At 32.7% G+C, this 71,021-nt stretch overlaps 7 protein-coding genes across 8 annotated transcripts; 5 read left to right on the plus strand and 2 right to left on the minus strand.

Moving 5' to 3' along the window:
* Positions 1-2,113: 2,113 nt before the first annotated feature.
* On the plus strand, positions 2,114-5,247 carry LOC116133341 (uridine 5'-monophosphate synthase). The gene is made up of 6 exons (XM_031419054.1): positions 2,114-2,967; positions 3,888-3,971; positions 4,105-4,187; positions 4,275-4,362; positions 4,451-4,705; positions 5,016-5,247. The coding sequence occupies exons 1-6, from the start codon at positions 2,182-2,184 to the stop codon at positions 5,142-5,144; spliced, it is 1,425 nt and encodes a 474-aa protein (XP_031274914.1). The 5' UTR covers positions 2,114-2,181; the 3' UTR covers positions 5,145-5,247.
* A 7,623-nt stretch (positions 5,248-12,870) lies between these two features.
* Positions 12,871-16,440, plus strand: LOC116133323 (nuclear envelope-associated protein 2-like; the record flags this gene model as incomplete). Its single annotated transcript, XM_031419032.1, is given in 7 exon segments — positions 12,871-12,985; positions 12,988-13,041; positions 13,215-13,281; positions 13,283-13,316; positions 14,876-15,337; positions 15,451-15,552; positions 15,877-16,440. Coding segments are annotated over 7 exon segments (1,002 nt in total), but the record flags the coding sequence as incomplete, so codon positions are not given.
* A 2,055-nt stretch (positions 16,441-18,495) lies between these two features.
* On the minus strand, positions 18,496-21,690 carry LOC116133335 (mucin-5AC-like). The gene is made up of 4 exons (XM_031419044.1): positions 21,018-21,690; positions 19,581-20,927; positions 19,275-19,488; positions 18,496-19,013 (listed from the first exon to the last, which is right to left on the minus strand). The coding sequence occupies exons 1-4, from the start codon at positions 21,091-21,093 to the stop codon at positions 18,836-18,838; spliced, it is 1,815 nt and encodes a 604-aa protein (XP_031274904.1). The 5' UTR covers positions 21,094-21,690; the 3' UTR covers positions 18,496-18,835.
* A 4,831-nt stretch (positions 21,691-26,521) lies between these two features.
* LOC116133340 (serine/threonine-protein kinase haspin homolog) lies at positions 26,522-31,891 on the minus strand. Its single transcript, XM_031419053.1, has 15 exons — positions 31,818-31,891; positions 31,605-31,722; positions 31,069-31,164; positions 30,258-30,348; positions 29,476-30,050; positions 29,079-29,202; positions 28,607-28,716; positions 28,093-28,204; positions 27,862-27,954; positions 27,712-27,773; positions 27,498-27,628; positions 27,333-27,403; positions 27,186-27,238; positions 26,971-27,037; positions 26,522-26,778 (listed from the first exon to the last, which is right to left on the minus strand). Exons 1-15 carry the CDS (start codon positions 31,831-31,833, stop codon positions 26,650-26,652), a joined length of 1,848 nt encoding a protein of 615 aa, XP_031274913.1. The 5' UTR covers positions 31,834-31,891; the 3' UTR covers positions 26,522-26,649.
* A 17,046-nt stretch (positions 31,892-48,937) lies between these two features.
* On the plus strand, positions 48,938-54,782 carry LOC116133289 (probable receptor-like protein kinase At5g18500). Of its 2 annotated transcripts, none has more exons than XM_031419001.1 (8): positions 48,938-49,361; positions 49,676-50,372; positions 50,481-50,585; positions 50,780-50,902; positions 50,971-51,141; positions 51,258-51,387; positions 53,719-53,931; positions 54,364-54,782. In XM_031419001.1, the coding sequence occupies exons 2-8, from the start codon at positions 49,714-49,716 to the stop codon at positions 54,478-54,480; spliced, it is 1,518 nt and encodes a 505-aa protein (XP_031274861.1). In that variant the 5' UTR covers positions 48,938-49,361; positions 49,676-49,713; the 3' UTR covers positions 54,481-54,782. The 2 variants fall into 2 exon arrangements, with proteins under 2 accessions (XP_031274861.1, XP_031274860.1); XM_031419000.1 differs by having other exon boundaries at positions 48,939-49,361; positions 49,683-50,372.
* A 224-nt stretch (positions 54,783-55,006) lies between these two features.
* Positions 55,007-56,023, plus strand: LOC116133291 (probable receptor-like protein kinase At5g18500). Its single transcript, XM_031419002.1, has 2 exons — positions 55,007-55,216; positions 55,649-56,023. Exons 1-2 carry the CDS (start codon positions 55,028-55,030, stop codon positions 55,763-55,765), a joined length of 306 nt encoding a protein of 101 aa, XP_031274862.1. The 5' UTR covers positions 55,007-55,027; the 3' UTR covers positions 55,766-56,023.
* Positions 56,024-63,586: 7,563 nt separating this feature from the next.
* LOC116133288 (pleiotropic drug resistance protein 3-like) lies at positions 63,587-70,407 on the plus strand. The gene is made up of 23 exons (XM_031418999.1): positions 63,587-63,954; positions 64,205-64,328; positions 64,460-64,545; positions 64,753-64,837; positions 65,029-65,188; positions 65,295-65,371; positions 65,458-65,511; positions 65,613-65,703; positions 65,808-66,109; positions 66,199-66,480; positions 66,573-66,886; positions 67,080-67,240; positions 67,319-67,422; positions 67,667-67,820; positions 67,908-68,036; positions 68,126-68,199; positions 68,300-68,632; positions 68,718-69,008; positions 69,118-69,201; positions 69,320-69,454; positions 69,549-69,775; positions 69,945-70,114; positions 70,319-70,407. The coding sequence occupies exons 1-23, from the start codon at positions 63,587-63,589 to the stop codon at positions 70,405-70,407; spliced, it is 3,894 nt and encodes a 1,297-aa protein (XP_031274859.1).
* The last annotated feature ends 614 nt before the right edge of the window (positions 70,408-71,021 follow it).

A 71,021-nucleotide genomic window follows, 5' to 3' on the forward strand; every position in this document is an offset into this window, starting at 1 on the left:
TTGATACAAACTTTTTGTATTTCTATACTATCATCCTCATGATTATTTCTTTTATCTTTTTGTCTAATTGTAGTAATGATTTCTTTTTTAGTTAAAGCATACATGACTTATTGCTCATTTAGATGATTAAGAAAGACATTAATATCCATTCGATTAGTGTAATGAAGTTGTATCACTAAATTCTACATTGACTCTTTGATTTTCCTCATCCACTTTTTTTATAACTTACAATTCATTGACATCGGGGATCTTAATTTGGTAATGATTAAAACAATTGGCAATAGTATGTGGTTTCAAATCAATTTGTTACATAATTTTGTAATGATTAAAACAATTGGCAATAATATGTGACTTCACATCAATTTGTTGCATAATTTTATAATGATTAAAACAATTGACAATAGTTTGTGGCTTCACATCAATTTGACCATGCAGCAACTGCATTTACAATTTCATCAATGACATTTATCTTTGCTGGTTTCAAGACACGATATTCTATCTGTTTCAAAAGTAGGCAATTGAAGCGTTGAATTGAAATCTTAAAAGTATTAAAACATCAGTTGAAATCCTAATAATGTACTATTAAAACATGAATTATAAAGAAATTTTTGTTACCACACCTCTATTAAATTATAACCTCTTCATAGTAATAAAATTAATTAATCTCACCATTATGACTATAGAGAGGTTTTACTGTATTTTAAAGATAAAAATAGAAAAAATAAAAAGATTAGGGAATTTTATCCCTCTTATTCTTAATTTTAAATTAAAAGAAACGATAACCATGTGATAGTGAGGAAAAATAAAAAGATTAGGGAATTTTATCCCCTCTCATTCTTAATTTTAAATTAAAAGAAAGACTAAAGTTCTCGTACCTTTAAAAGAAACTTACAAAATTTGACACAAAATTTAAAATTATTTATTTATTTATTATAACTCATTATTTTTAGAAAGTTTTGTTGAATTGCATTTTTAACTTTTGTAGTACTGAATTGGAATGCAATATAGAGATGTATAATTATCAAAAAAAAAAATCCTCACTAACACATGATTATCGTTTATCAATAGATAAGTAATTTTTTAATTCAAATAGAATATTGGATTAAATGTGGCTATTTTTAAAACCCAAAAACCCTACTTAGTGGAATTTAGGGTGATTATGTAATAATAATAAATTCCTTAAGTGGGTTGCACATCGTGACCCATTGTTGGTGGCCCCAATTGCACCATTTTACTTTCTTTAATCTCCCAATTAGAATCTCAAAAAGAAAAAAAAAAGAAAAAAAAAGGCCGTCAAGTGTAGGGACCTCATAGTCAAAAAAGAAAAATCTAGGATTACAAATGAGTGAGAACCTTACAACAAAAAAAAAAAAAAAGAAACTTTTTAGCCCTTGCAAGAATAACCATATTCGAAGGACTACTGTCATTCTTAGACCAACTTTTGTTAATTTGGTAAAACTATCCAAAATAGTTAACTCGAAAGTACAAAATCACCCTCGGTAAGATCTCTATCAATACATTCGACATTCACAATTCATTCGCCTTGATATAGTGTTGAAAATTATGTTAGAAAAAATGATTTTTTAGTGCATTTGAGTGAAATTATGACTCGTTATATTAAACATACTCTTGTAACTTAATAAATTTCGTAATTACAAATACCTTTCATAGAAGCAAGATTTGAAAATATGAAGGTCTATTCGTGAAGTGGGGTTAATTAAGTAAAAAATTGGTTAATCTTAATAAAGTCTAAACAAGTAAAGCCTAATGAATTATTTCTCTTATTTTTTCTCTATTCAACCATTTAATCAGATAATTAAGACTCTAGAAATCTACAATCTTCACCTTCGTCAAATTTTTTTTTTTTTTTTTTTGCACGTTCATCACATTTGCTAAGTGCCAAACCCTCGTACATTGTCAAGTGCATCAATTCAATTACCTCCATATAGTGCAACAATAACATTGAAAGGTATTTTTGTCCATTTAGGTGAAATATAACTAATTTGCATAATATTTTAAAGTTGGTTATTTTAAAACCCTCCAATTATAGTTAGATCTATTAAACCCCTAATGTTGTTACTTTTCAATTCAGCCCTTATTTAATAAACACCGCTATTCTCCACACTACTTCACTTCAGTTCATCTTCATCTTCCTCCGTCCGCCACTCCAAACTCAAAACGATGTCGGTCATGGAGTCTCTCATCCTCCAACTCCACGAAATCTCCGCCGTCAAATTCGGAAACTTCAAGCTAAAATCCGGCATCTCCTCCCCCATCTACATCGACCTCCGTCTCATCGTCTCCTATCCCTCCCTCCTCCGCCAAATCTCCGCCACCCTCATTTCCTCCCTCCCCTCCTCCACCCGCTACGACTCCGTCTGCGGCGTCCCCTACACCGCCCTCCCCATCGCTACCTGCGTCTCCGTCTCCAACGACATACCCATGCTCATGCGCCGCAAAGAAGTCAAAGACTACGGCACCTCCAAGGCCATCGAGGGCACCTTCACGCCCTCCGAGACCTGCTTAATCATCGAGGATCTGGTCACCAGCGGCGCCTCCGTGCTCGAGACGGCGACGCCGCTGCGTGCCGCGGGCCTCGTTGTCAAAGATGCCGTCGTTTTAATCGATAGAGAGCAGGGCGGACGGGAGAATTTGAAAGAGAATGGGATCGAATTGCATTCGATGATAAAGTTGAGTGAGATGGTGAGGATTTTGAGGGAGAAAGGGAAGTTGGATGAGGAGATGGAGAGAGTGGTGATGAAGTTTTTGGAGGAGAATAAGAAAGTGGGGGTGCCCAATGTTGGGATTAGGGTTAAGGTTAAGGGTTTGAGATACGAGGAGAGATTGAAATTGATGAAGAATGAAATGGGGAAGAAGCTGTTTGAAGTGATGGCGAAGAAGGAGAGTAATTTGTGTTTGGCTGCTGATGTTGCCACTGCCTCTGAATTGCTTCAAATTGCTGACAAGGTCTGAAAGTTTCTGTTTTTGTTTTTGTTTTAATCATGAGAATCACTGTTTAAGCATAGAATAGAAAATGTGTTTTAGTGTTTAAGGGTTTAGGGTTTTAGAGTTTAAGGGTTAAGGTTTAGGAGTTTTTGTTCTAGGGTCATTCATTATTCATAAGTATACCGTTGGTGTATGAATTAGTTATGTATTAAAAATTGAAAGTTTGTTTTCTTAACTAAAATATTGCGACATGTAATCAACGCATGCCCGGTAATGTTACTGGATCTGGTAAAAGCATATGTTTGAGAAAACAATTTTTGTTTCTTAAAACAGATGTGACTTGAAGTGGCATGATATGACTCCAAAGATGGGACTGGAAAATGCGCATGTGGGTCAGGGGAGGATGGTTTGTGGTGGTTCAAACACCATTGCTGGTTGTTTGGTTGAGTCTGAAGTTTTGGCCCGATTCCTTAATGGGGTTGATCCAGTCAAAGCCAGTTGTTGACTTTAGTTTAGTACTTTTTGTCCCTGCCTTGTGCCTGAGATTAAGCGGCTTGGTTTTTAATATTTGATCATGTGTGTAATTGTTTTATGACTCTTTTGACAATTAATTATAGTTGCAAATCCTGATCATCAGCAGTCACCTCTGTTGCGAGATATATAGATAGAGTTGACAAAACATTGTCACTGAGAATGAGACATTGAAGAATAATTGGGCAAAGTTGCAAAAGGTTGAGTCTAAACATATGTTGCTTTACTTGTCACTAACTGGTAATTGTAGCACTTCCCAAACTGTGTGCTTGTGTTAGTAAATACGGTTTATAACCATGTTTCCATTCATTTTATTATTGCATTGCATATAAAATAAATTGCTTTATCATCTGGTTTATAAAAAAGGTATGCATCTTTTTATTCTGATTTTGTTTCGATCCCTTATGTAGGTTGGACCAGAGATCTGCTTATTGAAAACCCATGTTGATATATTGCCTGATTTCACCCCTGATTTTGGTTCCAAACTCAGAGCGGTATGTCCCTGAACTTCTTTTTGGCAAACCAACATACAATATCTGCATTGCTATTGCGTGGATTCCTTTGAATTATTTGTTAATTATATATATTGTCAAGTTACATCTAAAAATGCTTATTATTCTCCTGAAGATTGCAGAAAAGCATAATTTCCTAATTTTTGAAGATCGGAAGTTTGCAGACATTGGCAATACTGTGACTATGCAGTATGAAGGGTAAGACCCGGCTTCCTCTGTTTTTCTCAATTTCTTCTCTTTATGTCCTTGCCTGGGCCTGAGGCCTATTGGTTCTGTTGAATTCAGAGGTATATTCCGCATACTGGATTGGGCTGATATAATTAATGCTCACATAATTTCTGGACCTGGAATCGTTGATGGACTGAAATTGAAGGTTAGTATCAACTGTAACTAATGTCCGACTTTTAGTATGGGTTCAACTTATCCTTTTCTATTGTTTTGATCACTCTCGATGTATTTAGGGTTTGCCTCGTGGTAGGGGCTTGTTGCTGCTCGCTGAAATGAGTTCAGCTGGTAACCTGGCAACAGGAGAGTATACAGCTGCAGCTGTGAAAATTGCTGAGGAGCACTCTGATTTTGTCATCGGCTTCATCTCAGTTAATCCAGCGTCATGGCCAGGGGCACCGGTCAATCCGGCATTTATTCAGGCAACCCCTGGAGTTCAAATGGCAAAGGGTGGTGATAATCTCGGCCAGCAGTATAATACTCCACATTCTGTAAGTTCTGTTTTATTCATCAGCTCTCCTGCATTTGGAGTACCCTTATTTTTTTTTATTTTTTTTTTCCGTTAATAAGAAGGATTCGCACATATCTTAGTTAATTATTTAATCCATTTGATAATTGATTAATGGTAGCTCAAGTATGACATGAATTTCGCTAACCAACTAATTCCCATTTCGTCCTATGTATGAATTCCACTTCCTACTCTCACTATGCTCTTTGTGATCTTGGCGCCATGTGTAATGTTAGTCTTCTAGGTAGACGTTGTTGCAAATTTATTAACCAGTGAGAAAAATAATTTTCCAGGTCATATACGATAGGGGCAGCGATATTATCATTGTGGGTCGTGGAATCATAAAGGCAGCGGACCCTGCAGAGGCAGCTCACGAATACAGACTTCAAGGATGGGATGCATACTTGGCTAAGTGCTCCTAAACACCATCCCGCTCCACCCCTGGGCTACATAACATGCTTGTATGTCTTGGTAATGGACAAAAAGTTGTGTTATCACATTGGATGTGTTTTTGAGTGCAACGTATTCTTACTTTCTTAGTTCTCAAGTTTGATAAAATGTTGAAGTGATTGCCCATGGGGTGTTTGAGGCCGTTCCCCTTTGATAAAGCAACTATTAGTGAAAATAATAGATCCGAGTTTAACTGTTTCAATCTTTTATTCCTTCTTTCTCTACCTTATTAACGTCTAACGTTATTGGGTCGGGAAATAATTATTGAATAATACTACACTAACAACATTTTCTCATAAACTTTTTTTCACAATCTTGACGTGACAGTTTGCAATTGATTAGTTCATAAAGGGTCTCACGTGGGTTTTGCATGGGTTTCACTAATTAATTGCAAGCTGATCAATTATGAATTGTCACGTCAGATTGTGAAAAAAACTTTGTGCGTAAGAGTTGTTGGTATAGTATTACTCATAACTTTTATATCCATTGCACATACAACAGGCAACGAGGAAGCGTATTTTTTCTCACACACTAACTTGGCATACTCTTATTGTTTAATTGTATTTGTATCAGAATGTACAACAGAAACGTATAAGACTTTCTTATGGCCGATGTTTCAAGCATGATAACATTTTCCGACCAATTTTCACGTCTAGATAGTCGTCCTAGGACGGCTCGTTGGTTCAAGGCTTGACCACAATCCAAAGGTGAAAACTGAAAACTAATTTGATACATTATCAAAACAATAACATAGTGTGATCGTATTTCAGAGATACTAAATATTAAAAGAAAAATATGTTGAATGTGTGATTGATGTTAACAATTATTAATTGACCAAATTATTTTACTTTAGAATATATTTTCATTTCATGCAATGAGGTGTTAGGGGAGGAAAACTATAAATAAGGAGGGTTGAATTGTTTAGCCCAAGAATGAGAAATATTGTCATTGGAGATTCATTCACATAAAATATGTATAAAAAATCAATTAATATTAAGACTTTTAAAATATTCATCACATTAGATCAATCAATTGAAACCATAAATATTATTAGTTAAAAAACTGATTAAAATTATCTAACTATATCCAAACATGATTTCATAAAATACTATGTTTTAATAACAGTAAATGATCAAAAAGTAATAACAAAAGAATTAGGTTAATTGTGGTTACCTAATTTAATAATACACTACAAGCTATAATTAATTAAATTAAATTCAATAACTCTATCTAATCCTATTCTATCAATTTAACAACTCTATTTACATTCATTACACCATTATTGGGGAAGGTATTATTTTAATTTCCATATTTTTCAATTTACCAATATCCAAATTAAAATTCCAACAACTTTTGCTATTGTAATCTTTCCAACACCTTTTTTTTTTTTTTTTTTTTTTTTTTCCTTTTTCTTTTAATTTTACGCATGAAATAAAATAAAAAAGAATTAGAAATAAAAGAAAAAATTGCAGGTTCATTGTCCTTAGGGACGTTTGGTTCAGAGAATATTATATTAAATATGTTGGTAGATTTGATAAATTAGTGGGTATGTGATATTGATATGTTTAGTTGAGCTTTGGGAGAAATAAATAATTATGGGAGAGCCTTTTACTGAATTGTCCTTCTTTAAATATGTTGGTTTAAATTTATTGGGTGCGTTTGGTTTATTATTTTGGATAGGATTTTAGAGAATATTGTATAATGGGATAGTTATGATTACGAGAATATGTTTTGCAGAATATGTGTTTGGTAGAGTATTTTGACCTTGATATTTGTGTTGAATATTTGATTAATATATTTTTTTATAAATGATTTATTAATATAATATTTTGTTGTATTTTGTTAAAATAATGTATTATTATGTATATAATTTATCAAGTTACATTTTAATAATACTAAATATTTTATTGGTAATTTTGTCACCTGTAGATATTAAAAAACAAAAACTCATATTAATTTTAAGTACTAATCCAACTGTTTAAAAACATCACATGAATACATATATGACAAAAGTATTAATTATCAACCCTTACAATCATTATTTCACGTATACTCCATTAACAACTACGACATGGTCCACTGTGTTGCCTACAGTGTATTCGTTATATTATTCTATACCGTTGCCATGTTGTCTATAATACCTTATTGTGGTTGACTCGGTAAAGTGTTAAAATTTCCCAGTGAAAGAATAATAATAATGAAAAAGCTGAGAAAAATAAAAGCCAATGGTGAAAAAGAAAGTGGGAAATGTCAGTGAAGAGAAAGCTGAGAAAAATAAAAGGCAACGGTAAAAAGAAAAGTCAGAAAACTGTCAGGAAAAATATTTTGCAGATTTGATTGTGCAAATAATAAAACAAACATTATTTGAAAAATGAGATCCAAAATATGGATAATAATACTGAACCAAACACAGCCATTATTATTATTATCTGGATAGTATTTTAACCTTATATATTTGAGAATTTACACAAAACACCCTAGCCATAATAAAAGTTTAAAATTTAACAAAATATCCTTAACCACCCAAAACCACTGTCGGCCGCCGACAATCGCTAGAATGGCACACGACTGATCAGATCTTGCCGGCCATGCGTCGATTTGGTTGTTTTCGACTAGATCCATGTAAATTATTTTAAGAACAAGGGCATTATTGTCCACAAATTTTATTACTTAGAAGTAAAATTATAATAAAATTAAGATTACCAAATAGTCTTAGAATACCAAAGAAAATTGTGATATTTATATTAATACCTATATAACATATAGTGATTACTATTGATTTTTTATTTTTTATTTTATTTTTGTAATTGGGGTGTCCGGGCCAGCTTTTTCGCATCTCAACCAATCATCGGAATCCATTGAACACCCTACAAGCTTAAAAGACCAAGTAAGCCACAATGTTATTATGGTAGGTGGCTCCAAGATTTTAACCCATAAACTTAAGGAAGGGAGCAAACCTCCTTAACCGTCCGGCTAACCACTTGAGTTATTATTACTATTGGTATTAGAGAATTATTGGAATATTTTATCACTTGACAAAATAAACATAGTAATGTCAAATTGTCAATAGACAATAATAAAAGATGGCATTACCGAAGTAATGGAGGATTACTCTCAACCAAATACACTCTTATAGTTTACTTTTTAAATGGCAAGAAGCATTCCTTTATTTAATAAATGCTATAAATAATTTTATATTATAAAACCATCTCTAAATATTACGAAAATAACAAAAGTTAATGTTCCACCGCGTTACAATTCCATCATTGACTACTATAGATCGTTACAATTATGTGTATATCACCAATCGTTATAAATCAACATCATTCTATCAGTTCATTATTTGTAATTATAAGTACATCGTTTTATATTATCACATTTGACATTTGAGCATGCTTTAACTTCATTGATGGATTTAATAATATTTTTTTAATTATACTATAAGTTTATCGAGAGTCTATTAAGATTCCACATTGGAAGGAAAAAGGATGGACATATGGGTTATAAAGGTTTGGGCACCCTCTCTTGGCAAGCCAGTTTTTCAAGGAGAGTTCTACCCAAGCTCATGAAAAACCTATGGCCTAACCCAATTGTTGAGTTATTGGAGTGGGTTCATATCCATTGGTATCAGATCATGATACTGCGCTTACGTGGTAGCACATGTGTGGCAGGCTGACCTTGGGCATGGGCTGCTGCCCTGAGAAAAGGCATGAAAGCCCAAGAGAAAGGCGATCCACATAGTCACTTAAGGGGTAAAGAGGTCGACGAGAGTAGAGAGGTCGATGTGGACGTCGATTGCGAAAGCATGATAGAATGTAAGAATCCCATATTGAAAGGAAAAATGGTGAGTCCTTTGATAAGCCAGTTTTTTAAAAAAAGTCTCATCCAAACTTATGAAAGACCTATGACTTAACCCAATTGTTGGGCTATTAGAGTGGTTCCTATTAGAGTCATTACAATATTATCAATTATAACANATCCAAAATATGGATAATAATACTGAACCAAACACAGCCATTATTATTATTATTTGGATAGTATTTTAACCTTATATATTTGAGAATTTACACAAAACACCCTAGCCATAAGAAAAGTTTAAAATTTAACAAAATATCCTTAACCACCCAAAACCACTGTCGGCCGCCGACAGTCGCTAGAATGACACACGACTGATCAGATCTTGCCGGCCATGCGTCGATTTGGTTGTTTTCGACTAGATCCATGTAAATTATTTTAAGAACAAGGGTATTATTGTCCACAAATTTTATTACTTAGAAGTAAAATTATAACAAAATTAAGATTACCAAATAGTCTTAGAATACCAAAGAAAATGGTGATATTTATATTAACACCTATATAACATATAGTGATTACTATTGATTTTTGATTTTTGATTTTTGATTTTTTTTTTTGTAATTGGGGTGTCCGGGCCAGCTCTTTCGCATCTCAACCAATCATCGGAATCCATTGAACACCTTACAAGCTTAAAGGACCAAGTAAGCCACAATGTTATTATGGTAGGTGGCTCCAAGATTTTAACCCATAAACTTAAAGAAGGGAGCAAACCTCCTTAATTGTCCGACTAACCACTTGAGTTATTATTACTATTGGTATTAGAGAATTATTGGAATATTTTATCACTTGACAAAATAAACATGGTAATGTCAAATTGTCAATAGATAATAATAAAAGATGACATTACCGAAGAAACGGAGGATTACTCTCAACCAAACACACCCTTCTAGTTTACTTTTTAAATGGTAATAAATGCTATAAATAATTTTATATTATAAAACCATCTCTAAATATTACGAAAATAACAAAAGTTAATGTTCCACCGCGTTACAATTCCATCATTGACTACTATAGATCGTTACAATTATATGTATATCACCAATCGTTATAAATCAACATCATTCTATCAGTTCATTATTTGTAATTATAAGTACATCGTTTTATATTATCACATTTGACATTTGAGCATGCTTTAACTTCATTGATGGATTTAATAATATTTTTTTAATTATAGTATAAGTTTATCCAGAGTCTATTAAGATGCCACATTGGAAGGAAAAATGATGGACATATGGATTATAAAGGCTTTGACACCCTCTCTTGGCAAACCAGTTTTCCAAGGAGAGTTCTACCCAAGTTCATGAAAAACCTATGGCCTAACCCAATTGTTGAGTTATTGGAGTGAGTTTATATCAATTGGTATCAGAGCATGATACTGCGCCTATGTGGTAGCACATGTGTGGTAGGCTGACCTTGGGCATGAGCTGCTGCCCCGAGAAAAGGCATGGAAGCCCAAGAGAAAGGCGATCCACATAGTCACTTAAGGGGTAAAGAGGTCGACGAGAGTACAGAGGTCGATGTAGATGTCAGTTGTGGAAGCATGATAGAATGTAAGAATCCCACATTGGAAGGGAAAATGGTGAGCATGTAGGTTATAAAGGCTTGGATACTCTCCCTTGATAAGCCAATTTTTTAAAGAGAGTTCAACCCAAGCTTATGAAAAATCCATAACTCAACCCAATTATTGGGTTATTAGAGTAGGTTCCTATTAGAGTCATTACAATATTATCAATTATAACAATAAAATTTGTTGACATTTAATTGATAAAATATTACTCGGCCCATAAATAAACGATAAGATAAAAAGCCCAGAAAGGGAGAGAGAAACCCCAATTTGAATTTGTGATGAAGGTGACGTGGCAGAAAAACAACTACCGGCCAGTTGTCCAAAAATTTGATTTGCCGCGCTTCAAGTCAAACGAAGAATCTAAAACTCTAGGTTCGGACTTTGTCATTTATGAGCACGAGGTTTGGAATCAGGTTCGAATATTCCACTATGGGTAATTTTCATTTGTCTCTCATGTGGTTTCCTAATTCTCATTTATCCCCCATGATTTGGTATATCTATTACTATTTTAATATGATAATGTATTGTAAAAATTAATTAATTAACAGTGGAAAAAAAATCATTTCAAATTCAAATTAATTTTGAAAATTTTTGAAATCAAATTTATTTTAATATGTTGAAGTTATTGAACATATTTTTGTATGCCGTAGAATGCATGAGCATGATAATAAAAAAATGATGTAACACGAACTGATCTCTTGATGTTTGACCGATTTTAAATCTATTGTATCAAATACAAATCTATGTAATTTTCTAATGACTATTTTCAAATTGATCTTGAAACTATTGTCTAAAAAAAGGAATGATAGTATTTTGGTAATATTTTAAATCACATGCATGAAATACGTATAAACGCTCTTATATAAATTGTCATACTAGTATGCAAAATGTTATTATTTGAATTTCGATCATGACAATGTCAATAACGCGTCTTTTGCCCTTGTGAAAATTACACATGCCTAATAATGAGTATTATCTCAAACTTTTTTAATAATTTGCTGTAAAAAGAATCAATGACCCTAAAAAAATTAACTTCACCTCTTATTTAACAAAATTCAGATCGAAAGTTCTTGTACACTTTTATCGTTTTCTAAACATTTGGGATTATTTAGTAATCTTTTAAACCTCATGAGAGATAATGAAATTATCCCTCCACTTTCAGATTTAAAAATCAAGTCCGAACCTAACTTTCTCTCTCTTCTCTGTCTTCACCTTAAGGCTCAAACTCTCACTTCAATATAAGACAAAATATCTTGTCCGAAAAAATTACCAAAAAAAAAAAAAAAAACCTAAAATTTTCATTTTCGTTCTTCCATTTTAGCCGTCTGATTGTATAACACTTCACTCTCCCTTCATCTCCACCTTCAGATCACTGTTTCATCCACACTCACCTAACCCTCAACTGAAAACGTTGTTTTTGGCCTTTCTGTGCACATGCAAGCTGAGATGAACAATGGTATTTCATTTTCATCTCCAAAATCTGTTTTCCATGTTTCTGTTTCCAGAAAACAAGTTTTTGTTTCAAAAAACCAAGTGGGGTTGCTTTAAATCAGTTAAAGAAACTTAAAGTTTGAATTTTTTTGAGTTCTTTTCTTTTAGGGAAATGAAACGTTTTTATGAAAAATCAGTAAATTTAAAGGTAGTTCTTTCATATTTATTATGATAATTGATTTATTGCATGATTTGTGAAAAAAGAAAAAAACTAAGTGGGGTTTGCTTCAAATAGTTAAAGTTTTAATTTTTATTGTGTTTTTTGAAATAAAAGTGACTTTCTCTCTCTAAAGTTTCATGAATTTATTTAATTATTATTATTAGATGAATTGGATTGTCCCTTTACGTGTTTATTAATTCTCTTCTCTCTCTCTCTCTCTCATAATAATTTTGTTAGGTTCTATTTGGTCTATTATTAGCCATAAAAATAATTCAATTTTTTTTTTTTTAGATATTATATTCTTGGAGATTGTTTAAACAGAAATATATGAAGTATTTAAGTTTACATTAATTTGACTTAAATTTTGAACTTCAATTTGAAATTCTGCATGCACTAGTTCTGAAGGTGATTTTAATTTATTTTTTAATTGTTTTTGTTTTTGTTATTGGGAGATGCTTCAAAGTAAATGCTCACTACCCTTTTCACATGCAGAATGAAGAAGATAATGCTTACTTGAAGGTCAGAAGCAACTGACGATAATTTCAGGATTTGATTAAGTGTGTAACTTTGTGTCTAAGTTTCAAGCCACCGTTGGTCAAGGTGATTTTGATATTTTGATTAATACCATGTCATCATCACTTGCGTTAGAGATATCGATCCTTTGTTGAAGGATTTGAATGAAAAGAAGCAAAGTTTTAGAAGAAATGTTGTGTCTTTAGCAGCTGAGTTGAAGGAGGTTAGAGCGTTTGGCATTCAGAGCAGTCTTTTGTTAAAGAGAGCCTAACAAGACAGGTTTGTAATCTGATCTTGATTTGAACTCTTTTTGTGTGTTTTGATGATGAAACATAAGGGTTTCTTTTTGTTAAGCCTTGGATCAATCATTTTTGCCTTTTGGGGAACTTTTGTTTGTGGGGGTGAGTTTAAAATTTAATTAGAAATGAGTTTAATTTTTATGGTTTTTCACAGGAGGCAGAAACAAAGGTAAGAACATGGAGGAAGAGATTTGTAGATTGCAGAAGGCATTGGAGGAGAGGAGGACAGCTTGAGGCTTCAGCTTCTAATACTGAGAAGGTATTAATTTTAATGAAATGAGGGTATGATTAACTAATAACAAGGCTATGTGCCAGTTGGTTGAGCTGATCTTGAATAATTATTTTTTTTTTTTTTTTTTTTTGCATCTTTTGGGGCTGAAGTTATCACATAATTATCGATGAATCGTGTTCTCATCTTTTTTATGCCTTTTGGGGTTTTCTCATTGTTTTTTGGTGGGGAGAGCCCAGTAGAGAAAGCTGACCAAGTGTTTATGATATTATTATGTTGTCTTGCCTTTATTTGTGGCTTGAATGATTCAAAAAACTTTTGTCTTTTGTAAATGAGATGGGAAAGCTTGGAAATTGAATTTAACTCACAAATCAAACCTTTTAAAATTTTCTGTTAGTTTTATTACTTTAGAATGAATTTATTTGGTTGATGCTACTATTATATTCCAACATTTTTGTTGGTGCGTTCTGTTTTTGTTTTTCTTTCTTGTTTTAATCTTAAATTTTTTCTGCTGTTTATAGACTGTTTCCTTGAATATGAGACAAAACATTTGATGCACATAAATATAGTATAAATAGCTTCCATCTATATATAATAAATCAATAATTTTTCTGTACTTTTACTGACTGTGGAAATCTTAATATTCTATAAATTGAATCTGAGTTTAAGGTGCCATTTCCTTAGCACCTGTAGTTAATGATATAGTTGCTTAATGAGGGGTCCATTGAAGTTATTTCGTTGTAATGGTACTCCAATTCTTAGAATAGTTATATTTCAAAAGTAATCTTCCAATATTATAAACTCTTGTAGTTATGTATTAGTACTAGATCCAAGAATTTAAGTAACTTCCTCATAAATGATAAGTTGAGCTCACTTTTATGCTTCATAATTATGAAGTACTTATATTGTGAACAGTCATATTTAAAAAAAAAAAAAAAAAAAAAAAAACCAAACAGGTTGTATATTTATCGCTATACATAAAATCGGTATCAAATATTTATTTTCATCTTGCAACGCGTGGGTGAACATGGCATTAATGGACATACATAAAGAACCTTGGATCCCATTGATCACTTTGTTATTCATTAATGGAATATGTAATGTTTGTTGCTTTTATTGCAATTCATCAATTCATATTGCTATAATTATAACTTAGCCACTCTGTTATGAATTTTAAAAAAGATTTGTTGCATGCTGATCATATTGTGGCCTGATTGTCCTTGTAAAAATAATTTGGCATCATGACTTTCTGCTTTTCTATCATATGTATCATATTCCTAAATTTGTCACTTTTCGAGTTTCTAGTAATATTAGAAAACAGTTCATTGATGCTGCCAGTTGGATGGTTGATTCCTCATATCTCTGCCGCATTTAACGGTCTTTAAATTGTATTCACTGGGGCTCTTTTTGATGTCCCTGTGGACCCTTTTTCACTTTTTTACCGTATTTCCTCTGTTAATGAAATTTCTCTGTTTTGTATAAAAAAATAAAAAAGGAAAAGGAAAATGTAATTTATATGTTTAGCTAATGCAAACCATGTTATTTTGTTGCTACTTCTGTGATTCTGATCGTAATTTTATGGGACACAGTACCTGAAGCAATTGGATGATCTTCGAGTTCAGCTTTCAAGCACTCAAGCAACTGCAGATGCAAGTGCTGCCTCAGCTCAAGCAGCTCAGCTTCAATGTTCAGCATTGGTTAAAGAATTAGATGAGAAGAATAGCTCGTTAAAGGAACATGAGGATCGTGTAACTAGGCTAGGAGAACAATTAGATAATTTGCAGAAGGATCTTCAGGCAAGGGAATCTTCCCAAAAGCAACTGAAAGAAGAAGTTTTGAGAATTGAGCATGATATTATGCAAGCTGTCACCAAGGCTGGGGCAAACAAAGATTGTGAACTGAGGAAGCTGTTGAACGAGGTTTCTCCAAAGAATCTTGAGAAGATCAATAAACTTCTTGTTGTTAAGGATGAAGAAATAGCCAAACTGAGAGATGAAATAAGGATTATGTCCGCCCATTGGAAGCTCAAAACTAAAGAACTGGAATCACAGGTGATTCAGAAATCTACTCTTTTCATGGGCTTTGTTATCTCAAATTGCGTTTTATCTCTAAATGATGTGTGATTCTTGTTTATTTATGAGCTTCAACCTATTTTCTGTAACAGTTGGAGAAGCAGCGGCGAGCTGATCAGGAACTGAAGAAGAGGGTGTTGAAGTTGGAGTTCTGCCTCCAGGAAGCTCGTGCGCAGACACGAAAGCTTCAAAGGGTATGTTAATCTCTTTAGTCTTTCATATACAAAAGCAGGATCGTGCCATGGTTCCGGAAATAAGATCAACTTCTTGCATTTGTTTGTATTCTCAGTCTACAGTAGAAGTAAAAATTGTGTGCAAATTGGTTAAAGCTAGTTGAGCCACACTAACTATGGAGTGCAAATAGTTCCATTTTTAATCTAGTAAGCCACTATGCATTCATTAACTGAACGATCCACTCAATTATACTGTTATGCAGCCCCCTTTCATTCTTCTTTCAGTAGTCCAAATTTAACATCTATCGTGTGGTTCTCTTACATAAATTTTATTCATTGCGACAGATGGGAGAGCGAAGGGACAGAGTGTTGAAAGAACTACGAGAACAGTTGGTGGGGAAACAACAAGGTGCACCGGTGGGTATGGAGAAACAGAATTTCTGGGAAACCTCTGGTTTTAAGATAGTTGTTTCCATGTCAATGTTGATCTTGGTGGTCTTCTCAAAGCGATGAAACATTATGTATTGTAGTTATCCTTGTGTATAAGGCCATGGTGTAGCAACCTTAAGTCTAGTTTGTGAAGAGTTTAGGAAAAAGCTGTAGAGCCATTTTGCTTGTAGAAATGCTGCTTGGTTGTAGAGGGTCTTTTTCTTGCTTAGTGTCAATGGAGAACATTCCTTTTTTTTTTATTCTCACAACTAGAAACATTTGCAACACTTTCTCTGGTATGTTGAACATGTAGGTGTAGCAATGGAGTCGTTACTACCACAGTACAGGTATGAAACAAGGAAAAGATCAAATGACAGAATTTTGTAATGTGGAAGCCAACACTTGTAACATTGGATAGTAGAAGTTATAGATGAGGTGGATGTATCATATTATTTATATGTTTTTCTTTGATTAAATTGTCTTCTATGTGTCTATGAAAATTAATATGGTAGTTATGTGGAGAAAATAAAAAAATAAATGTATATTTAAATTTGATTGAGCAAACATATTTATGATGGGATACATGCTATGTAAAACTTATAAATATAATGTGAGTTTTTTTTTTCTTTTTGAATGATAGAGGGTATTTGGATCAGTTTACGTATATCTTAATTAATTTCTTGGGACCTTAAAACTATTGATTGGATAAAAGTTCTAGTGATCACCTCTATTAGCAATTGTGAAAAGACTCGAACTCAAATCTTCTTGAGTAACAGACTTAAGAGTTTTTATCGAATCACTTGATCACCTACGTGTTGGTTTGATGAGTTGTATTATAGACACAAGCGGCTCTGTTCTCATAAATGACAGGAAAAAGAAGTTTTTTTATGTATCTATTGTATGTGTAACCACGGAACAAGGGTAAATAATGTACATGTTTTATAATTGGGTAATTACGTACTATATATGTTGTATTGAAGATTTTCTTAGGATACTAAAATGTTTCATTTACGATATTCTTAGATTTTTCTTGAATTGTCTTATGATCTTTATTCTCTTATTGACCAAAAACAACAAAACCATTTTAAAGCTTCAGCATTACAAGATCCTGAAGCTACTTCCTGGAAGGTTCCTCTCAGTCTCTTCTTCCATCTTCCTCAGAAAGCTCCTCTTAGAAACAATAATGATTCCAATGTCCACCATCAAACTCAATGCATTGTTCTTTTTAATTACTAACCACAAATACCATTTCTGTACCAGAAGATTTTATTGGTCATAGGATCTCTCGTTTGATCTTTCAATAATAAGCATGCTCAATATCATTATTGACTATCAAAATGTCGGTACAATAGGCCCTTTTGTCTTAAATTCAATGATTAATGGCATCCAATGCATTAGATTTCAACTTTGTCTCCAATAATACCACAAAGAATCTTACCATAAAAGTTGACTCCAATCTTTCTTCGACCTCTAGGATGATGAACTTTTTTAACTTTTGTATACCCTTTTGTCCCCTCAGACTAAAAGTGACATAATTAGCATCTTTACAAATTCTTATTTTAATAGAGATAAAGATATCAGATCAATATTTTTATTATAAACAAAGGGATTTTGTTATAGTATATCACTGTATCAACGTTAAATTTGTAAGCTACAAATTTAACTTGATAAAACGCACTCATATAATGTTTTATAATACTCAAAATCTAAACAACAACTTTTAAGTTCTTATTATTTATGTCACGATAAGATGTTACTTATAATTAAATTATTGACCTGATAATGTTATTGAGCTATTAACTTCTTTTATAGTTTCACACTATTATTGGAGAGGTAACATTATTTTGTAAGTACCTAGTCAAAACTCCTTAATTTAAGGGAACAACAGTGGTAACATTACTGTACCTTAATAAATATTTTAATAACTAAGTGGAGTACAGTAAATTTCATGATGGGGCTTTGACAGAATACAAGATGCCAATAAACATGAGGCTTTGTTTTTCATACTTTAGGCACATGCTATGTCTACCTTTCTCTTGGACTTTAATGATTTTCTTCCAAAGCATTTCAAACTTTCAACTGAACTTTTACTCCTTGAGCTGTTGAGCAAGACTTCTAACCTTGGGGAATCCTATATTATTATAATAAACTAAATGACCCATTTTGATTCCTTATTAAAAGTATTATTCCTTCATCTTATTTATTAATTTAAATTTTTGGGTTTAGTGATTACTTTAATATAATTGACAATATTTCTAATATTATCAGGTGAGAGTTAATGTTGCCTCCAAACTGAACCCTAAATCTTAAAATCGTAAATGATTCATATATAACGGTTGATTTAAAACTCTAGTAAAACCCTGAATACTTTTTGAATATTTTTATGCATTGGTAATTGCATTCACATTACTTAATACTATTAATATTCCAAATGCTATACAAAATACAATGAATTGCAGCTGCATAATGCACCCATTAGACTGATTCTCTTTTGAAGACTCTGCATGCCATGCCACACCATTTTGGCTCTCTCTATGAAACCACCACTAATCTCTAAACTTCTAAAATGAATTTGATCACTCAATTATCACAAGCAATACTCAGCATTTGAACTACTAACTTTACATCAATTGAAAGCAAATAAATGCAGTAGTATCAAAATTCCCTATTTTACAATCAAAGTAGCCTAATTTTAAGCATAGAACATATTATTTTTCAGGCAGAAACTAAATTTATCTCTAGATTTTTAACAAGGGTGCTAGCTATATATGTTTGAGCCTTTCGGTATTCACCTCATGTTTCTTAAATTTCCTGAAGAGATTGATGTGAGAGCTTCTGATGATTCATCAATGTACATGCAAAAGTGATCTTTGTTCTATAAGTGTAGAATGATGATTCCAGTAACTAAGGATAATGTTACCAAAGTGAAGTAACCCCTGAAGGTTTGCGCGCTAATTGATGTGGATGTTGATGTGTTCACGACTGGAGGGCTATCGGACCCGAAAGCTGTGTTCGGACTGCTTGAATTTAACACTGTTGGTGGATTAACAGATCTGTCAACACACAAATAAATGCAAATGTGTTACTAGTGGGATTCAAACTCGATACCTTTAATTCTTATACTATATTTAGTTACTACTTCACTTAAAGTTTAACCTATCAAGTAAGAATGAACGTTAATATAAAAATGATTCCACTCAAAGTTAAAGCTATCAGATAAGCGTGATCGTTGATTAGTAGTCTTATATAAAGTTACCAATTCATACAAAAGCTTAAGCTAGCAGGTAATGACTGGATGTTAATAAAAACTTTACCCTGGTACTCCTGGCAGTAATGGTGATCCAGTTGTGGTAGCTGGAGGAGCAGTTGTAGTTGGTGGTGTTGTTGGTGTTGTAGTTGGTGTTGTTATTGGAGTTGTTGATGGTGGAGTTGTTGATGGCGGAGTTGTTGATGGTGGTGTTGTTGATGATGGTGGAGTTGTTGATGATGTTGATGATGCTGATGATGGAAAAACACAAGAACCAGTACCTGAAAACAATTTCACAAGGGTAAAAATGAATAATTTCAAAAATTGCAACAAAAACAAGAAACAAACATCAATAAACAACTCATTTTCTTACTTGGATTGGTGCTGACAACAACAGCAGTCCCTCCAAAATCACAACTTGTTGCCACAGGATTCTTCTGATAATAGCTATTAAATGCAAATGAGGCGTGGTTTTGAAGAGTATTAGGATTATAACAACTCCCTCCTTGTTGTATCAATGAACAATCTGCCCCTCCAATTCCACAGGCATAGTCTAAAGCAGATTGAAGTTGAGTCTCCGGGGCTCCACTTCTGGCCACACACCAACTTTGTCCTGGAATGGCAGGAGCATTAGTCTGTGCAGGAGGTGTCACAGGACTTGTAACTGGTGTTGTGACAGGCACATTTCCTGGAGGAGCTGGATATGTTGTTACTGGATTTGTTATAGGTTGTGCACCAGGGACAGTTATTGGCGCCGGAGTTGTGGCAGGATTGGTGACTGGTCCTGGAGGATTGACAGGAGTTGCCGGAGGGATGTTCACAGGAGTGGTGGAGGGAATTGGGAGAGGAGTTAAATCAGGATTCGCCGGTGTTACAGTGACAGGATTAGTAGCAGGGACAGTGACAATTGTTGGTGTAGGAATATCAGGAGGAATAGCTCCTGGAGGAGTTGTTTGAAAGATTGTTGTAGGGGGGTTGAATATGTCATGTGAAGTGATTTTCAGGTTATTTAGGAGTTTTCTTCGCGGTGAAAAGATCGGTTCTTCCGCAACAAAATCTTCCGGAGAAGACACTTCTGCATACAATTCAATGTTGTTTTCTAAAGATTTTGAAACTTCTGTGACAAATTCAGCAGCAACTCTGGCAGTAGGAGCAAGAAGGCTTTTCAATGTGAAAATAACAGGAACATCGTTACTTGGAAGATTAGAACTAGCTTTCTTGATTATTGACTGAACAAAATGATCTCCAACGCTTAATTCTCCATCAATACAAGCCTCAATGGTAACAAAAGATCTAATTTTCTTGACAAAATAAAAAATTCTCTGCAAATCTCTGTGATGGGAATGGTTCAGATTCTCTAATAAAGACAATGAAAAAGCTACTGAGACCTTAACTTTTCTTCCAAGATGAACTCTGCTGAGGACTAAATGGAATGTTTTCAATCTTGATAAAATATCTTTGCCTGAAAAACTCTCACTTTTGCAGATTAACACTATGCTTCTGATGCTCACATGTGGGAGAAGAGTTTCTACATGAGTTTTGAGCCATGAAATTGCAGATGTTTCAGTATGCAAAAAACTCTCGACCAGGCTTTCATTCAAGTAAAGATCAACTGAAACTCCACGAGAGGCCCTGTTCAGCTTCAGGAAAGAAACTACTTCACCAGGAGATGAATATGGTGAGTTTACTCTAAAATTATAGGACAACCCCACCAAAGTTCCTGGAAAAAATCAGATAAAAAAAGTGATCAAAAACTGCATAAAAGCTTCAAAACTGAGAAGTTTAAAACTCAGAAATTGCAGTGACTTACCAGAAGAAGAGATGATGAAGCTGAGGAATGAGAAGAGGAAGAAGAAGATGCATTTAGGAGCTGTTTTGGCAGCCATTGAAGTGTTTGTTGAGGAAGAAACTGAAAGGGATATTTAATGAGATGCAAACAATGGCATTAGTACTTAAAAGACATCGGCGGGATTGTGCATTTAAAAATGGATAACAATTGAAGGCTTTAAGAAAGAGAAAGTGAGAGAGAAGAGATAAAAAGTAATCAAGATAAAAGTGAATTAAAAGAAAAAGGAAGATGACTGAGTTGCATGTAATGATAAAGGAGATATACACATATATATTTTGCTTTGTGATGAAGAATGGGGCTGGAAATATTCTGTGTATGGACAGTGGAAAAAAGAAAGAGAGAATCAGAAGTGCTTTTCTGCTGCTTTTGCTTTTGCCAACGAAATTTTAAGCTCAAAATGCAAAAGCAGAAGCAGGGATGACTCGGAAAATTGAAGAGCATATGCACATGTAGTCTACACTCTTTATTTGTATGGTACAACTTACCAAGAACATGGCCATTGATCAAAAAGCAGAAAGTGAGATATGTTGATTTGCTTTTAATTTCCTGGCTTTTGTCAAGAATTTCTATAAAGATTGACACTTTGAATGATCTTTGGTTATGATATGATCCTCAATAATTGTTGTGTTTATCTTGTATCAATCGCTAAGAAAAATATAAATTTATCTCTTGTGAAAATTTTACATCTCAAATCATATACTTCATTGAAGTAGCTGTTAAGTCCTGGGTTTTCTTATCTTTGTTAGGTAAAGACAATTGTTTTCATGAAGTGATGTTTTTGGTAGGTAAAAAATGATAATTTCATGAAGATCAAAAACGAATCTGTATGAGTGAAATGACTTGGTCCCACTTGAGACTAGTTTGCCGGGTTTTGTATTTACACATACGGCTTAATAATTCTTTTGATATCTCACTCTTGCTTCATTCCTTGTAAACCCCACATACCTAAAGAGTGTCAAAGCTTAAATGTCCGCACCTCGACTAATCTTTCTGGATGATTGGTTTGAACGATAGAGACCCTTAGATGTATTACTCAAGATGTTTTAAATTTGATTCTCTTTTATGACTAATAAAAGTGGTCATTTGAGTGTTTACCTAATTATTAATTTCAGAGTTCCAAATGATTAATCAAAATGCGTGTAAGTTGATCTAGACCCTGATCACAAAAAAAAAAAAAAAAAAAAAATTGATATTCTTACGGGGTTTTGTTACAATATAACGTTGCAAATATAAACCTAAAATTTGTAATATGCATTACTATAGAACAATCATTCTTGCAGAAAGTAAATGGATGTGACAAGTTGGTAAATCAATCACTAGATTTGAACCAAATACTCAAAATGGTCATTATTTTCGTTCACTAAAATGGAAAAATTAGAGATAAAGATTAACTTAAAGATTAGATGATGTTTGGACTGTGTAAAGAGCTCATGTGAAGTCAATTTGGCTTATCTCAGCGGAAACCAGATAACAAAAATTGATTAATTAGTATAAGCAAAAGCAAAGCAGAAAGGCATTGGAAAAAAGCCTTTTTGGGTGTGGGGCTCAATGTCTCATGTCAACTTTGAAGTTTCTTCTTGCAGCCTCTTTAATTGAATCTTAAACTGTAAGTATTGATGACTCCATAGCCGTAGCTCTTCCATTTTCTTTCCAATAGATAAATAAAAAAAACCTCATTTTCAGGAATTTATTCGACAAATCCTTAAAGAATCAGGTCTTCTTGTTGCTTTCAAACTGGTCACAGGCCACAAGCAAAAGAGTCCATGCAACTGAGAATATGACCAGTTTCGAAACAACTGAGTAGATATTTACCATTCTTTGGGGGTACTTTGATTCTATACAATATGATTTTACTTGTAGAAGTCGAATTTCTTTGCAAAGAGACATAGGTAAATATTGAAAGAAATAGAGATATGATGCGAAATCAAAATAACAAACACATAAACCACAAACAGTAAAAGAAAGAAGAAGTACGTGCGATTTTATCCTGGTTCACCCAATTAACAAACTACGTCTAACAGAGTCAATATTATTACAATATTATTTCACTTCTCTCGTTTACAATGAAGTGATTTGCCCTAACAAGACCTCCGAATGCGTCTGCGTGATCCATTAATATTGAAGTAGTCAACAAATCTAACAAATATGATCAATTCGAAAACAAGTGAGTAAACATTGTCATATTGTATCAGCTCAATCACTTGCTCCACTATGACACCAATTGCAATAGCTTTGGAATAACTAAGTAAATATTGTCAGCTTATAACAGTTCAGACACTCGTTTTGTTATAATATTACTAGTAACAGTTTAAGAATAACTAAGTAAATATTGTTGGTTTTAGTACCAAATAACATATTTGTTATTAGATTTTCAACAAGTGTCTTTCATTCAAAATACGTCTTATAAATAAAACACATATGTTAATAAAAAGAATACAAAGGATATAAATTAATTAAAATGTAGAATCAAATGATTTTAACATTATCGTGATTCTTTAAAAATATACATAATTTTTAAAAGGATAAAATATATATCATTTAACTTTTTTTATTTACCAATGGAATATCTTTGACACAGTCAAATAGATGAGGTAGAGCCCAAAACGATATTAAAATGCAATAAATAAATAATATTTAGGAGACAAATTCATCAAAGTTTGTTTGGGGAGAATTTCAAGCTCTAGATTGATGATGTCTTAATGGTTTGGAGATATTATATTAGAATAAGTGCTTTTTATACAAAGAGTGGGGACAACCCATGTGGAATTTTTAAGCCATTTTGCTTCTCTCCTTTTAAGCAGATGAATCAAAAGCACTTTTGTCTGACTTGGTCACAGCCGAAAGCAGCAATTATCTAGAGAGGGAGAGAATGCCCACATTTACACGTTTGCGATAAGGTTGATACATTTATTAATTTCTCCAATACTTTATTGAAAATGTACATCAGTTTATTAATATCCTGATAATTTTTAAAAATAAATTTCCGTTAAATTTGAGATAAAAATTAAAAGACAAAAATATCCTTAAACCAATAATTAAAGAACATGAAATTAAAAAAAAAAAAATAAGAAAAACTAATATAATATGGTCAGAATCATAGTATAAAACACGAGTTAATTTCATTCACTCTCTTAAGAAATAGTTAAGTCTTAAGCGCCTTTATGATTTTTAATATTCCTGTGTAGTACAGTTTTTATTATTTATGTGTTTGTGGTAATTTCAAAGGTATTTAATATTTTCTGAAAATCAATGGGGCATTTTCAACTTGTAATATTTCCGACTTTTTGTTTCTAAATTTATTTCCCTTGGTTTCAAGGAATTTATATCCAATCATTTTTGTTCTTTTAAAATTAACGATAACTAACAAATTTTTAATGTATTTTGAAATTTTTGTATTTTTAATGTAAATTTATGAAAATCACCTTAAACTGATAATATCCGTTTAATTTAATTATAAGAAAAAAAAAAAAAAAAAGTATAAGTCCTTGCTGAACCTAAGAAAAGAGAAAGAGAAATAAATATACAATAAAAACAAAAATATGGGCAGCAGACAGCCGAATTCAAGTTTAGAGTTTTGCTTTCTGGGCTTTTAATATGAACAAGTAAAAGTTGTATAGATATTATAAACTTTGCTTCTACTTGCTCAAGTTTAGTACAAGCACCTTGAGATTTCTGGAAAAAAAAAAAGGCAAATGACATCAGTTACGGTTTCCATTGCAGCTTTTAAAACATTCATGTGAATTTCTGATAAGAAGATAGAAAGTAGTCTCTTCCATAGGTGTAAATTGGATCAATCAATTTTTAAGTTCCTGGCATAGTTCAGGATTTACAGGCTACTGAGCATTGTTATAACATAGGGGAGGATTTTAAGGTGAGCACTACTAATTGTATGTCAAAGAGCCTCGTAGGCGCTGGAACAAGAGAGGACTTGCGTGAAATGCAAGTCCAGGTGACTCATTGACGCTAGCATTTAGTTTTAAAACCCGGCTTAGGGTGAAACCCAGCAAAGTGATTTGGTCTTAGAAACCCAGCAAAGTGATTTGGTCTTAGGTTAACTAATTGAATCGGTTTGACTGACGGGTCAAACCGATGACATCAGCATATAAAAAGGTTTAAAATCCTACAAAAACATCCCTAAAAATCTCACAAGTCTCTACAGGTTTGAAATTTTACAAAAACACCCCCAATTACACCGTTAGCATCTACAACCTAGGCCAAATAAGGCATATTTCTAACATCGAAAACACACCCCATCACCACGAAAACTTTGCCCTCAACCTCCTAACCAAAACCCATCACACCCTTCCCCCATTCGCCTCACATTTATTTTTACGATTTTTGGTCGTTTCACTCAACGAAAATCAACCCCGTCGCCACCTTTCAACTCACAAACTCTTCCCTTTCAAAAGCCCTAACATTTCAACCACCAATTGTTCGCTGATTATCGTCTTAATTTCTAGGGTTTGAGATGAATAGTAAAATTGATAACCAACCTGATGAAGGCCCTAAGTCCCGATTAAACCAGTTCAACCGATCGAGCCAGGCCAAGTGTAAAAACCTTGGCTAGCACAAGAGAGAACTTCAAGACGTGAACTGTATATCCAGACATATTTTAATGTGAATATCAATTCGTTAACTAGATAAAAAAGGAGATTGAATTTTATGAAATTATTAAAAAAAAAAAAAAAGTGCTTTTGCATAATAAAAGAAATGCAATCCATGAAAAACCAATGTTTTAAAACCCGGCCCGACCGATTTAACCGGTTCAACTAGGACTCGGAAGCTTCAACGGACTGGGTTTATATTTTTCCTATTCACCCAAAATCCTAGGATTTGGGAGGATGATCGATGGACAATTGACGACCGAGATGTTGGGGTTTTTTAAGAGAAAGTGACAGTGAATGCGATGGTGGTGACGGAGTTGGTTTCCGGTGAGTAAATCCATCGGAAATCGAACAAAAGTGGCAACGACAACAACTAACTTTTGCTAACGATTGGCGAGGCTAACGAGGAAATGTGAGGTAGGTTTCAGTCAGGAGGAAAAGGGGAGTAATTTTTGGGTGATGGGGAGCGTTGTCGACGCCGACGTCAATGAGATATGGCCTGGAATGCTGACGCCAGTGAGATCTAGCCAAAGTCGAATCTATTTTAGCCAGATCGTGGGTATATTTTAAGGGGAATGGGCTCAAAGACGATTGAGTTGCATCTAGAGTGTCGTCGCTGCCAACAAATCGTCGACAGATTTGTATTTAGAGTGTGTTTGCTAAATTTCAAACCTATAGAGACTTAACGAATTATTAGGGGTGTATTTGTTTAATTTAAAAAGTTTTTGTCAACCGGGTGGTCAAACCGATCAACCCAGGACCCGGCAACTTTACCGGGTTTCACCCCGGGTTGGGTTTTAAAACATTGTGAAAAACATACAAATCTTAGAAGAGACCTGGGACTATTTGGCAATATGGCAGTGCAAAAACCAGCCACGAGAAATTTGACTCATTGCATTGCTTTGTTACTTCCAAGTTGATATGTACAAGTGAGAACAAAAAGTTTTCTAATACAAGTTATACTATTTACCAAGCCTAACGAATTCTGCTCATTCTTCCTTCACATCTTCTAACAAGTCACTGAAGAAAGGATCAAAAATTGCTTCCTTGGCGGATTGATACTTGTCTAAACGCTTCTTCAGCGACCGCATATCTCTCTCATTCTTAGAAGAACGCTCCTGGTACATAATTGACCAATCAAGGATTGAATTATAATAGTTATAAAAATTTCTCAGATGCCAACGTCCGCATATTTCTAAAATATACATCCCTATTTATTGCCACCAGTTAGCAATACTCAAACCCCATAAAGATGACCCCCATCAAATACAACTGAGGAAGCAAAAGCGAAAAATAGGAAAGAGACTTACAAATGATTTCTTTAGGAGCAATATATCCACCAAGTATTGCAACCATAGCACATTTGTTCTGGGAAAACTGCAAATATGGAACAAGTTTGTTTGTTAAATCTCAAGCAAAATTATTAAAGATTCAATTCAATTTATGTTCATTCTTTTTTGTACATTTGATAACATAACCATTGTACATTTGATAACACGGAGTATAGAGAAATCAACAATAATACCTTCCTTCCCAGCAATCTTCTGTTACCTCCTTCATCTTTCGATATGTTTCCGACTGCATATGATAGCAAGAATCATATTAGTGTAAGATATGACAGAATTACTTAAATTAAAGGCATCTATAAGATTTAATAATTAATATTTCTTACTTGTCTATCGCCTTTTGGACCTTTAAAGAGATAAGGGTCCGAGGATAGGTCCAAAAAGAGTATATCTTCACCTGTGTGCATAGAATGTTTGTTAGCTGATTTGAATTGACAAATTTTTTAAACCTCCAATTTAACAAAAATATAAAAGGTAGCAAAAACTTTCACCAGTATTCATTCTCGAAAGAGTAAAATCGATTATTGATATTGACATTCCAAAGGTTCTAATAAACATATGCTTCCCCTCGAGAATAAAAGGCAGCGATGTTGAGTCATTTCGACTTAAAAGTACATTTCCCCTGTGACAAACAAATCTTTTTAAATAAGCAAATAGATAAAAGAATGCACTATTGCAATCAAAGAAATAAGTTAGTAACTAGACCAGTGCAGGTCACGATGCTCGAATTCATATGCAGCTTCAGCCACTGCTAGGGCTGCCGTAACCTATAAAGCATAACAGGCACTCTGTTAAGAAACTGATCAAAGATTCGAGGATGAACAAAAAATACCAATAACATGGATCTCTATTTACCTGAACCAATAAACTCCGTGCTTCGTCAAAATTCTGGAGCACAAAGCTTTCAAGATCCTTACCCCCATGTTGTAAAACAAACACAACATAGCACTGAATGCAAAGTGACGAAATAGAGTTAATAAAATAAAAATAATGATAATAATAATAAAGGGCCTAAAATGTAAACTGCACAGGAAACATAATCTTTATTTTTTTTTATTTTTTTTTATCAACGATATCAAAAGCAACCTGATTGTCTGGAAATGCTCTAGGATGATCATTTTCAGAAACATGTTGATCATCCCAACGTTCCCAGGCTTTGATCAGAACTGGATCATAGGGACCTTGGCATACTTTCAAACTGTGGAACAAAGAGCTCATAAGAGATAAGCATGACAAAAAACTTTCACTCATCAACGAACACAGAATTTATTTACAAACATGAATGCTTTGTAAATTAAAGTCTACATCTAGTGTAAGTTTAATCTCATGCTTCGGAGACTGAACTTGACCAAGACAATGACAATGCTAAACAACTTGATCATCGATCTAAGTGGAGCAAATTTTAGATTTGGGAAGAATGAATCAAACAGCGGATTTTAATAGCATGCTTAGCCAATTATTGACATCTAACTCATCAATAAAGCTATCTACAGGTTTTATAGTTAAGAGTCCAGTAGACATGCTAAAATAGAAAATGGTCTTGTTGCGGCATGTTACTAACAATATATAGAACTTAAAAAATTTGAGGTGGAATACTTACCCTAAGGTCTCAATGAACAATGTGCAGGCATTATAAGCATCACCCTCTTTACTTCTTAAAAGGTTAAGAGTTCGGGAAAGTACAACCTCCTCAAGTAATTCCTCTGATTTCTGGAAGACAACAAAACACAGGGGTCAACAATAAAACAACAATTATGAAATTCAACAATTAATTCAAGAATGATTAATCCAATACAGAGCAGTAAACCAACAACTTCCTTCTCATAAAAAAACAAAAGGACTTTTTCTTCAAGCAATTGATTTAAATACCAGAAACATACAGTTTAAAACTCAATAGTCTTAAAAGTTACAAAATCAGTGTTGAAGCTGTTATTTAGTATCCTGCCAACTTAGAGAATCTCCTGACTCGCTGTTTGACAGATATATACCTTCCAGCCAAACTCCCTCAGTGATAAAAAGTTTCACCTCTTCAAAACACTCATAGAAAAGATAGATGTGATTGCAATAGTTACCTTTTGCACTTCCTCGTTCACTTTCAAGTCTCCATCAATCGGTACTATCTTGCAAACAGTATTGCCAACCTTAAAAGCTTCTCCATAAGTACCTTCACCAATTTTGACAATGCTTTTTGGGTCACTTCAGTCAAGAAAATTTCATTTTGATCAGCACAAGGAAGCAGGAGGAACAATGAAATCAAACCTCATGCAAAAAGAAGCAGAAAAGAAAATTTCAACAACCTAAAACATAAAAATGATCAATGAGTTTCCAAAAATGGGATGATACCTGAACCAACAAATTGACTAAAAACACAGAATGGAGAAAATGTATTCCAAAAATACTTGTGTAAAACATGCGTGATTTCTTATCAGGTAAAAGAATACACAAGCATATTGGGAATGGGAAACGAACCAATAGTTGGACAATACATCGAGTAGCTTTGAAGGAGCTGACAGTCCACAAACTGCTAATAGTGTATCAAATGGATCCACATGATGAAGATCTGATGAAGCTGATGTGGATGCCAAAGAAAGTTTCTTTACAGCAGCTTCTATAATTTCACAGTCCTCATCTTTCACATGCACCAAAGTTGTACTGCTCTTTTGTGAATTACCATCTCTTTCAAGTACATCTCCCTCTACTAAACTTTCATCAAATCTACTTTGGGTAGAATTTAAACCTGGTGTACTTAGGAGAGAAAATTCTTCTGGTGTTCCTAAGGTTCTTATAGGTTCCAAGGTCATGTATGGAGTTTTCAATAACTTGAACAATGTGCTAGAAGGCCCACAACCGTGGTTTAACTTCAGGGATATTAAAATATTCTGTAATCTTGAGCGCAAATGTGACATAGGAACATCCTCATTTTGGCCTCTAGTCCATGTACTAGCATGTTTCGGAGAGGGGCTTTCCTCAAGCAACTCAAAGGCATCAACTTCTTGAAAGTATTTTCGCTCCTTGTCTAAGTTTGCATGTTGTACAACTTTTCCCTGTAAAAACCATAAACACAATATAGCATGAGTTCCATTGCATTTTAACATGTAATAACAAATCACGTATATATCTTAAATCACACAAAAGACACAGAATAACCGTAAAGAAGGTCACAAGTCGGTGAACTTTAAAGTAGTTTGGTACATGCAGGCTAAATAAAACTGTAAATAACACTATTTAAAAAACAAATAATAGAGTCATACCTTCGGAAGAGCTGGTTTTCCTTTTCTTCTTGCATGCTTTTGCTGAGGCCGAATGTCCACACAAGCACGAACAGCTATACTAGTCCTCCCTCTGTATCAAGAACGAAATTAAACAGCTATAAAGAGATTCAACAATAGCTAACCTCAAAGCCATCAAGAACCAGCAAGGAATGAAGGGAAAAAAAAAAAAAATAGAAAAGGTATCTCTTCAGAATTAGAGATCAATTGATAACTATGCCATAACTACATGGGACAAAATGCACTCCACCAGTCGTAACTCTGCCAGCATCAGGGTGCTTTTGCCAGAGATTTGGTAGGAAGCAGTTTGTTCGATAGCACTTCCAAAAACTCAACTGATAACACTTCTTGAAAAATTACTGATCATATGTATCACTGATGTGTTTCTCTAATCACGAAAAACGCTGTTGTCTACTTTAACATCAGCTAAACGCAAAACCTGTAAAGAGCCAGCATGAAACAACAAAACTCGAAAAGGTATCTCTTCAAAATCGAAGCTTAATTCATGATTTTTGAACTCTGCCATATCTACATCAGAAACAAAATGAACTCCATTGGTTATACCTCTCCTAGCACCAAGAAGCTTTTGCTAGATCTTCTGCAGGAAGCGCTTTTGTTTGATGGTACTTCCTACCAAAATGTCTAATAAGGCTTCTTGAAAAACCTCTCATCCGTAAAAGCCCTTTGTCTATTTTCTAATCACTTAACTAGACTCATGAGACATTCCATGCAACCTCAAACAACCAATCAAAAACCAAAACAAAAACAAAAACAGAAAATGAAAAAGTAGAACCTGGTGGAAAGTGATCGGTTCCAACTGACCCGATTCCTATTAGTCTTAGCAGCAGCCAAACTCAACCGATTGGCCTCATTCGAATCAACCCGATTCCTGAAAGAAACACAAAATATAAAACAAACCCAAGTTTTCAAAAACACAAACACTATAAAAAATCGAAGCTTTCATAACAAAACCCATGTTTGAAAAACACAAAAACGAACAAAAATCAAAGCTTTCAAAACAAAACCCATGTTTCAAAAACACAAAAACAAATACACACTGATTTCAACAACATAAAAACAAATAAAAACTGTAGCTTTTGAAACGAAACACTTATTTTCAACAACATAAAAACAAACAAAAATCAAAGCTTTTTAAACAAAACCCTCTTTTCAACAACATAAATACAAATAAAAATTGAAGCTTTTGAAACAAAGCCTTATTTTCAACAACATCAATACAGATAAAAGTTGAAGCTTTTGAAACAAAACCCTTATTTACAACAGCACAAAATCAAAACAAAACCCAAGCTTTTGAAGCAAAACCCTTACAAGATCACATCTTTATGAGTCTGATGAGGCTTTCTCCTCTGATAAACTACTTCCGCTTTGTTCTTTTGCGGCTCTTCTGCTTCTTCAGATGCAATAATTTCAGCCCACAAATCAACACCTGAAACGCCAATTCAGTCTAAAATCATTAAGCTTGAACTTGTAACCATTGAAGTGCGTATTAATGTAGAAATTGTACACCAAATAGGCAAATACCGATTTTGGAACTCATAATTTGACACTAATGGAGAGAGGGAGAGGGAGAGAGAAAGGAATTGACAAGACGGCAGAGGCAGAGAGTTTTCAAATGAGGAAGTGAAGGCGGGATTTTAAGTGTAAAACGACACCGTTTTGTTTCGGTATAATGGAAATATGGAATGCTTTTTGTTAAAAATAGTCATATTTAAGGGATTTTATTTAAAAATAATCCAACGTATTTTTGTGCAAATAGGCCGGAATTGAAACGTTCAACAACAATAATTTTCCAATAATATTATATTTACAAATATTTATGTATAAAGGAAAGTGACAAAAAATAAATAAAAGAGTGAAACAAAAAGTCAAACTTATTAAATTCACTCTTTCATTCATTTTTTGCCACATCACTTTGTATGGAGATCTTTGTAAAATTTATTTATAAGTGTAGTATTACTCATAGTTTTTTTATATGTTGAGTATGTCAAGTACGTTGAACGTTTATTTCCTTTTTATCGTGATGTTTGACATGTTAGATGCATTTGATTATCGAGTACATTGAATATGATGAAATTCATTATCATTTTATAAATATTTTTATTGGAATGTCTAGAAATTAACTAAATGCATAAAAAGGGCGTCTAGTATGAACCAAATATTTAAGACTATACATACCACCACTGATTTGTTCAGTAGTCAATTATAATTTTTTGGTATATTATTTAAAAAGTCTTGAGTTCGATCCACTTAGGTTGCTAATAAGGGAGCTATTGAAGAGATTTACCTGTTTGTCAATTTCAGGGTCTCGAGAATTAGTTAAGATGCATACAAGCTAGCCCGAACATCCTCAATCACAACAAAAAAAAAAAAAAGATTATTTTATAACAAAAAAATAAGTCTAAGTTTCTCACCAATTGTTGAATTAAAATAAAACAAAACTACTTGGATCTTGGGTTTGGGTTTGGGTATAGCTTCATCCATAAAAGATATAACAGAGGCGGAGAGATCTTAAGAGACAGAAAAAGAAAATGAAGAGTTAAATGTCCACTTGGTTCATTATTCTGTTATGATATTTTTTTAGAATAATATTTTAAAAAAAAAGTAAAATTTGGTGATTATTACGATGTAAGATTTAGAAATTAACAAAAATATTTCCCTAAGTTTGTTTATTTACTAAACACCCCTATAATAAAATATTAAAAATTAACAAGGACACCCCATCCACCCATTAAATACAGACAGTCGGCCACCACCGTCAGAGGGTAGTCAGAGTTGCCGTATCGGCAACGATAGGTTGGATTTAGTTGGTTGTGCGCCAATATGGCCTTTTCTGGTCAGATCCATGATGGAATTGGCCGGAAAATGCCAGATCTGGCTGCATTTTGGCTGACGTTGATGACTGGCTACGGCTAGATCTTTAGTCATAGATCTAGCATTTTTCGATCAAATTCAACCAGTAATATGCCATTATACTAGATTTCGGCCAATTTCTAACGGTGGTGGGCAAAATTTGGCAAATGTGGGTTGTTAGGGTGTTTTTATCAATTTCTTTAAAAAAAAAATTTGGGACAAATCTAAGGGGTTTTAAAATAATTGAATAATATAGAATAATATTTCGAGAATAAGAAAATAAATATGTATTTTGGATAGAATGGGGAATAGAATAGTGAAAAGTTATGTACCAAAGGGCCTCAACTTTTGGTTTTGGTACTGGTAGTACTGTAGGGATGGATTTTTTCGAGGAGTCCTGCCCTGTTTGGGGTGGGACAGGGAAAATGCCTATCTCTTAAAAGAATATATATACATATATTAAGATGGTTTTTTTTTCTCGAAAATCTTTATAAATTACAGTTAATTTTTTTTTTTTTCAAAATCTATAGTATTATTACAATATGTTTTACTTACTAGGAGCTCATATATTTGAATAAGTTCTTGGAAAACCACAATTATATATACTAATTTGTACAAATAATGAAATAATACTTAAAACTAATGTNGTCTAGTATGAACCAAATATTTAAGACTATACATACGACCACTAATTTGTTCAGCAGTCAACTATAATTTTTGGGTGTATTATTCAAGAGGTCTTGAGTTCGATCTACTTAGGTTGCTAATAAAGGAGCTATTGAAGGGATTTACCCGCTTGTCAATTTCAAGGTTTTGAAAATTAGTTGAGATACATACAAGCTAGCTCGAACATCCTTAGTCACAACAAAAAAAATAAAATAATAAATAAGATTATTTTATAACAAAAAAATAAGTTATAGTTTCTCACCAATTGTTGAATTAAAACAAAACAAAACTACTTGGATCTTGGGTTTGGGTTGGGGTTTGGGTATAGTTTCATCCATAAAAGATATCAATAGAGGCGGAGAGAACTTAAGAGACAGAGAAAAAGAAAATGAAGAGTTAGGGTGCTACTTGGTTCATTATTTTGATACTTTTTAGAATAATAAATTGGGTGGTTATAAGTTATTACGATGTAGAATTTTGAAATTAACAAAAATACTTCCCTATGTTTGTTTATTTATTAAACACCCCTATAATAAAATATTAAAAATTAACAAAAACACCCACACCCACTCATTAAATACCGACAGCCAGCCACCACCGTCGGAGGGTGGTCAAAGTCGCTGTATCGACGACGACAGGTTGGATTTGGCTGGTCGGTGCATCTAGCCATTGATGGCCAGATCTGGCTACATTTTGGCTGACGTTGATGATTGGTTATGGTCAAATCTTTAGTCGTAGATCTATCATTTTTCGGTCAGATCCAGTCGGTAGTACACCATTATACCAGATTCTGACCAGCTTTTAACGATGGTGACCGAAATTTGGCAAATGTGGATTGCTAATGTGTTTTTGTCAATTTCTTAAAAAAAAAAAAAAAAAAAAAAAAATTGAGACAAATGTAGGGGGTTTAAAAAGAATTGAATAATATATAATAATATTTTGAGAATAAGGAAATAAATGTGTATTTTAGATAGAATGGGGAATAGAATAGTGAAAAATTGTGTACCAAAGGGGCCCTCAGCTTTTGGTTTTGGTACTGGTAGTATTGTAGGGATGGATTTTTTCGAGGAATCCTGCCCTATTTGGGGTGGGACAGGGAAAATGTCTATCTCTGTAGACATAAAAATCTACCTGTACAGAAGGGGGGTCTGATCCGTGAGGTTGAGGCCACTAGCGATCCGTTGCACCTGAAGTCTAGTCGGGGACTGTGACTACGACAGTGATGTGAGGCTCTCAAGTCAGAGCTTCGGGTGTGAAGGTGTAATGTAATCTAATGTCTCTTATGAGAGGGCTGGCCTCTGTTTATATAGTGACTGTCTGGTCTCTCAGTCCTGGTGGGAGTAGGAGTCCTAATGTGACTCTGATACAAACCATAGAGGAATTAGAGCGGTGGTGAGTTGTCTTACTAGTGTTTGAATAGGAAGGTGATCCCGAACAGGAAAGTAACCTCGAGTAGGAAAGTGACCTGAACAGGAAGGTGACCTCAAATAGGAGACTGATCTGGAATAGGAAAGTGATTTGTGGGTGCCGTGGGCTCTAGACTTGCTCATAGGTCCAGGAAGTGAACTGGGATTTAGAGGCCCGGACCCGATGGTTTGGGCCGACTGTATCTCGTACTAAATGAGCCTAATCCAGATGGGGCCGCATCGGGATTGGGTCTGATCTCTTCCTCATTCAGTCTCGTTCTCCTATTTGGGTCAAAGACGATTTTTTGCCGTAACAATCTCTTAAAAGAATATATATACATATATTAAGATGGTTTTTTTTTTTCCCGAAAATCTTTATAAATTACAGTTATTTATTTTTTTTTTTTTCAAAATCTATATTATTATTACAATATGTTATACTTACTAGGAGCTCATATATTTGAATAAGTTATTGGAAAACCACAATTATATATACTAATTTGTACAAATAATGAAATAATACTTAAAACTAATGTAAACTTAGAAAATTGAATGAAACTTCAATAAATAATATTTACCGATCATGTTTCTAATGTTATATAAACATAATTTATATTTTTCTCACTAATTGTTTGTATGTTTGAGACTCTTAATACAATGGTTTAACAATAAACATTATTAAAAATAATAAAATGGGTTAAAACAATTAACTATTTCCATCTCCTTTTTTATTTTTAGATCACTAAAATATTTTCGTAGATATATCTTAAAATCGGCTTTAAAATCTTAGTCTAACAAAAGCAACCCCTTGGAGCCCATTAGAGTCTAGAGATATCTTAAATTTTAGAGTAAACCACATGTTCCCACCCAAGGTTTATCAAAATCGCAAGTTCCCACCCCTCTTTTCATGTATTCCAAATTTTCACCCTTAATTAAACACCATCAGTGATTGTTCAACTGAGGGTGGGAATTTGGAAAACTAACTTAGGCCTTTTATCAAGTAGGTAACTTCGGGCTTCCATTTCCGAAGAATGGGAAGTCAGAAACGGCCAAAAAACATATTTACACAAACTAAAACACAAGGAGAGTCTATTGGTATAGTTCGATGATGCCAGTTGCTCTCTGATCCAATAGAAAATGACTGAGAAGATATCCAAAATCGTAAGGTGGCAAGTGTAGGAGTGGGTGGAAAAGTGAGTGATGACGGCATATGGGAGTATGGGTTTTGTAAAGGAGGTCGTGGGGAGTCCAATGTTGGTCTCATAAATTATTTTGGAGTTCAAGATCGATCAGAAAATGCCAAAAACCGGCACGTTGGGCATGCTAATGTGAGCCATTTTTGCTAATATGAGCCTATTTTTAGTCAAAGGAGCACCGGTGCATCTTAACATGCTAATGTGAGCATCACTACAGTAAAAAGTAAAAATTAAGGAAACGGTGTTAATATAAGGGTGGAAATACGAAATTTATATGAAACCAAGGGTGGGAACTTACTATTTCGCTAAACCTTGGGTGGGAACATGTGGTTTACTCTAAATTTTATAATTCTAATATAAAATGTCACACTTAATATAAACCGTAAATGATCTATATTGAACATTTAATTATCATAAATCGCATTTGAAACATTAAAACAAACAACTCATAAATTTTATATCAATTCACACACCGTTAATTTATTCGATAAACTTAATCATTTAACCACTATAAACATATTTACACAAAATTCTTTAATTTCTCACTTTTATTTTCGATTTTATGCCATTTTATTGGTTATTTTTTACTATACGTTCACATATCCTGCCTCATCAAACTTAGATTCCTTTAACACAATAGATGCATTTTTTTTTACGAAAAATACTTATATGAAGTTCAAAATCAAATCCGAGAAAACTAAGCTCAAAGCAGTGTGAATTAGGAAATTAAACATAACAACATTGATTTGATCTTTGATTATATGATTACATGCCAAAAGAAAGTTGAATTTGATAGAGAAAATGAAAGGGGAATGAACCTTAATTTCATCTCAAATAAAGCTAAAGATAAACAACTTGATTTGTCAAATCCACCACCAATCTTGTAAAGGCCAAAATCCTTGACAAAGATATTCAAGACCCACAATCTCAATCAATAAATTTTTATTTTTATTTTTTTGCAAAAAATTAATTAATTATAACACTAATAATTTTGATTAGACAAATTGATCCAATCATGATTTTGGATTATTAATTGATATGACAATTTTAAATTGCAACCTCACCAACCCAATATATTGCATGGATTTTGGATATTGCTATCTTACCCACTATTGCCTTGTCGTGAAGGGCACATAAGCATTTATTTAGAGAATGGATATATTTCTGTAAATGCTAATAGAGGATAGTTAAATAATTAATGCACTAAATTTGTATATTAAATTGAAGGTGTTTTTTAAATATATATATTTTTTTGTAATATTGGGTTGGAAACAATACAAATATTTTTTTGGTTAAAAAAAGTTTTAATGTTTTGTGAATTTAATAGTAATAGTATAGTTTATTTGGGCATGTTTTTCACACTATTAAATTTTTTTTTTTTTTAAATTTGGTGGAAATTCTTTTAGATTAAAAAAAGAAAAAGAAAATCAAAGTGCTTTTTGCAGAATTGCTTTATCAATTCTTATTTTAAAATCACTTTTTGGATAAGAAATGCTCTACTTGATAGTATTTTTTGTGAAAGCACTTCATACATGATTTTATTTTATTATTTAAAAAAAAAAGCAGTGTTTTATTTTGTAGAAAGCCTTTTTATTCGAAAGCATTTAAAAATATATCCATAAGAGCACTCAAAACAAAATACATCCCAAAAGAACACTTCCAAATATTTCACACTTTTTAAGTGCTTTTATGAAAAAAGTACTTGGAAAGCAATTTACGTGAAAAATACTCCTAAACACATCCCATTACCCTTTTTATCTCAACTCATTTTACTATGAAATTTACAGGTAATTTTTGGTCCCGGAAGTTTGACCCACTTACAAGAAGGTCCAAGAGAATCTGGGTATAACACTTAGGTCAGCATTACTCTTATCATAATATCAGTTAGTAACAGTTTGATTTTCCTTTTGCAAAAGCCTTAAATACCTCTAATATGTTAATTTTTATTTTCTTATAATTAATAAAATCGTTCTAAATTTTAAAAAAAAAAAAACTTTTATTTTTTTTTTAACGGTCTATTAATTTTTTAACTAAATGACATAAATGTTGCTTTCAGATTCTATTGGGATTTAAAAATAGCCTAAATCTTAGGGACCAAAATGTAATTTTATTTTTTATTATGAAAATTAGTACCAATTGATTGTGACTTAACTTAAAGCATTTAGACAACGGTAACTTTAAGCATCAAACCTCAACAAATTTTCCATTTGATTGATTGATGTAATTAAAGTTTTAGATAATTAGCATTATTAATTAGTGAAGATTTAGGGTATTTGAATTGTCAACCTTGATTAAGACTTGAGCTAGCCCTAATACCCCACCACACTGCTCATTCAAATCATTTCGTAAACCCCCTTTTGTTAATAAATCTTAAATGTGGATTCATTTTGCTAATTGTCCCATTAATGCTTGATTAATTAGCCAAACAAAGAATATGCTTTAATTATATTCTCTTAATTTGACACATTTTGGTTTGGTTTATGATGATTAGTTCAAGTGTGTATCAATGCTGTTCATATCATATTTGTTAGAGTTTCTTTTTCATATTTTTAGAGCTTAAATAGACTAATTACCAAACATTTTATGAAAATTAAATTAAATCACATCTAACACATTGGATTATAGTATATGCTTTCATACTATATATTATATTGCATCTTGAGTTACGTTACATTGAATTTTATATTGAATATATTGGGTTAAGCTTGGTGCACATTGGATCATACTAGATTCTGCTATTTTTTTAAATTTTTTATTAAAAGATATTTATTTCTAAAATAATAAAACTTTAATTCACTCCAAACCCCACTTTTGAATTGTGATTTTATATAAATCGTAATCTTTAGATTGGTATTTAATAAAAATAATAATAATATTGTTGCATTTTGTAACTAGCCTATATTTAATTGCATAAATTTTTTAAAATAATAGAAATAATTGATACCCTCTAAACTCAGTTTTTGAATTTTAATATTATGTTAGATTGGTATTTAAAAAGAATAATAGAAATGATTCTCAAGAATCAATAAGATTATTTTCTAATACTTACAAAAAATGATTATAAAATAATAATAAAATTTAAAAGAGAATAACATGTGCATTTTTTAACATAAACTAATATGTTCAAGAAATAAACAATAATTTTATCCAAAACATTCTTCTAATGAAATTTAGAAGAGAATAATTAATTAATTATATGCATTTTCTAAAATATGTACCCTATAATTTAATGCATAAATTTGGAGAATAATACAACCAATTGATATGCTTTAAACCCAGTTTTCGAATTTTGATTCCGTAAATTGTAACGGTTAGATTGATATTAAAAAAATGTAATTAATTATCTATCTAATAATTACAAATTTGTAATATGTCAAGATTATTCTAATAATATTTTAAAACATAATAATTAATTATCTGCATATTGTAACATATGTAATCTGTATTCTTAATACATAAATTTGGAAAACAATAAAAGAAATTGATACTCTCTAAACCCAACTTCTGAATTTTGATTTGTAATTATTGAATTGATACTTAAAAAATAAAATTAGTGTTATTTCAATTATTCTCGAAAATCGATCAGATTATTGGTTTAAGAATAATATTATGCGTACTTACGAGTTTACTAATCATCGTACTAACCTTTGTAAATATAAAGCATAGTACGGGTACCATAAACATAGTACGAGTACCATATGTAATTTTAACAAAGGTTAATAAGCTAATTAATAAGATCCGTGAGTACGCATAACATTACTCATTGGTCTAATATTTACAAATTTATAATAAAATTAAATATAAAATAATACTACATATACAAATTACTAATACAAATTATTCCTCATAAATTGATGGGACAACGATGCACGTTTGACATGTAATATTTGTTAAATTATTTAATTTATCTTTAATTTAAACTCACTCAATCATCTTAAGAGAATTTATACGTAAAATATTACTCTAAAATATATTCAAGAAAATAATAATAATTTGATCTAAAACATTCCTCTAATCAAATATAAAAAGGAATAATTAATTATGTGCCTTTATTTTAATTTTAATGCATAAATTAAAGTCTATTTAATGGCTTAGAAATTAGTTCACAGGCCCGTAAATTTTGTCCTTGTTAATGGGGCCACGGCCCCTTATTTTAAGGCACAAAATTAGCCTTGAAACTCTACATTAATCACCATTTATTACTCTAATTAATCACACTTAATCATTGCATTAATCACTCAGGTCAAAATTATTGAAACAATTTAATGATGGACTAATTTTCTTTCTTTGATCACGGCCGGAATCAAAGGGATCACATGCAATTTGAAAAACATTTGGGTCACGGGTTGTTTAATTAATTAATTAATCCAAGTGAAAGTAACGGGAGATTGAGAGATTTTAGTTCCAATATTGAATATTTTTTACCCAATGAGATATAGTGTTCGTTTTCGATCCATACAATTGTTTCCGACGTTTTTTTTTTTTAATTAAATGTATGATACTTGACGAAGGATAAAGATTATTCGAATAAGAAGGTCTATGATCATTATCGAATCTTTTAAATTAGGTTATCGAAACTTAATTCGGATAGGAAAATGATATTACTTCATATTGCATATATATAATCATTTTCAATATTACAAATTGTACATTAAAAAATCGTTCATTTCCAATTCATATCGTTGTTTATAACATTTTTTTTTCTAATGTATATGGTCACCGAAGGACATTTTTATTTGAAACTTGATGCTGATAGGAAGATAATATCGCTCTAATTATACACACACAATCATTTTCAATATTACAATTTTTATGTTTGATATCAGTTTGGCATTCTATATTATAAGTATTGTACTCAATATTATAAATGTTATATTTAATATTTGCATGATCTCTTTTTTAAATAAAATAGTAAATTAGGATAGAATCATAAAATAGTAAAAATTATTTCAAAATTATATGTAAAGTCACCTTGGAATGAATTTTTAATAATTTTGTGTTATAACTAGGTCAATCTAGAGCTAACAAACCATCATAAAGAAAGAAATATGATTCTCTCGTGATCTAAGCTCGGGATAGTTCATTTTTTAATTAGTAATCAACCAAACTCTTTGCTCGTGAAAACCCAAATTAAGAAAGAGTCTATGATCTAACTTGATAATATATTTTACTATATAACGATATCTAGTTGAGTTGATAATATGACATGACTCTGATATGAAATTATGAACCTTTTTTTTTTACTGTTTCAAATTTTTTATATTTTTCCAGGGTGGATTGTTAAAAGTGATTGGTAAAAAGAGAAAATGAAAGAACCTTTCTATCAAAATCAATTTAAAGTTTGATTCTACATGTCTTTTGAGATTTAATTTATGTTACCTTAAATTTTGGTGATTGCTTTAAAAGGTCAAATTCAGGTCTTAATTTTGGGTTAGTTGGGGTTCAAAATTTGATTGAGAAAGTAATAAAAAGACAAATATTTAAATCTATAAAGGAGGTGTTACTTTTGTTTTATTATCTCAATTAAATGTGTAAAATCAATGCCTATTTTAATTAATTACTATTTCACCTGCTCTTAATTACTCATCATGCCTTGTATTAATTGATTTATTCATCTGTATAAAGTCAACTTCTTGCAAATTAAAGTGCTTTTGAAAAAGTGCTTTTTGTGTGTGGTTAAAATAAGTTCTAACTATGCAATGTCTAACTAAACAAGTAAAATTAACCATCTCTGGGTGATCAAACAGTTCGATAGAGATTTTTGAGTATATTACTCAAAGAGTCTTAAGTTCGAATCTCTCATTAGTTGCTAATAAGGATAGTTACTGGAGTTGTTACCCAACAGATAGTTTCAAGGTCTTGAGAGATTAGTTGAGATGCGTGTAAGTTAGTTCGAACACTTTCGGTCATAAAATATCATTTTTAGAAATGAAAATCCATCTAAAGCATTGTTTGAATGTATAAGAGTCAATATCAGACAAAAATTTTATTTCATATTTTTTTATTATTAAATCAATTTATAAACAAATGTCGAAAAAAAAAAAAAAACATAATTAATAAAAGATTTTTAATTAGTTGTACTCAAGCTTCGGTATCAAATTCCAAGGGATAATTTGGTTTTGTTTTATACGACTTATTCAAGTAAAGTTTAAGAAAATAAAATTTATCTATAGTTAACTATTTGGTTAGAAAAATATAGAANGTAAAATATTACTCTAAAATATATTCAAGAAAATAATAATAATTTGATCTAAAACATTCCTCTAATCAAATATAAAAAGGAATAATTAATTATGTGCCTTTATTTTAATTTTAATGCGTAAATTAAAGTCTATTTAATGGCTTAGAAATTAGTTCACAGGCCCGTAAATTTTGTCCTTGTTAATGGGGCCACGGCCCCTTATTTTAAGGCACAAAATTAGCCTTGAAACTCTAAATTAATCACCATTTATTACTCTAATTAATCACACTTAATCATTGCATTAATCACTCAGGTCAAAATGCTTGAAACAATTTAATGATGGACTAATTTTCTTTCTTTGATCACGGCCGGAATCAAAGGGATCACATGCAATTTGAAAAACATTTGGGTCACGGGTTGTTTAATTAATTAATTAATCCAAGTGAAAGTAACGGGAGATTGAGAGATTTTAGTTCCAATATTGAATATTTTTTACCCAATGAGATATAGTGTTCGTTTTCGATCCATACAATTGTTTCCGACGTTTTTTTTTTTTAATTAAATGTATGATACTTGACGAAGGATAAAGATTATTCGAATAAGAAGGTCTATGATCATTATCGAATCTTTTAAATTAGGTTATCGAAACTTAATTCGGATAGGAAAATGATATTACTTCATATTGCATATATATAATCATTTTCAATATTACAAATTGTACATTAAAAAATCGTTCATTTCCAATTCATATCGTTGTTTATAACATTTTTTTTTCTAATGTATATGGTCACCGAAGGACATTTTTATTTGAAACTTGATGCTGATAGGAAGATAATATCGCTCTAATTATACACACACAATCATTTTCAATATTACAATTTTTATGTTTGATATCAGTTTTGCATTCTATATTATAAGTATTGTACTCAATATTATAAATGTTATATTTAATATTTGCATGATCTCTTTTTTAAATAAAATAGTAAATTAGGATAGAATCATAAAATAGTAAAAATTATTTCAAAATTATATGTAAAGTCACCTTGGAATGAATTTTTAATAATTTTGTGTTATAACTAGGTCAATCTAGAGCTAACAAACCATCATAAAGAAAGAAATATGATTCTCTCGTGATCTAAGCTCGGGATAGTTCATTTTTTAATTAGTAATCAACCAAACTCTTTGCTCGTGAAAACCCAAATTAAGAAAGAGTCTATGATCTAACTTGATAATATATTTTACTATATAACGATATCTAATTGAGTTGATAATATGATATGACTCTGATATGAAATTACGAACCTTTTTCTTTACTGTTTCCAATTTTTTATATTTTTCCAGGGTGGATTGTTAAAAGTGATTGGTAAAAAGAGAAAATGAAAGAACCTTTCTATCAAAATCAATTTAAAGTTTGATTCTACATGTCTTCTGAGATTTAATTTATGTTACCTTAGATTTTGGTGATTGCTTTAAAAGGTCAAATTCAGGTCTTAATTTTGGGTTAGTTGGGGTTCAAAATTTGATTGAGAAAGTAATAAAAAGACAAATATTTAAATCTATAGAGGAGGTGTTACTTTTGTTTTATTATCTCAATTAAATGTGTAAAATCAATGCCCTATTTGGAATTTTTATTATTTCACCTGCTCTTAATTACTCATCATGCCTTGTATTAATTGATTTATTCATCTGATATAGTCACTTCTTGCAAATTAAAGTGCTTTTGAAAGTGCTTTTGTGTGTGGTTAAAATAAGTTCTAACTATGCATGTCTAACTAAACAAGTAAAATCCATCTCTGGTGATCAACAGTTCGATAGAGATTTTTGAGTATATTACTCAAAGAGTCTTAGTTCGAATCTCTCATTTTTAATAAGGATAGTTACTGGAGTTGTTACCCAACAGATAGTTTCAAGGTCTTGAGAGATTATTTGAGATGCGTGTAAGTTAGTTCGAACACTTCGTCATAAATATCTTTTTAGAAATGAAAATCCATCTAAAGCATTGTTAGAATGTATTGATGTTCAAGAGTCAATATGAGAAAAAATTTTATTTCATATTTTTTTAATTATTATCAATTTATAAACATGTCAAAAAAAAAAAAAACATAATTAATAGATTTTTAATTAGTTGACTCGAGCTTCGGTATCAAATTCCAAGGGATATTTGGTTTTGTTTATACGACTTATTCAAGTAAAGTTTAAGAAAATAAAATTTATCTATAGTTAACTATTTGGTTAGAAAAATATATAAGTTTTCTACACGGTTGTAAATAAGTAAAATGTGAGAATGAATTTTGATATGTGATCTACAATAATTTTCAAAAACTAAAATCAATTCAAATTTTTGTTTTTAGATTAAAAAACTAAAGAAAACAGAGAAACATTTTTGTCGTACTATAAGTTTTTTACACTAATTTTCAAGATTGTATTTGAAACTGTTTCTGAAAATATTTTAACTTATTTTTACCGAATATATTTTCATAAAACTATTTGCATTCCTTGTTTTAGAAAGCAAAAACAGTATTTAAATTTTATATCAAACTAAATCACTCATAAGTCTTTTAATCGGTAAATAGTCTAACACCGGACACTAAATCTTGAAAACTCGATATTTATAAAATCAAAAAAAAAAAAAAAAAATTAATATCTAGAGGACAATTAGATGCAACGACCATTTGTCCAAATTGTCTGTAGATGACTTCTTTAAAATCCAAAATGTCTTTAGGTTAGGAACAAGCACCTTGCAAACAAAGGAAATTAATAAATTCCCGGCTGTCACTAAAAGCACTTTCAAAATAAGTGCTTTTGACCCTATTTCTAAACTAAAGAATCATCTATGATTGAATATATAATAATTCTGATAAGAAATCTAATTAATTTGTAAGCGGAAACTTACGGGAAAGCAGAAAATGCCAAACAAATAAGTACACAAGATTATTAATTAATTTAATAAATTAAAGGGCCCATTAATAATTGTTTTTTCCCCCTACAAATTTAGGGCATAGGATCCCTTAAAAAGAAGGGAGACAGAAGAGGAATCCTGATGAATATTATAATTAATTTTGTCTCTTAACTAACTAAACCCTAGAATTTTCTTTAATGAGAATTTTAATTTCAATTTCAATTTTTATTAACATTTTTATTTGTTTTTGTTTCTTTGTCTATTATCACAAGCTACATAGACAACCCAACAGAGTTGATAATAGACTCTTAGATTATTTATTTATTTTTAAATATAACTCAACTATCTCATTCACCATATTCTACCAAATATTAAATAATCAAAGAATTTTTTCTTAAATGGCAAAACTTCAGTCAAATTTTTTCATATCGTTTTGAAAAAATTACAGATGCCCTGAAAATTTTTCTTAGCAAGGAAGATGGTGTTGGAAATTTTGTAGAGGGATCAATTAGGGATGTTTCCAGTTTCATAGTAAAAGACAAGAAATTGTATATATTAATTAGGCAATGGGATAGAAGGTAGAGTTAATAATATTTATTATATAGTCTTGGCATCATGTTACTGATGTCACAAAATAATAAAATATGGTGAACATAAGTTTCTTCTAGTGCTGGCACCACATGCAATGCACCCTTTTATATTTTTGGTTTTTATATAATAAGGTTTTGGATAATGGACCTCCCCCCTTCTTTTATTTGCTCATAGACTAGCTCTGGCTTCTCATTTTTATGTTCATTAATTACCGTTTATTGAAAGTATCAATAAACCAGTCGAAAATTCTCAGGTCGAGACTTAAAATTCAGATTTAAAATCTAAACTTTAATTCTCGTTAATAAAGATTAATTTATACATGTTTGAGTTAATTTGTACATGAACGTTTAAGTTCATGAAAAAGACTGAATGAATGTCTCATATTATCAGAATATTTATGTAAACATAGTGAAAACATTTATTTAATACATGTTTATATATATTCTTTTATGACAAAAATCAAAATTTATTTTATTATATACATTTATACTTTTTTTTTTTAATTAGATAAATTCTCTATGGTTTTATGGTAAAAGAACAAAGGAAGATCTAGGTTTACATAATCTTCTGAGTTCAAGTTCTCATATATGCTGATAGTCTGATAAGGATAACTATTGGAGCTTATATTTTGTCGATAGTTTCAAGATTTTTAAGTAGTTGAAATACGTACAAACTGATCCGAACACTCCTGATCATAAAAAAAAAAAAAAAAAGTGAATTTTACGAAAAAGTAAAATTGAATATGAATATGGACAAGGATATACAAAGATTCTCGTGAATAATTAAGTAGTTAATTGCCAACTCTCACAGTTTAGTCAATAAAATGAAACCATTAATTATGAAAAAATATTATCAATTAAACTAGGGTGGACCAAAGCTCCCAACACAAAATTGTTAATTAAAATCTCTTTAAGCTTTGACCATACCTTTTCCAGATGGCCCTTTGAATATTTTTGCCTTAAATAATTCGTACAACAGTTAAGCTGCAATAATTTTTACTATAAATTAATTAGTCTCTATGTTGGATGCAGCTAAGTCTACTAACACTAGGGGACCCAGATGAAAACTTAAATTATTTGCCATTTTTAATGCCCACTTTTTTATCTAGGTTTTCTTTCTTGGACAAGTTGGGTTAAAAATTTTATGTGTTTGATAAATTTGGTGGGGTTTTGGCTACCAAAAAAAAAGGCAAGCAAAAGGTAAAGAAAATATAGTATTGGCAAAATAAATAAATAAATATTTAGTACAATTGATGTACAGTATAATGTATGCCTGAGAGACGTCTCACGAGTCATGACTAATCAAATATATGTTAAATTAATTTAGATGAAAAATTTGATTAGTACTTGCCGAGAAGAATTATACCAACACCANGGTGGGGTTTTGGCTACCAAAAAAAAAGGCAAGCAAAAGGTAAAGAAAATATAGTATTGGCAAAATAAATAAATAAATATTTAGTACAATTGATGTACAGTATAATGTATGCCTGAGAGACGTCTCACGAGTCATGACTAATCAAATATATGTTAAATTAATTTAGATGAAAAATTTGATTAGTACTTGCCGAGAAGAATTATACCAACAACAGAGTGATGCATGTCTCGTATTGTGGTCAAATATATAAAAATTTGTTTTACCGAAGATACGAAGCTTTAAAAACATTATTGAATTAATTTATATCTGTAATGAAAATTTTAATCAACACGTGTTAAAAAGTGTTAGATTAGCGCAGGTGTGACACATCGAATATATAGACATTCATTTTATCCAATATATGAACCTCAAGAAGATTATTGAATTGATTTAAATCCTTAGTGAAGATTTTGGTATAAGATAATTCAATGGTTGCTATTTATAGATGAGATTGTATTAAAAATTTGAATATTTATTTATTTATTTCTTATAAGATGTTACATGCTATAATAATCAATGCAATCAAATAAAGTTTATAAAACTTCCATGATTTCATCCAAGGAGTTACAAGTTAGACTTGAAAAACGTTTTTAATATTTAAAACCATATGCTTCACATGTGTTGTAACATTATTTATATTTTCCATAATTTTTATATTAACATCATTTATGAATAAAAAAAAAAAGCATAGAAATTAGTTGAAAAATCATAAAATTGTACAACAATCTCTCTTCATTTGACCAGCCAATTATGAAGTATGAACAATTAAATCGTCAATTAATTTCACCTTCCAGTGATCATAACAGTCACCCTAATTTCTTTTCAATCTTAAATAACATGTTTGACCATCATAAATCTTTTTGTTTTTTTTTTAACCAATAATCTAAATACTAAAATATCGACAATAAAGCAATAAACTAAAAAGAAGAATATACAGTCGTCTACGTATCTTAAAACCATTAATTTACATATATTTGATGCGATATATCCGTTTTACTTAAGACTTTCTTATATTCAATATTTTTGGTTATAGTAATCTTCAATAGAATAACATCAAAAAAAAAAAAAAAAAAAAAACTAAAAAATAGGATTTACTAACAAGCATCTTAAGTACACAATTTAAAACCATAAAAAAATATTATTACCTGAATATCATAAATAATTTTATATTTTTGTTGATGTGAAAAATTCTCTATCTCTCCTACAAAACTGTGACTAGTTCACAGTACCTCGTTAACTTGCTTGGTTAGAATGTGTTTCACTTGCAATAAATGAGCGATAATGAGTGAAAGTTTGAGAGCAAATCTTAAGAAGAGAGAGAGCTTTTAGCATTTCTAAATTTCAAATCAAAATCCAAGCTTGAGTTTTACTGTAATGCAATGTAATGTAATGAAATGAAATGTAAAATACAAAACTTTGCAATGTAATGTTGTTTTGTAAGGCATCTAAACTCGTCACCTACCGCTGATAACTCCATCTCTTCTTCTCCTTTTATTATCCCCACCACCTCACACCCTTCTCAATAAACTTACCAACATTTTTCTCATTTCTTTGGATTTTCATTCTCTCTCATTCGTGCCTTCCACACCCTTTTGCTTGTTTTTATTTTTTATTTTTTTGGAGGGTGGTCAAGGCTGGTGCAAGAAAGCTCTTTCTCAGCTTAGATTTACCCTCACATTTGCTTCTTGACCCTTTTCCCACTTGCAAAATCATCTCTTTTGGGTATTTAACTGCCCTTTTTGTCACTTGGGTTGAATTGTTTTCTCTGTTTCCCAAATGAGGCTTTTTGGTTTGAGATCTGGGGTGAAGGTTTTAAAGATCTGAACTTTGAAGGGTTCTTGTTGTGAATTTTATCCCAGGAGGGTAAGAGTCTGAACAAGTTTCTTCCTTTCTCTTTCCTTTTGTTGTTGCTTTTTTAAAGCTCACTTTTTTTTTTTTCCTTTTTTTCCTTTTTTGCTTTATTTGTTTCTGATTTTTAGTTCTATTTTGCTGTAAGATCTGTTTATTTTGGAATTGAGATGGTGCTTAAGTTTAGGTTTTATCTTGATGTTTGTGCCCTCTAGTTCTGTTAGCTTTTGTGTAGAAAAAAGGTGGAATGTTTAGGAAGACTTTAGTGTGAACCTTAATTTGAGATTCTGTATTAATGAAATTGCATTTTGTTTATCATTTGTGTGTACTGTATAGGTTGTTTGTGGTCATCTGAAATAGAACCAGAATGGCGGGTGATCTTAATGCTGAATTGTCCAAGAAAAGTGGTGTTTTTGGTCTAAAAGTGTGGGAGGTAATTGGGATTTCTGTTGCATTATTCATCATAATTATCCTCTCTGTATTGTCGTTTTGTTTAACGTCTCGGAAGAAATCAAGAAGAGCAAGAAACAACCTTCCTATTAGCCAAATACCAGCTGTTTCCAAGGAAATTAAGGAGGTTAGGGTGGAGCAAGTATCGACGAGTAATTTTGTCCCCCGTGATGGTATTCTTCTTACAATTCATGACAAATCGAGTGACAAAGAGTCAGATAAGGTGTTGGTTCATCTGGGAATGGGGAAAGGGAAGAATGGAGATAATAGTAGTCAGTCAGGTTCATTTCATCACTTAGATAAAGATGGAGGGTCTCAATCAGGTGATGATTCGGGCACTTACAGTGTGTACAAGCCTTCTTCTTCATATCCCATTACTGCTCCTTCTCCTCTAGTTGGCCTACCTGAGTTTTCTCATTTGGGTTGGGGTCACTGGTTTACGTTGAGGGATCTTGAGCTTGCAACCAATCGGTTTTCAAAGGACAATGTCCTTGGGGAGGGTGGATATGGAGTGGTTTATCGGGGGAATTTGATTAATGGCACTCCAGTGGCAGTGAAGAAGATTCTCAACAACTTGTGAGTTTCGGAACTTTTACTCTCAATTCCTAACTTTAATAAATCGGTTTCTTCTTTTTCTTCGTGTGAATTATTCCTTAATTGAACTTGTTAAGTTCTTCACTTCAGGGGCCAAGCAGAAAAAGAATTTAGAGTGGAAGTTGAGGCCATAGGCCACGTTCGCCACAAAAATTTGGTTCGTCTTCTGGGGTACTGCATTGAAGGAACACACAGGTATGTTTTGCTTTTACTATAGGTTGTTATCTAACTTAGTTTACAGTTTTTTTTGCAAAATGATCTGTTCTAGTTACCAATAATCAATTTCTAAACAGGAAAAGTTGAAAGAATCTTCTTTTTTGTTTTATCACATCATTATCTACTGAGCAAGTATAAAAGCTGATGCTTTCATTTGGTAACATTGATCACAGGATTTTGGTTTATGAGTATGTCAACAATGGAAACTTAGAACAATGGCTTCATGGAGCTATGCGTCAACATGGATATCTTACTTGGGAGGCCCGTGTGAAGGTTCTCCTTGGCACTGCTAAAGCGTAAGTCATTTCACTAACACCAGTTTTTCGCGTTCTAGTTCTCATTTGACATGATATACTTGTTGCAGTCTTGCCTATCTGCATGAGGCCATTGAGCCAAAAGTGGTTCACCGAGACATTAAATCAAGCAACATATTGATCGATGACGACTTCAATGCTAAGGTTTCTGATTTTGGCCTGGCTAAGTTACTGGGTGCTGGGAAAAGCCATGTCACAACTCGAGTTATGGGGACTTTTGGGTAAGCATTTTCCCAAATTCAGGATTCCTATGTCAGTAATTTTTTGTTTCTTTCACCTCTTGTTGTCCGTTTCTTTCTCATAAGCTCCTTTACTTTTCTCTCCCATAATGTTACAGATATGTGGCTCCCGAGTATGCAAATACTGGCCTATTGAATGAAAAAAGTGATGTTTATAGCTTCGGGGTTGTGCTCTTGGAAGCAATTACTGGAAGAGATCCTGTGGACTATGGTCGCCCTGTCCATGAGGTGTGTAATTGCACATTTTTTCATAATTTATTTTTACTGCTTTCAAGTTCTAGTTATCTAAAATCTGTGTAGTAATGTGACTTAAGTTGACTGGTAGTTTTTATATAATTCTACATGATTGTTTGTTGATGTCATATGAATGGCATCTTTGATCCTTGCAAAATCTTAATTCTCATTTTTCAATAATCATACTATTAGTGGAGCTAGAGATAGTTCTAACTCAGAATAATCGTTGGCGTACATGCTATGTGCTAAGTCTTATGATATTTTATCCCCTGCAGTCTCTGGAAGGTCACTGGACGGTATCCAGAATTTATACCTTCTTGTTCTTGATAGACAAATCATTTTCTGGACTTCTAGAGTGTCCTGATTTACTGGAAAACACAACCTGGATAAAACCTGCAGCAACTTTTACTCTTTTGAAGTTTGCTTGAGCTTGCCCCCTTCTGATACCTCTTCTATTTGATGCATTTAAATCTTTTGACTACAGAAAGTTCGGTGTCTGTGTTGTAGGTCCCTCTCTGTGTTTCTTATCATTGACATCTTAATTAGACGGAACAATCTTTTAACAACTTAAATCAGTCGAATTATTAAACCCTCAGCATTTCATGTCGTATTTGATGCCGACTTCAAGTTCCCTTAGTCTCTAGAGGCAAGAACCAAATGATTTGTTGGCCACACATTTCATGCTCCGCTGGCTGTCAATGAATACTGATACCTTGCATACTAAAACATGGCCGAACCAAATTCGCATAAAGTTTTTGATTTACTGGGTCCATATCAATCTCGATTAAACAGAAAATGGAGAAGCATCTGTACCTGTATAAACTGATTTTAGCTGGCTTAACTGTGGGATTTTTTGAAGTTGCTTGTATTTTCCTCTTTATCTTTTCTCTAGTTGAACACGTACATGTATATTTCTGTCACTTCTGCCAATGAATCGACTTGTATGATCATTACCATGAGTCAATCTTCTCTGCCTATTAGGGTTAAGTAGGGCCGGTTTCTCTTTTTCTGAATTTCGTTTCAGCTGCTGCATATGGGGTTATTATGCATCCATGTTCAAGTTTCCTTTTGGTTATTCATGTGCTTCATGAGAAACTAATGTTTATGATTTATTTCAAGTTTCTTTATGTTACATTCATGTGCTTCATGAGAAGCTAATGTTTATCATTTATTAAATAGGATAGTACTAGCAAAATGACAAAATTTTGCAACAGTGGAGATAAAAAAAGTTTAAATACTCAATAGTACTTAGCTTGCGTTTAACAAGAGAATTTTTTTTTTTTTTTTTTTNTAGGGTTAAGTAGGGCCGGTTTCTCTTTTTCTGAATTTCGTTTCAGCTGCTGCATATGGGGTTATTATGCATCCATGTTCAAGTTTCCTTTTGGTTATTCATGTGCTTCATGAGAAACTAATGTTTATGATTTATTTCAAGTTTCTTTATGTTACATTCATGTGCTTCATGAGAAGCTAATGTTTATCATTTATTAAATAGGATAGTACTAGCAAAATGACAAAATTTTGCAACAGTGGAGATAAAAAAAGTTTAAATACTCAATAGTACTTAGCTTGCGTTTAACAAGAGAATTTTTTTTTTTTTTTTTTCATTTTCAAAATTTAAGTAAGTGATAATTATACTTAATTTTCTGTGTTAATAGTAAAGAATAAAGCATAAAATGATACAAGCAATAATTATACTTCAATTTTAATGTCTTGGACATAATGTTTTAAATATAATACCAAACAGAAATCTAATGCAAATTTTGAACATATTATAAACTAAGCTACACTAAAAGTATAAATTGGAAAATTTTCGCTATAAGGGCACTTTTTAGTGTTTACACTTGAAAGTGGAAAACATTTCTCTTGTTCCGAGCAGTAGAGTACCTCCAAGCATTTAATCCAAACGTTTTCTTTTTAATTGTTGCAAACTCCTGTTCTTTTCCCCGTCTTAACATGTGAGAACTCATAATATAATGCATACAAACTTTGTATGCATACTGTTGTAGCACAGGATGAATAAAAAAGTGAGTAAAAAAAGTCAACTCAATAAGTAAGGATGAATAATGAGACAATAAAGGAAAAAATGACAACAGTTTGTGTGTATAATATTACTCGACTAAATGGCTATATTGTAGTGCATCATTTCGTCTCCAAGATAGCTTCGTAATACTAAAAAGGAATTGTTGGAGTTTAAATACTACTTTTGGATTCTTTTGTATTAGCTTATGCTTTTAGGATTTATGTTTTCTTATTAGTATTTTTATTGGAGTTGCTTGCATTTTACAAACAATTTCCTGATTGAACATGTAAACATTTTGCTTGCAGGTAAATCTAGTTGATTGGCTGAAAATGATGGTTGGAAGCAGGCGGTCTGAAGAGGTCGTAGACCCTAACATTGAGGTTAGGCCGTCGACAAGAGCCCTAAAGCGTGCCCTTTTGACTGCATTGCGGTGTGTTGATCCAGATTCAGAAAAAAGACCCAAAATGGGCCAAGTCGTACGCATGCTTGAGTCCGAGGAATATCCTATAGTAAGAGAGGTTAGTTTCTAATTGATCTTCAAAGTTCTTGTTATATGTAAGATAGGATCAATTGCACCGACAATGACTAGATCATTTTTACACGATTTCTTACGCAGTTTTAGACCATTGGATTAAGACACTTTAGATGGTTGAGGTTACATCTAACGACTACCATACGCCATTGATTCTAAACATCCGAAGTGCATTTTCTTTCATCATTAAAATCTTTACTATGATGCTAAAATTAAATGATCAAATATCTCATGTTCAGAGTTTTTCCGTGCAATGAACTTGATCAAATCAGTGAATTACTTTTAGTTTGCTGACTTTTGTGAAGTTTCATTTGCCAGTTCTTTTTCTCTGCTGCTCTTAATTATGCATAATATCTCATTTTGCTATATCTTCCAAGTACAGTGTGGCTAAGCTTTAATAAAACTTTTGGATTTTCAGGACCGAAGACACCACCGAAGAACTCAAGGAAGTATGGAGATCGAGTCTCAAAAAGAAGGTTCTGACACTGAGCGTAGTGATAATCCAGGTTCAAGGTCAGAGAGCAGGCGGACATAATCTCATCGTACAATTCATTTCTGGTATCGGAGGTTGGAGTTTATAATGTGTTGGGGTGGCAGGGATTAATTCTTACAATTTTTTCTTTTTTCCTTTTTCAATGTTTACATTCTTGTGTTTGTCGTAATATTATTAGCTGTCGATATCTAGGCTGTGGGAGATGGAGGATGGAGAGGGAGATGATCTTTGATTCTTTTCTTTTCTTTTTTTAATTTTTTGCCACTAAATTTGTAGATGAAGAAAATGATTTGTTTGTGTATGAAAGTGTTGTTAAGAACCCAAAAACCTTTGGGGTGTGTACAGAATTGAGTAGCACTTCAACATTGTTTGATGAGATGCTCTTCTTTCTGACTTTCCAGGGAAAAAAAAAAAAGAAAAAAAAAAGAGAAAAACAAAACAATAAAACATGTCCATAATGCATTCATGATTGAATAAAGAAAGATCGCTGGCTTGAGAGAATCTNGGAGTTGCTTGCATTTTACAAACAATTTCCTGATTGAACATGTAAACATTTTGCTTGCAGGTAAATCTAGTTGATTGGCTGAAAATGATGGTTGGAAGCAGGCGGTCTGAAGAGGTCGTAGACCCCAACATTGAGGTTAGGCCGTCGACAAGAGCCCTAAAGCGTGCCCTTTTGACTGCATTGCGGTGTGTTGATCCAGATTCAGAAAAAAGACCCAAAATGGGCCAAGTCGTACGCATGCTTGAGTCCGAGGAATATCCTATAGTAAGAGAGGTTAGTTTCTAATTGATCTTCAAAGTTCTTGTTATATATAAGATAGGATCAATTGCACCGACAATGACTAGATCATTTGTACACGATTTCTTACACAGTTTTAGACCATTGGATTAAGACACTTTAGATGGTTGAGGTTACATCTAACGACTACCATACGCCATTGATTCTAAACATCCGAAGTGCATTTTCTTTCATCATTAAAATCTTTACTATGATGCTAAAATTAAATGATCAAATATCTCATGTTCAGAGTTTTTCCGTGCAATGAACTTGATCAAATCAGTGAATTACTTTTAGTTTGCTGACTTTTGTGAAGTTTCATTTGCCAGTTCTTTTTCTCTGCTGCTCTTAATTATGCATAATATCTCATTTTGCTATATCTTCCAAGTACAGTGTGGCTAAGCTTTAATAAAACTTTTGGATTTTCAGGACCGAAGACACCACCGAAGAACTCAAGGAAGTATGGAGATCGAGTCTCAAAAAGAAGGTTCTGACACTGAGCGTAGTGATAATCCAGGTTCAAGGTCAGAGAGCAGGCGGACATAATCTCATCGTACAATTCATTTCTGGTATCGGAGGTTGGAGTTTATAATGTGTTGGGGTGGCAGGGATTAATTCTTACAATTTTTTCTTTTTTCCTTTTTCAATGTTTACATTCTTGTGTTTGTCGTAATATTATTAGCTGTCGATATCTAGGCTGTGGGAGATGGAGGATGGAGAGGGAGATGATCTTTGATTCTTTTCTTTTCTGTTTTTATTTTTTGCCACTAAATTTGTAGATGAAGAAAATGATTTGTTTGTGTATGAAAGTGTTGTGAAGAACCCAAAAACCTTTGGGGTGTGTACAGAATTGAGTAGCACTTCAACATTGTTTGATGAGATGCTCTTCTTTCTGACTTTCCAGGGAAAAAAAAAAAAGAAAAAAAAAAGAGAAAAACAAAACAATAAAACATGTCCATAATGCATTCATGATTGAATAAAGAAAGATCGCTGGCTTGAGAGAATCTATAAAAAAAATTGGGGCCCTTTGCTTTAAAGTTTCCAGCAGATAAGCGGCTGTCATGTAAATTGCAGAAAAAGAGGCATAACTGCCGGGAGTTGCAAGTTTGGTAGCTTGCAGCAATCACTTTCAAGTTTCAACAGCAACATATTTTAATTGCTAAACAACTTTCTCTTAAGAAGTCCTTTTCTAGACAACAAAAATGGATTTTGACTTGACATGTTTTTAAGCTGTAAAAGCATGACAAAACTAAAGTTGGGGGTTTAAGTCCTCGTACAGGCATTTATATGATCAACAACAATATTTTAAAACCCGGCCTGACAAGTTCAACTGGGACCTAGGGCCTTCACTGGGCCGAGTTAGCAATTTTCTTATTCACTGAAAACTCTAGAAATTGGGATGGTGATCAGTGAATAATTGAAGGCCGGGATGTTAGGGCTTTTTGAAGAGGAAGGGTCAGTGAGTATAATGTTGACGACGGAAGTGATTTCCAGTGAGTGAATCGATCAGAAATCACAAAACTAAATCGACGACAATAGTAGGCTTTGTTAGGTTTCACCTTGGGTTGATTATTAAAACATTGATCAAGAGCCATAGCTTTTTGCTTCTAAAAAATTATTGAGTTCGACAAAGGCTCAAGTTTTGAATGTAGTTTAGTAAACCAGGATAAAAAGTTTTGTGATTTTTTAATTTGAAACATGGTTTTAAAACCCGACTTGGCTCGGTCGATTCAACTAGTTGAACCAAGAATTGGAGATTGAGTCAGGTTGGTTCGACTAAAAAACCAAAATTTGCAAATGACCCAGTTTGAATCGCGGTTGGACCGATTTTTTGTTACGAACTGTCAATCCAACCAGTTCGACCCATCAATTGAATCACTTTTTTTATTATTTTATTATTTTATTATATGTCATGTTGATGTCAGAATGATGTCATCACGCTGACATCAGCATGATGACATTACGGTTCAACCGGCTAACCCGATGACTTGATCAGGTCACTCCCCGGGTCAGGTTTTAAAACCTTGATTTGAAATACATCCACGATTATTAGAAAATATTATATATTGTTTGGAATTTTTTTCAATGATGATAGAAAATCAAATTTAAGATGAACGTTAATCTATAATATCTCACAATGTACTTTTACAGTTGACACAAATTATCCAACGTAATATTCATGTTGGGATGGATCTAATTAACTGTTAAGGACTTAAAGTTATAGTATACCATTTATGATTTTTGCCTTGAAATTTCATTTTTCATCTCTCCCACTTCCACCAATTTGTTTTTATTTTATTGATAATCGGGGGTGTCTGAATCAGCCTATACACACTTCAACTAATCCTCAAGACCTTGGAACTACCGATTGAGATAAACTCTAATGATTATCCCTATTAACAACAGAAGAGAGATTCGAATTAAAGACCTCTTGAGTAATACAATTAAGAGTCTTTATCAAACCAAAATCCACAAATTTGTTGGTTTTATAAAACGAGTTAATATATTTGTAACACAAAATTTTAATTATTAATCCAATATAATCCAGTTTCATAAAAGTTCTCATATTGGTACTAAAGTCGACTGTTTTAACTTTCCTTGAATTGAAACAAATCAACGTGTCAAAAGTTTGTGTAAAAAATTTATATTATAATAGTCTAAACTCAGATAATCAGATAATATATAAGGAATTTACCCTAAAAGCAGGTTGGAATTGGTCTTAAAGTTTTCTTTATTACTAAAAACTACATATAAATTAATAAATATAACATAAGAAAATCAAATAATGGTAATGCCATTAGTTGCTTATCTGTAGACAGCCCACTGATTAATATTTAAATATAATATGATCAGGGGATGCTCCCTTAAGAAATATTTGATTTAAATTTTAAAAGGTTAAGCATGTTTGATTTATTTTAGATATTTATATAAGATAGGAGTGCTTAGAAAATTAGAATCCTGGGAAATGTGAGAGAGCCCAATTTTTTATGCAATTTTTATTTTATTTTATTCTAAAAATAAAACATACCTTGGAGAGAATGTTTTAATTAAAAATATCTTTAATATATCTTATAAACAAGTTTAAATAAGAATAGATCTTCTAATATAGCAAGAATAAATCTCAACCATCAATATTCTTAGATAATTTAATTAAAAAACAGATTTTATTTGAAGTATTGATGATTTTTGTATCCCTTATTATTTCTTACGTCATTTTCTTTCAACCCTTGGTGACTTCACACTTAAAAAGACTAACCATAGTGTTATTGGGGTTAGAATTTTTGCTAAACCTACAATAGTGTTATTGGGGTTAGAATTTTTGGTCAAATAGTTGGAAGTTTCGAACAACGGTTATAAGTTTAGGAAAGGTGGGAATTAAGCTCGGGCCCAAAGGGCTCGACCCAAAAACTCAGTCCCAGGATTGGTCCTTGGGAGGGTTGGACCAGGCCCAAGGGAGGAGGGACCGAACCTAGGGCTAGTCCCTCCTCCAAGGCCTGGGCTTGGGATCAGTCCAAGGCTGGTGTCACGGGTTGGGAGTTTTACACCCAAAAGACTAACCTATTAGATGGAGGGAGTCCCCCCATTTATAAGCCCAAGACCTCCCCAATATGCTTCCGATGTGAGATTCGTTACATTCTCCCCCCACCCAATCATGTGACGCCCTCATCGCAGGTGGGGCCCCCTACCTACTCGTCTACCTCTCTCTCATGTAGACTCACAATCACATGTGGACACCTTTGCGTGGGTGCTTGACGTGACATCGAAAGACAGATCGGGTCTGCTTTGATACCAAAGGTCACGACCCGACTATTTCCCTTCAGATTTGTGCGACCTTAGGTGCCAATCTCCCGATGATTGCCCTAAGTCAGCCTTGCTCGCTCATGTTTCTAGCCCTACAAATAAGAGAACACTCACACAAACTCACTCACAAGAGATGCTAGAAGAGAACTCTTTACTAATGAGAGAAAACTTTATAATTCTTGGATGGTTTGGCCAAATGAAGGCCTCCCCCTTTTATAGTAGATAAAACTTACAATGGACGGTCTAAATCTTCCACAATGGTGGAGATTAGTTAACTCTAAACTACCACCTATCAACTACCATCTACCAACTACCGTATTAATTACAAGATTATAGCAAATACAAGAGTATTTTAAAAGTTTTAGAGTGTCGGGGTGATGCACACCAAGTGTTTGATGAAATGCTTGAGAGGCGTCACACTAGGCCCAAACTTCCTCCCCAATTTTTTTTAACCCTTGTAAAATATCCAAAACCCCCTATTTAATATGAAATTAACAATAAATATAGGGGTTAATTTTTTCTTTTTTACAAAAAAATAAAAAAATTGGACCATTGGCTCAATGGTCAGCACGGTCAAATGAGGGGAGGGGAGGAGGTTTATTTTGTACTTTCCCTCCATACCTAAACTATAAATAGCCCCTGATTCCCATCCATTTTCCTCACAATTCACAATTCACAACTCTCAATCTCTCATTCTCTCTACTCCAATTCTCAAATTCTCTTCTATTTAATCTATTCTTTAATATATTTTTTATATTTATTCATTATTCAATTTATTTCATTTTTCAATTTCATCTATTATTCATATTATTTAATTTAATCTATTTTAGTTATTATTATTTTATCATAATGGATTCCCCAAATTATAGATTCGGAGGATCATCATCCCCAAATGAGTATTATGTTCCAGTTCTTCCATCCACCCAAGAAATGGAAGGGTTTGATCTATTTTCACCACCCCTTCCAGACGCAGCAATTCTAAATCTAGAGGTGGTCGGGATTGCATCCAGTCAAACATAAGCGAGCTGCAACACCATGATAAGACCGATGAAGAGGGCTGTGTCTGGGGTATGATAATTTTTCACGAAATCAAAACAGGTAAAGCCAAATGGGTTGGGGGAAGAGATGTGTGGGGTATGCAATTTCTGTCTGACCACGATCAGCGCTAAGAACTTGACTTCTATGATGAGGTGACACTTGGAGAAGAAGCACCCCTAATTAATGCAACAATGTTCAACTTTAACTGAACCGGTAAGCAAATACAAACTCAACTTAATTTTAATCCACAAACCTCAACTCTCTCAAACTGGAAATTCAATGCATAGACTGCATGCAAGGAAGTAGCAAAATACATAATTGCTACGAACTATCCCATTTCTTTATATGAAAATGCATATTTTGTTGATATGATTAAAAAGGCTTTTTGTCCACAATATAGGCCTGCTAGTAGAGGTACAACTAGAAGGGACATAGAAAGACTTTATACTAAAATAAGTGATAAACTTAAAAAAGAATTTGAAAATTTTCAAAATATTTCCATTGCACTTACTTTCGACATATGGGTTGTTAGATCAAAGACAAATTTTTTGAGTGTCACAATACATTACCTAGATCATAGTTAGGTTTTACAACAAAAATTGATAGGTTTTAAATCATTATATGTTAAACATAGTGCTAACACTATTTATTTTACAATTATTGAAGTTTTGCAAGATTATTTATTAACTGAAAGAGTTGTGGTGCTAGCGCTTGATAATGTAGCTGCTAATACCAATAATTTCTTTATTTAAAAAGAAATTGGATCCACTTGGTGAAGGCAAATTTTTTTCCCTAGAGATATGCTTGTCACATCATGAATTAGATTGTTAAAGCATGTTTAGAAGCTATACATGTGAGGATTGATAGGGTGCGCACGGCTATAGGATTCATTGCCAGTAGTAATACAAGATGGAATGAGTATGTCAAATATTGTCACCAAGAGGAGTTGCCGGTTCAATCGAAGAAGCCATGTTGTGACATGTCTGTCCGTTGGAACTCAACGTACTTGATGTTGCAAAAAGCTATGCCAATTGCAAGACAAATTGCAGATTTGATCAACCGGAAGAACTATCTGGATGAAGTCGTCAATGATTTTGATTGGACGGTTTGTAATATTTTTCATTTATTTCTTAAAGTTTTTTACGATTTCACTAATACATTAAGTGGTAATTATTGTCCTACACTAATTTAGCATTAGATATTTTACTTCAAATTTGTAAAACTTTTGCTAGACATAGATATAATGAAGAGTTAAGTGACATTGTTTCAGAAATGGAAGCAAAATACCAGAAATATTAGTTAGATATTCAATTCTTATATGGATTAGGCCTTATTGTAGATCCTAGGTTTAGATTAAACGTATTTAGTTGTATAGTTAATGAGATAGGCCAATATTTAGAATATGACTATAGTTCTTATTTGATAGAATTTAACAAAAAAATGGATTTTTTTTCTTTGTATTAGAATAGGTACAGTGGAATGCCCATTAAAGACGAGCAGCAAGAAGCTGATGAAGACATTCATCAACAAGGATTGAGCATCTGGACATATATGAAACTTAGTATTGGTGGTGGTGGATGTAGCAGCTCCAACGCGTACATACAAGGACCAAGTGAGCTACAACGTTATCTGCAAACGGACATGTCCTACATGACCAAGAAGGAGAAACGCAAGATGGATGTGCTTCAAAGGTGGAATCAAAATGCAAGTCGATTCCTCATTGTAGCCCAAATGGCACGTGACATTTTATGTGTGCCAGTTTCCACGATTGCATTCGACTCGACATTCTCAATTAATGGCTGCATTATGGAAGACAGAAGATGCTCTTTATCAATGAGGTGGTTAAAGTCATTACATGTTTACAAGACTGGACTCATGTAGACAAAAGACTACAGTACCACCCTGAAGATTCTGAACTACTCAACTTCTTCAAAAACACAGATTTGAGTGATGTAAATTTCGACGATGTAAATTAATAATTTAATAAAAACAAATTTATTTAATTGTTTACTTGTTCAAGTTTAAATTAAATTTGCACATTGTGAATATTATATTTATGCTGAAATTAATTTATCTCTTTAAATTAAAACCATATAAATTTATAATCAATTAACCATCTATTTATATTTATTTAATTGTTTAAGTTCAAATTAAATTTTCACATTGCGAAGCTAAAATTAAATTATCTCTTTAAATTAAAACCATTAAAACCATTCATTTATCTTCATTTACTAATTAATTAAAAAGTTTACAAATCACCCCTTGAAAAATTACATAAACCCCTTTAAAAATTATATTTAGCCCCTAAAGATATAAAAAATTAGAAGGGCTAAATGAACCCATGATCAGTCCTAGGGACCGGTCCGAGCCTTGAGAAATCTCATGGGCCCAAGATCGGTCCTTGATGATTTGGGCCCAGACATTGAGGGCCTAGTCCCTGGCCAAGAACGCCTAGGCACGAGCCTTTCCCTCCTCTAGTTTTGGACAAATGATTGATCGTATTATTATTGTTACAATTCTTAAATGTTAAAATGATCATTCCATTGATGAAAACCACTTACCGTTCATTACTTTTTTTTTTTTTTTTTAACACTGTTTTAATTTATTCCAAAAATTAGAGAGAAAAAAATGTTTTTCTATCAAACCTTATTGGGATAGTAATTAACTTCTATTTTGTTGATTATCATAGTTGATTTGAGTATACCCAGCAATATATAAATATATCTAGCGAGATTGAATAAGTCGAAACAAATCCTTGATTTCATCACTAAAAAAAAAAAATTGTCACGTTTTATATTATTTATTAAATAATGAATCCAAAACAAAAGATAGTACTAGCTTTTAAATTTAACGTAATGCAGGATTGGTTTATGTTTTGGAAAGAAATTTTAAAAACTAAAATAATAAAAAATTTGAATTATATTTCAATATTTTTAATATCTAAGAATATCCAGAACCCAAATATAAAAATATAAAAAAATAATAATTAAATGACTTAAATTTGACTCCATGATTTTTTTTTTTTTTTCAGTTGAATAAGAATAAGCAACTTGTCCAGTTTCACATAATTTATTAAAGAATTAATCCAATCTAAATAAATCAATAATGAAAATACTTATCATGTTTCACACAATATATTAAAGAATTAATCTAACCTAAATTAATCAGGAAAAATGTTGCACTACTTTTAGAGTTAAAAGAACCATAAAATATTGAAAAAACAGCTTTTTTTTTTCGTTTTCTTATTTTATACAATTTTTTTGGCAAGATTATATTATTGACTAATATTAGTCCATTTAGATTCTATATAATTTATAGTATCTTCTATCAGATAATAACGTTAAATGGTTTATTGTATCATTTAATATTACACATTTAATGATTTATCATGTTATCTAATATTATAGGACAAAATTTCAGTTTTTTTAATTAAAAATTATAAAATTTGTAAGGATGTCAAAGTTTAATAGCTACTAAAGCTAAACATAATGATGTAATAACGTGGTAAAGAAACTTCAAACTTGCCAAATGGCTCAGACGGTTGGTTCAGATGAAATAGAGTCACTGAGAATTGAATTGGCAGAGATTGGAAGGAGCCTGAGGTCTTCATTCAGGCTCCATGCATCAAGTTTCAGAAGCAGCTCAGCTTTAAGCTCAGTGAGGGATGATCACGATGCTGATGTTGAATATGCTTTGCAATTGCCGGCTATTGAGAGGTTGCCAACTTTTGAAAGGTTGAAATCATCTTTGTTTGATAGTGATGGTGAAGAAAAAAGTGTTGTTGATGTCACCAAGCTTGGCCCTCTTCAAAAGCATGCATTTATTGAGAAGCTTATCAAGCACATTGAGCATGATAACCTCAACTTATTGAGAAAAATCAGAAAAAGAATTGACAAGTAAGTCTCTTATTCTGGTTTGCTAAAAACGAGTTGAACGATAACTTAGCTGATATGTCTTAAAGCTCAATTTGTTACCCAACGCCCTTCATTTATAATTGGTTAGTGATTGCATTGACTTTTATACATCAGTAATCTGATTTCAGTTTTATAGAGTTGGCGTAGAACTGTCTTAGGGATGATAACTTAACTAATGTGTCTGAAAGCTAAATTTGTTATTTGTGATGGATAACGTGGTTTAAATTTTTAGAGTTGGTGTAGAATTGCCCTCTGTAGAGGTGAGGTATAAGAATTTGAGGGTGGAAGCTGAGAGTCAGATTGTTCAGGGAAAGCCAATCCCAACTCTATGGAATTCTCTTAAATCTTCATTTTCTGTGAGTATCTTCATCTTCTGAGAATTGATTAGCCCTTGCATTACAATTTTATTTCTGGAAAGGTGTTAAATATGGTATATTACAAGCAAATTGGAAATGATTTATCGGCTAATTGGACCTTTGTTTCACAGGTCTTTTCAAGGCTTCCAGGTTCCAAGTCAACAGAAGCAAAGATAAACATCATTAATGATGTTAGTGGCATCATTAAGCCTGGAAGGTTTGTGAGATTTAATATTATTGTTTGTGGCAATTTTACCTGTGAATACAACTGGTGGGTTCTGCTCTCCTAATTTTAATGTAGAATAAGAAACAGTTTCAGTCTGACATGCTTTCTAGGAGAACTGACTGATTCTTTCTAGCAGAAATTTCTGTGATTGGTGATATGAAACCGAATGTGTACTTAACTGTGCTTGAATTATTGCAGAATAACTCTTCTGCTTGGGCCCCCAGGTTGTGGGAAGACTACCCTTTTGAAAGCTCTTGCAGGAAATCTTCACAAATCTTTAAAGGTTTCAGACAGCTTAATACTTAATCATTTGTATTTCTATTGGACTGTTACATATCGAATATCGAAGACACACATTTGATTTGGATGAGAATCTAGACTACTGAATTCCGATATTGATTGTTGAAGACTGATCCCATTAACTGTTCATGAAACAATAATTTGATGTCCTATTTGTTTTCCTTTGCTTCACAGGTGACAGGGGAAATCTCCTATAATGGTTACACGCTAGATGAGTTTGTTCCTCAGAAAACTTCAGCTTATATAAGCCAGGAAGACCTGCATATAGCAGAAATGACAGTGAGGGAAACACTTGACTTTTCTGCTCGATGTCAGGGTACTACAAGCCGAGCAGGTAGATTTTTCTCAAGTTTAAATCAATGAGTTCTTAGTTGCAGCTACCTTAGCAGTTTCCACAAGTAACTGGTAGCTATAGATATATCTTTTTTCTTCCTGTGCAGATATTATGATGGAGGTCAGTAGAAGAGAAAAAGAGGCAGGAATTGTTCCAGATACGGATATAGATGCTTACAAGAAGGTACTTTTAGCTTCCTTGTCTAGATTGATCCAGTTTTATTAACAAACTGAGATAACAATGTTCATGACAATGGTTTGTTTCAACAGGCGATTTCAGTCGAAGGTCTAACAAGAAGCCTTCAAACAGATTATGTTTTGAAGGTAATTCTCTTTAATTTGGTTGTAACCATAATTCTTTCGGTAGATTTGTAGCTTTGCAAGCGCCTCAAGTTAATTTGTTAATTGTCTTTGTGGCTTCCTAGATTCTTGGACTTGACATCTGTACTGACACAACAGTGGGAAATGTCATGAGAAGAGGTATCTCTGGAGGTCAGAAAAAGAGAATGACTACAGGTAATTTAAGCATAAAGGTTTAAAGTTTCGTCAGATAACTTCAGAGGATTAGATGCGTACTATGATGTACCTTCAAGGATAAATTTTTACATTGATTTATGCAGGGGAGATGATTGTTGGTCCCACCAAGGTTCTACTTATGGATGAAATATCGAAAGGTTTAGACAGTTCAACTGCATATCAGATTGTTGCCTGTCTCGAGCAGATGGTGCATATCATAGATACTACTGCATTGATTTCACTTCTTCAGCCTGCACTGGAAACCTTTGAACTCTTTGACGACATCATTTTGATGGCAGAAGGGAAAATTGTGTATCAAGGACCACGTGATCAAGTTGTAGAGTTTTTCGAGGACTGTGGATTCAGATGTCCTGAAAGAAAAGGCGTAGCTGACTTTCTCCAGGAGGTAACATTACAGGAGCTTATAGTCATTTCTTTTCCATGCTAAAATACAAGTTCTTCACCCTTTTACCTTCAATTCTTTGTTACTGGCAGGTGATATCTAGAAAAGATCAAGCGCAATACTGGTACCGCATTAAAGATCCCTACAATTATGTTTCAGTTGATATGTTTTGCAGGAAATTCAAGGAATCTTCTCTTGGTAAGAAGCTTGATGAGGATCTCTCAGTGCCATTCAATAAGTCGGAAAGCCACAAGGTTGCTCTTTCATTCGACATGTATTCTATTTCCAAATGGCAACTATTTAAAGCTTGCATGTCAAGGGAATTTCTTCTTATGAAGAGAAATTCTTTTATCTATGTATTCAAAACTGTACAGGTTAAGATTCATACTTTTATACCCTTTCATCATATATCATTTTGTGCACTAGCCTGGAAAATTTGAAACATGTGAGGAACTTCTTGTTACAGATTATTATTATTGCAGTTATCACAACGACTGTATTTTTGAGGACTCGGATGGATATTGATACTGTTCATGCCAGTTACTACATGGGAGACATGTTCTTTGCACTCATGACACTTCTTGTTGATGGCATTCCGGAATTGAGTCTGACTACTGCAAGACTTCCGGTTTTCTTTAAACAGAAGGAAATGCAGTTTTACCCTGCTTGGGCATATGCAATTCCAAGTGCTATTTTGAAAATTCCTCTTTCAGTAATTGAATCTGTGGCATGGACATGTCTTACCTACTATGTCATTGGATACACACCTCAGGCCTCAAGGTAAGTTTCACTTGAGAACACTGTCTTTTTTAATGCATTGAATCCATTTATTAATTTATGCTTCATTTTTACCTACTTTGTGATCATGAATTTGTGTCATCCATCATTCTACTGAATTCTTAAGATTTTTTTAATCTTGTGGTGTAAATGTTAGATTCTGGTTTTTGAATTATGAGTGAATGTGTTAATTTAGGTTCTTCCGTCAGCTCATTCTACTTTTTGCTGTGCACTTTACGTCGTTATCCATGTTCCAATTCTTGGCATCAGTCTGCCAGACTGTAACTGCTGCCACAACAGCTGGTTGTTTTGCACTGTTATTAGTCACGATATTTGGTGGCTTCATTATCAAACATCGTAAGGCTATTCAGACCTTCTCCAATTTAGTTTCAGAATCAACAAAATCATACACTTATGCTGTGTTATTGGCTGTAGCCTCTATGCCAATTTGGTTGAAGTGGGGTTTTTGGGTTTCCCCACTTACATATGGAGAGATAGGCCTTTCTGTAAATGAATTTCTCGCTCCTCGGTGGCAAAAGGTGAGTCTCCCATAACTAACGTTATTGGTACCTCTAATTTATACTACAGTACTCAGGATCTATCTGGGCAGAGAACTAATGAATTGAGACACAATATTACTCAAAAAAAATCATACTGCAGTACTCAGCATCTGTTTAAATTATTTCTTGCTGTCAAATTAACCCATTAGCATGTATGAATCTACCAATTAAGATGTGAAGAAATGAAGCTCATTTCACTATGTGCTTCTTAATGTTATTATAGATGCTGTCTACAAATGTTACAATAAGGAAAGAAATACTTGACAGCCACGGACTAAACTATGAAGGATATCACTTCTGGATATCACTTGGTGCCTTAATCGGATTTGCTTTACTTTTTAACGCTGGCTTTGTCTTGGCCTTAAGTTTCTTGAAGTGTAAGTTATTTGTTCTAGCTTTCATATATTAATTCAAGAAACAATGCACCAGCATCAGTTTCTTATCTCAACTGAATGCAAATGCAGCTCGCAGTTCATCTCCTGCCATGATTTCAGAGGAAACGATTGCCAAGATGCAAGGAAGTCAAAGTTCCAATGATGGTGAACTTGTAGAAGAAAAGACTGGAAATCTTCCTCATCTAGAATCTTTTAAAGGTTCATTCCTTTCGTCATGTTGTTGCCAATTTTTGTTTTGTCATTTTTTGTTTCCACTTCAATGCTTGACATTTCTGCAATATTCTCAGGACGGATGGTTTTACCTTTTGAGCCACTAACAATAACGTTTCAGGATGTGAAGTACTTTGTCGACACTCCTTTGGTACTCCTCTTAACCGTTCTGTATTTGCCATTGTTTTCATTGCAGGATATTTATTTATAGGCATTAGATCTAATTCTCTAATGTTTCACTTTGGTTTTAGGAAATGAGAGAACAAGGATTTGCTGACAAGAAACTTCAACTACTTTCTGGTGTTACGGGTGCATTAAGGCCTGCTGTTCTTACAGCATTAATGGGGGTTAGTGGAGCTGGAAAAACCACACTTCTAGATGTTCTTGCAGGAAGAAAAACTACTGGCTATATTGAGGGAGATATTAAAATCGGTGGATATCCTAAGGTTCAAGAAACATTTGCTAGAGTTTCAGGTTACTGTGAGCAAACTGACATACATTCTCCTCAAATCACAATCGAAGAATCTCTGATTTTTTCTGCGTGGCTACGCCTATCTCCTCAAATTGACTCAAAAATAAAAGCTGTAATAAAAAATTATCTAGAACATTTCTTCTGATTGGTATAAGGTAATGTGCATTAATTCAAGTTGCTATGGCATGATTTGACAGGCATTTGTAAATGAAGTCCTTGAGATCATTGAGCTTGATGAAATTAAGGATTCTTTAGTTGGGCTCCCAGGTAATAGCGGTCTATCAACTGAGCAAAGAAAGCGCCTCACAATAGCTATTGAACTTGTTGCCAACCCCTCTATAATCTTTATGGATGAACCAACAATCGGTTTAGATGCACGAGCAGCAGCAATTGTCATGCGAGCTGTGACGAATGCAGTTGATACAGGACGGGCAATTGTTTGCACTATCCACCAACCAAGTATGGACATATTTGACGTATTTGATGAGGTAAAACCAGTTCTCAGAATCTGATTGTGAAATTCTCATGTCTCTTGCCATCACTTCATAATGTTACAAGGCTTTACCGATGCAATAACATTTCAATCTTCAATTTTAGTTGATCCTTCTGAAACGGGGTGGGCGTATCATCTACTCTGGAGCATTGGGAAGGCATTCAAGAAATCTTATAGGTTATTTTGAGGTTAGTTTGCTATCAATGTACTTGTTCTATACTATGCGTTTCTTCATATACATTTTTCTTGTGGTTTTCTGTGTAGACATCTTTCATAAATCATTGAAAAAACAGCTTCTTTTGACAGAATATCCCTGGGGTACCGAGGATCAGGGATAACTATAATCCAGCAACGTGGATATTAGAGCTCAGTTCTCCATCTGCAGAAGTTGAACTTGGTCTAGATTTTGCTGAAATATATAAAACTTCTGCTCTGAATGAGTAAGTTTGATTACAAAGATTTTAAATTATTGGACTTACATGTGAAATTCTATTTATATGAGCTTTTTTTTTTGGATATTGAACTACTTGCAGGAAAAAACAAAGCGCTTGTAAGGGCGTTGAGTACTCCACCTCCTAATTCAATAGATCTAGATTTCTCATCGCACTTTGTGCAAAACTTCTGGGGGCAATTCAAGTGTTGTCTATGGAAACAACACTTGTCTTACTGGAGAAGTCCTTCATACAACTTGTTTCGAATTGTGCACGTAATTATAACATCTTTTCTTTTTGGTGCACTCTTTTGGAACCAAGGAACAAACATGTAAGTTTCTTCATTACTTCTGATATGTATTTCTCATCCATTTTTGTTCTATATTATTCTTCTGATGAAGGCAGAACCTCAGTGGGATAACTTTTTGTTCAAGAAATCTATAGTTTGCCGGGATCTAACTTAATTTCATTTCTTGTTTGTTTTTAATCCAATCTGCCAGTGATGACCAGCAGAATTTGTTCAATATATTTGGTGCATTCTATGTTGCTGTGATTTTCATCGGCATGAATAACTGCTCAACCATTATATCATATGTTGCGACAGAGCGAACTATCATGTACCGTGAAAAATTTGCAGGGATGTACTCGCCATGGGCTTATGCATTTGCACATGTACAGTAATCTTCATAACAGATTTATTATGTAAGTGAAAGCGTTTGTATATGACATCATTTTATTACTTGGATAAAATTATCTTAATATTTGTGCTTACTGGATTTTGTAGGTGGGAATTGAGATTCCTTATATATTTGTTCAAGCATTTGTGTATGTATTAATCACCTATCCGATGATTGGATTTTATTGGTCGATGTATAAGGTTTTCTGGATTTTTTATGGCATGTTCATGGCCTTGTTGTACTTCAATTATTTGGGCATGCTCCTTCTGGCATTGACACCAAATGAAATGATAGATAGTAGCTAATATTGATTCTAATTGGTTATAGATGAATTGAATTGAAAACTTTGATATTCTTTTGCAGCAAATTCCAAAGTGTTGGACTTGGTTGTATTATATAACTCCTACCTCATGGATGCTAAACGCTATGATCACCTCACAATATAGAGATATCGACAAGGAAATCCTTGCATTCGGAGAAACAAAAAGCATATCTTCCTTCGTTAAAGAATATTTCGGTTTTCACCATGATCTACGACATATTATAGCTGTTGTTCTTCTCATTTTCCCCTTATTTTTCGCGTTTGTTTTTGTATATTTTGTTGGCCGGTTGAACTCTCTGAAAAGGTGAAACAAATGTGTACATAGCCTTATAACCCATACTCATTTATCAATTTGTATAAATTCAGAAGATTGTTGTGAATGGTAGACCAAATTAAATATATTTTAACTTTTCTGATTTTAAGCTAATATATATATATAAGCCTCCAACTCCAAACTTTATGTGGAGATATTAATTGCTGAATTAGGAAAACAAATATTTGACTTTAATGTCAAATATTACGTTTTCATAACATTCATGATTTACTATTCATTACATCCCTGATTGTATGGGATTATG

This window comes from Pistacia vera, unplaced genomic scaffold (assembly GCF_008641045.1).
Source record: "Pistacia vera cultivar Batoury unplaced genomic scaffold, PisVer_v2 Contig268, whole genome shotgun sequence".
Lineage (NCBI taxonomy): Eukaryota > Viridiplantae > Streptophyta > Magnoliopsida > Sapindales > Anacardiaceae > Pistacia > Pistacia vera.

What these genes read in the sequence shown, in the direction of transcription:
- LOC116133291 (XM_031419002.1), top strand. Translation starts at nt 55,028, where the DNA reads ATGATGGTTGGAAGCAGGCGGTCTGAAGAGGTCGTAGACCCCAACATT. An exon ending in AATATCCTATAGTAAGAGAG is followed by an intron (nt 55,217 to 55,648) that starts GTTAGTTTCTAA and finishes TTGGATTTTCAG; the next exon opens with GACCGAAGACACCACCGAAG.
- LOC116133289 (XM_031419001.1), top strand. Translation starts at nt 49,714, where the DNA reads ATGGCGGGTGATCTTAATGCTGAATTGTCCAAGAAAAGTGGTGTTTTT. An exon ending in TGCATTGAAGGAACACACAG is followed by an intron (nt 50,586 to 50,779) that starts GTATGTTTTGCT and finishes CATTGATCACAG; the next exon opens with GATTTTGGTTTATGAGTATG. An exon ending in ATGGTCGCCCTGTCCATGAG is followed by an intron (nt 51,388 to 53,718) that starts GTGTGTAATTGC and finishes TTTTGCTTGCAG; the next exon opens with GTAAATCTAGTTGATTGGCT.
- LOC116133288 (XM_031418999.1), top strand. Translation starts at nt 63,587, where the DNA reads ATGGCTCAGACGGTTGGTTCAGATGAAATAGAGTCACTGAGAATTGAA. An exon ending in ATCAGAAAAAGAATTGACAA is followed by an intron (nt 63,955 to 64,204) that starts GTAAGTCTCTTA and finishes TTAAATTTTTAG; the next exon opens with AGTTGGTGTAGAATTGCCCT. An exon ending in TCATCTAGAATCTTTTAAAG is followed by an intron (nt 68,037 to 68,125) that starts GTTCATTCCTTT and finishes CAATATTCTCAG; the next exon opens with GACGGATGGTTTTACCTTTT.
- LOC116133341 (XM_031419054.1), top strand. Translation starts at nt 2,182, where the DNA reads ATGTCGGTCATGGAGTCTCTCATCCTCCAACTCCACGAAATCTCCGCC. An exon ending in GTGACTATGCAGTATGAAGG is followed by an intron (nt 4,188 to 4,274) that starts GTAAGACCCGGC and finishes TGTTGAATTCAG; the next exon opens with AGGTATATTCCGCATACTGG. An exon ending in TTGATGGACTGAAATTGAAG is followed by an intron (nt 4,363 to 4,450) that starts GTTAGTATCAAC and finishes CGATGTATTTAG; the next exon opens with GGTTTGCCTCGTGGTAGGGG.
- LOC116133335 (XM_031419044.1), bottom strand. Translation starts at nt 21,093, where the DNA reads ATGGCTGCCAAAACAGCTCCTAAATGCATCTTCTTCTTCCTCTTCTCA. An exon ending in CTTCATCATCTCTTCTTCTG is followed by an intron (nt 20,928 to 21,017) that starts GTAAGTCACTGC and finishes GATTTTTTCCAG; the next exon opens with GAACTTTGGTGGGGTTGTCC. An exon ending in TTACTGCCAGGAGTACCAGG is followed by an intron (nt 19,014 to 19,274) that starts GTAAAGTTTTTA and finishes GTGTGTTGACAG; the next exon opens with ATCTGTTAATCCACCAACAG.
- LOC116133340 (XM_031419053.1), bottom strand. An exon ending in AACCGATCACTTTCCACCAG is followed by an intron (nt 30,349 to 31,068) that starts GTTCTACTTTTT and finishes TTCTTGATACAG; the next exon opens with AGGGAGGACTAGTATAGCTG. An exon ending in GAGCATTTCCAGACAATCAG is followed by an intron (nt 27,955 to 28,092) that starts GTTGCTTTTGAT and finishes CTTTGCATTCAG; the next exon opens with TGCTATGTTGTGTTTGTTTT.